This window comes from Oncorhynchus nerka, linkage group LG12 (assembly GCF_034236695.1).
Source record: "Oncorhynchus nerka isolate Pitt River linkage group LG12, Oner_Uvic_2.0, whole genome shotgun sequence".
NCBI classification, from domain to species: Eukaryota; Metazoa; Chordata; class Actinopteri; order Salmoniformes; family Salmonidae; genus Oncorhynchus; species Oncorhynchus nerka.
The window spans coordinates 41,347,691-41,404,697 of record NC_088407.1 but is presented as its reverse complement, the minus strand read 5'-3'; the positions used below and the strand labels follow the sequence as shown (position 1 = coordinate 41,404,697).

At 41.7% G+C, this 57,007-nt stretch overlaps 3 protein-coding genes and 2 pseudogenes across 4 annotated transcripts; 2 read left to right on the top strand and 3 right to left on the bottom strand.

Moving 5' to 3' along the window:
• Positions 1–14,750: 14,750 nt before the first annotated feature.
• Positions 14,751–19,552, bottom strand: ccdc32 (coiled-coil domain containing 32). The gene is made up of 4 exons (XM_029674906.2): positions 19,446–19,552; positions 18,821–19,098; positions 18,084–18,237; positions 14,751–15,525 (listed from the first exon to the last, which is right to left on the bottom strand). Exons 2-4 carry the CDS (start codon positions 19,074–19,076, stop codon positions 15,342–15,344), a joined length of 594 nt encoding a protein of 197 aa, XP_029530766.1. The 5' UTR covers positions 19,077–19,098; positions 19,446–19,552; the 3' UTR covers positions 14,751–15,341.
• Positions 19,553–19,644: 92 nt separating this feature from the next.
• On the top strand, positions 19,645–29,195 carry pcmtl (l-isoaspartyl protein carboxyl methyltransferase, like). 2 transcript variants are annotated; one of them, XM_029674905.2, is made up of 9 exons: positions 19,645–19,748; positions 19,987–20,125; positions 20,328–20,432; positions 22,430–22,461; positions 22,539–22,643; positions 22,735–22,855; positions 25,370–25,455; positions 28,070–28,239; positions 28,606–29,195. In XM_029674905.2, the coding sequence occupies exons 2-9, from the start codon at positions 20,008–20,010 to the stop codon at positions 28,616–28,618; spliced, it is 750 nt and encodes a 249-aa protein (XP_029530765.1). In that variant the 5' UTR covers positions 19,645–19,748; positions 19,987–20,007; the 3' UTR covers positions 28,619–29,195. The 2 variants fall into 2 exon arrangements, with proteins under 2 accessions (XP_029530765.1, XP_029530764.1); XM_029674904.2 differs by having other exon boundaries at positions 19,671–19,767.
• Positions 29,196–34,177: 4,982 nt separating this feature from the next.
• LOC115139090 (protein dispatched homolog 2-like) lies at positions 34,178–36,741 on the bottom strand (annotated as a pseudogene).
• Positions 36,742–38,501: 1,760 nt separating this feature from the next.
• On the bottom strand, positions 38,502–40,088 carry LOC135559598 (protein dispatched homolog 2-like; annotated as a pseudogene).
• An 8,953-nt stretch (positions 40,089–49,041) lies between these two features.
• Positions 49,042–55,452, top strand: LOC115138918 (extracellular tyrosine-protein kinase PKDCC-like). Its single transcript, XM_029676100.2, has 7 exons — positions 49,042–49,682; positions 50,385–50,501; positions 51,832–52,103; positions 52,859–52,938; positions 53,285–53,392; positions 54,219–54,395; positions 54,691–55,452. The coding sequence occupies exons 1-7, from the start codon at positions 49,086–49,088 to the stop codon at positions 54,795–54,797; spliced, it is 1,458 nt and encodes a 485-aa protein (XP_029531960.1). The 5' UTR covers positions 49,042–49,085; the 3' UTR covers positions 54,798–55,452.
• The last annotated feature ends 1,555 nt before the right edge of the window (positions 55,453–57,007 follow it).

Here is a 57,007-nt window from a genome sequence, read left to right as displayed (position 1 = left end):
CTCATCTTCAAAGAGCAGGGGAATACAGGGCAAGATGCCAAAGAGAGTGACAGAGAGAGCTGAGAGAGAGAAAATTAGGGGGTTTGAAGAGAGAGACTAGACAGCGAGAGAGAGAGAGAGAGACGGGGAGTCTTCCTGCGGTGAGCACTTTAGATCTCATCCAGTTGCACAGTAAATCATAAACTCATATGGCAATTTCTTACTCGCAACCAGGCCCTTCGTTGACAGCTTTCATACGCTAGTAAAAAGGTTGACATGCCTCTCAAAAAACATCAGGAGCAATGGCTCTAGTAGGGCCTAGTAGGGCTTTACTTTCCAGAAGCAGGGAGGTGCCCAATTTCAGTGATACTTTTTAAGCATCTGTCACTTTAAGGACACTTTATGCAATGTGCTCGGTGCTTTTCAGTGGATGTTAAAGGGTAATTCTGCCAGTTTTCAACATCATATTCATTATCCCCAGTACCACAGCAGTGCATGTGCCATGACCAGAGTAGGCACATTTGCTATTTAATGCAACCATTTTTTGTGACAAAACTATAGGTCGAGTTGAGAATGTGATGGAAACACATTGAACTTTAGGTTTTTATTCGGTATAGTACATGAAAACAAGCAACACTATTTGGCCATCAATGTATACAACTTTGATGCCCTTTCTGAGTTTTTTTGTGAGTAGGGAACATAAAAAATGTTTAAACTTTCTGGCATCACAGCAATATAACTTCAGCTACATTGAAGTTACTCCCATGCTGTAGTTCTTGACTCAAGGTGGTTTTCTCATCTTTAGAGAGCAGTTTATTACAACGATTACGTCCTGGCTGTTCAGCCCACGATTTTCATCTCCCCAAGATGTCAAAATGAGTGTAGGAACTGTGCCTACCTTATTTGTTGTGCCGGCTCCTGTTCCACTGATCTGGACTCTTTGGTTGGTTTAAGCATTCATAGTGTCCGTCGAGTTCTTACTCTGATAATTAGAACCTAACAGTTGGCATTGTCAGCAGGATTCACCACGGTTTTTAATCAACGTTTATTCTTCCCAAAGAATCGAACGGCAAGAAACATTCACACAAAAGACATTCACACAAGCACTGATTTTTAATCATTTCTCCTATGCTGAGTCTACTCCTACACATCTGAAAAGCCAATGCATCTCTGTTGCTACACAGAACCTTAGTGATACCTGTTCTTCCTCACTTCATCTGACCTGACCTCTGCCCCAAAGTGCACACCCCTCCCCAACTCATGGCTGTCATGTTGACTTGTACCAGACAGTGTATTTTCTCTTCCCATAGGATCCCTGATGGCTAACAATAACATATCTTGACATAATAGTAATTTTTATAAATGACCCTCTCTCCCTCAGTTGAAAGGAATAAGTATATTTCATGATTTCATAAGTCAAGAAATCAGAACCAAACATAGTATTCAATGTAATTTCTCTAAAACAGGCTACAGGCCACATGTGCACCACCAAGTCAGAACAGTAGGCTAAGTTGTGAGGGGGAAAGGGACCAAATTATTAGGGTGAGGCACATGGGCTACTAAGAGCTTACTACACAACATACACTTAGTATTACTTTCTTAGCTACAGTATACATACAGTGGGGAGAACAAGTATTTGATACACTGCCGATTTTGCAGGTTTTCCTACTTACAAAGCATGTAGAGGTCTGTAATTTTTATCATAGGTACACTTCAACTGTGAGAGACGGAATCTAAAACAAAAATCCAGAAAATCACATTGTATGATTTTTAAGTAATTAATTTGCATTTTGTTGCATGACATATGTATTTGATCACCTACCAACCACTTGTCTAATCTGATGGGTCATGTGAAATAAAGATTTACAACTCTGACTCCCTGTAGCAAAACTCAAATGTATTTCTTGTTTAGGAAGAAACAAGCCTGAAACCTTGAACAAAGGACTGTTGACATCTAGTGGAAGCCATATGAATTGCAATCTGGGAGCTGGAATTGAATAGGACCCATAACTTTCCATTGTAAGAGCATGGGGTCTCAAAAAACAACTTCCGGGTGGTTTTCCTTTGGATTTTCTCCTGCCATATCAATTGTGTTATAGTCTCATACATTATTTTAACATTTCTATGTTAACAAATGTCGAAGTGTTTTCTATCCAATGGTACCAATTACATGCATATCCTGGCTTCTGGCCCTGAGTAACAGGCAGTTTACTTTGGGCACGGCAGTCAGATGGAAAATCTGAAAAAAGGATCCTAGCCCTAACAAGATTTAACACCCAGCAACATATTGCCAAGAGGATGGGTCGCTACAGAAGATGTAAACGGTACAGCCAAATGGTTACTTGCATAATAGCAATATCAGAAATAGATAGTGTCAATATAAATAATATACAGTATGTAGAAGAACAATATCAATGATAGATGATGAAGTTATATGCATACAATCAGGGGTAAAGTGGCTGGGCAGCAGGATAAAAAAATAATAGTGGCAACAACGTATGGCATGTGCTAGGAGAGAGTCATTTGAATAGAGGCACTGCAGATAGTGATGATGACTGGTCCGTCTGAACCACGCATGAACAAGGGAATCTATATTCGGAGAGTTTCTGTCCTGCCCTTGACTGCAGGACATATGTGATGTCCCATAGCCTCTTCGTCACAACACTCTCTGATCTTCTCAAAAACATAATGTTGTCTATCTGTGTCCAGTCCAGGTGGTGCTTGTACAGGCAGACCATCTATTTGAGGAAGGATGTCAGCGTTGCGCAGCAGCTGAAACCTGGTCCAGACTGAGTCTGATCGCTTCTTGGCAACAACAACAAAGCTGTAAAACAGGAAATAACAAACAAATTACATTACAACCTTACAACCTTGCACAACATCAATTCACCTCCCAGGTTTAGATAAGAAGAAGAATCTCATACAATGCAATGAAAATGATAATCACCTGAAGTGCTGGTACTGCTTGAACTGTGGCTGTGGCCTGAAGTACAGAGTCAGGTGTTGTTGCCAGCCATAGGTTTCCACCAGCACCGTACCATCCTCCAGTCCAACCAGCTGTGGGATGTTGACCCCTGTCACAGTGATGTCCTTCACAACACCAGCAATCTCAGACAGTGTTCAATCTGGTCTTTCTGAAGCGCTGCTTGATGAGGCCCGAAACACCAGTCGGGGGCAAACTTGGTGTGGCCAGTGAAGGTCCAGACTGATGGAGCTTGTGCATGGTTCGCCAGGCACAATACCAGAGCAGAAACATGTTCTTGTTTTGGCCACTTCAGGTCCACACGTGTTTCCCCAACTCCTGTAGTTGGTGAAGAAATGGTGCATGTAGTTGATGACTGCGCTGCTGCCTTTGCTGGATGACGTAGCAGACGTGAGTAAGACATTTAAACGTGTCAACCCTCGCAAGGCTGCCGACCCAGACGGCATCCCTAGCAGTGTCCTCAGAGCATGCGCAGACCAGCTGGCTGGTGTGTTTACATACATTTTAATTTGCTACCTATCCCAGTCTGCTGTCCCCACTTGCTTCAAGATGGCCACCATTGTTCCTGTACCCAATAAGTCAAGGATAACTGAATTACATGACTACCGCCCTTTGCACTCACTCCTGTCATCACGAAGTGCTTTGAGAAACAAGTCAAGGATCATATCACCTTTACCTTACCTGCCACCCTAGACCCACTTCAGTTTGCATACTGCCCCAACAGGTCCACAGACAATGCAATCGCCATCACACTGCACAGTGCCCTATCCCATCTGGACAAGAGGACTACCTACTGTATGTTAGAATGCTGTTCATTTACTACAGCTCAGCATTCAACACCATAGTACCCTCCAAGCTCATCATTAAGCTGGAGGCCCTGGTCTCAACCCCACCCTGTGCAATTGGGTCCTGGACTTTCTGACATTCCTCGCCCAGGTGGTGAATGTAGGAAACAACATCTCCACTTTGCTGACCCACAAGGATGTGTGCTCAACCCCCTCCTGTACTCCCTGTTCACCCATGACTGTGTGGCCATGCACACCTCCAACACAATCATCAACTTTGCAGACAACACAACAGTAGTGGGCTTGATTACCAACAACGACGAGACAGCCTACAGGGAGGAGGTGAGGGCATTCAGAGTGTGGTGTCAGGAAAACAACCTCTCCCTCAACGTCAACAAAGGATATGATTGTGTACTTCAGGAAACAGCATAGGGAGAACCCCCTATCCACATTGACAGTATTGGAGAAGGTGGAAAGTTAAGTTCCACGGCATACACGTCACAGAAACTGAAATTGTCCACCCACACAGACAGTGTTTTGAAGAAGGCGCAACAGCGCCTCTTTGACCTCAGGAGGCTGAAGAAATTGGGCTTGTCACCTAAAAGCTTGACAAACTTTTACAGATGCACAATCGAGAGCATCCTGTCGGGCTGTATCACCGCCTGGTATGGCAACTGCACCGCCCTCAACCGCAAAGCTCTCCAGAGGGTAGTGCGTGGTCTGCACAACTCATCACCGGGGGCAAACTACCTGCCCTCCAAGACACCTACAGCACCCGATGTCACAGGAAGGCGAAAAATATCATCAATGTCAACAACCACCCGAAGCACTGCCTGTTCACCCCACTACCATCCAGAAGGCGAGGTCAGTACAGGTGCATCAAAGCTGGGACTGAAAAACAGCTTCTATCTCAAGGACATCAGACTGCTAAACAGCAATCACTAACTCAGACAGGCTTCTTTCTACATAGATACTCAAATCACTGGCCACTTTAATAAATGGATCCCTAGTCACTTTAAACAATGCCACTTTAATAATGTTAACATATCTTACATTACTCATCTCATATGTATATACTTTACCTTATACCAACTATTGCACCTTGCCTATGCCGCTCGGCCATCGCTCATCCATATATTTATATGCACATATTCTTATTCCAACCCTTTAGATTTGTGTGTATTAGGTAGTTGTTGGGGAATTGTTAGATATTACTGCACTGTCGGAAATAGAAGCACAAGCATTTCGCTACACTCGCATTAACATATTTTAACCATGGGTATGTGACCAATAACATTTCATTTGAGTATTTAACTTGTTGTGGTATTCCTTCACAGCAGACACCAAACAAGCCACACTTGCATGGAGTTAAAAGTAGATGGGACCTGGCTGAATAGGGTAAGGAAGATAGTGCACCTGCAAACAACAAAAGAACATTTAGATAAGTTAATGAAAATAAAATGTAACATAAAACGTAATATAATTTTTGAATGCATTATTATCAGGTAAGTTTCACTTACCTACAAATGTGCAGAGCAGCAGCACTGCATACAGAAACAACATCTTGGAAACTGGAAGTTAAAATGATAACACACCTAAATACAGAAATAATGTGAGATCAATAAAAGTAGTGCCAATCATGTTGGAGGTCAATTAAATAATCAAAACATGTTGTTTTATTCTATACATACCAAGTGTTGTCATCGATTCCTTGTAGATGTGACGTGGTGAGGGTGGACCCAGGTGCAGAGAAGAGACCAGGCGAGGAATCAGTGGTTAAGGATTAACATAACTACTGATAAACAGTAGCCGCAGGATCAAATCCACTCCAAAAGTCGAACGAGCAGTAGATGGCGGGCGCGAGCAAGATGAAACATCATTGCGCTTGCAAATACTGAGTCGAGAGAGAAGAAAATGGTCGAGCTAGCAGGGGACTGGTCCCCCGAGTGCACAGTTCAGTCAAGAGCGCCAATTAAACTTTAGAGCGTGCAATTCTGACTTTGAGCGAGCAGAAGAACATCGTCACATTACACCCCCCCCCCCCCTACCCCCACCCCCACCCAAAAATGAAAGAGTACATATAGAACTATAAGCAAAGAAACGTGATTCAAATGTGTAAAAATGCATTCAATTGTCTCTCAATTTCTCAAATTGCTCTCTTTCAAGTCTTGGCACCTTTGGGTTTGGATTTCAGGCTGATTAGTGGGTGGGTTTACAGGCGGGTGCGTGTCTAGAAACCTTAGATTGGTCACTTTCACTGGAGTGATTATGACCCCATCCTCAGTAGCCTATTCCAGCAAGCTATTGGAAAACGCAAGCACTTATTATTGTGAAATCGCCTCGCTATTCAATCATAAATTAGTCTGTTAATTTGAACTAAGCAAGCTGCTAAATCGTTCAGTTTATATCTTGTAGAGTAGACTATCTCAAATGAGATGCAGGCCTACCAGGGGTGATAGGCTACCTGCCCAACGGCTGTATCCAGGCACTCCGCTTTGCGTTGTTCATAAGAACAGCCCTTAGCCGTAGTATATTGGACATATGACATACCCCTTGTGCCTTATAACCTAATAAAAGAATTTGAATATTTGGCAAGAGAAAAGATAATTCGCCCCTTCTAAACTCGCCAGATCATTTTACATCAATGGATGTCGATTTAACTTGTTTGATTGCTATGATTAAGCATTGTCATAGCTTGCAATAATTATTATTTTGAGGAAACCCGAATTTAGCTTCTAACGTCATTACAAGTTACTAAGATATTCCTTCTTAATTGGCTCGGTAACGTTTTGGAAAAAGGTGTCACATTCTGACCATAGTTCCTTTATTTTATTCTTTGTTTTAGTATGGTCAGGGCGTGAGTTGGGGTGGGCAGTCTATGTTTGTTTGGTTTTTGTGTTCGGCCTAGTATGGTTCTCAATCAGAGGCAGGTGTCGTTAGTTGTCTCTGATTGAGAATCATACTTAGGTAGCCTGGGTTTCACTTTTGGTTTGTGGGTGTTTGTTTCCGTGTCAGTGTTTGTCGCCACACGGGACTGTTTCGTTGATTCACGTTTATTATATTGGTCCAGTGTCCAGTTGTGTTTTTTTTTAAATAAATAAATATGGACACTTACCACGCTGCGTTTTGGTCCGATCCTTAGGAGGAAATCCATTACAAAAGGGTTGATAGAAAGGGCAACACCTCTCTTGATGTGAAAAAAAAATTGAGGTTGGTTTTCAGGCCTTTTGGGTCTGGTTTTGAGTGGTCATTGGGCTAGAAATGTTAGCTTCACCTGGCAACTCTGGCTAGCCGGGTTGAGCAGTAAGCGCCGAACAACTTGGGAAACCCATTAGATGTATTGGGAAATACATTCTAATAGGTATACTATACCTTGAGTGAAATCTACTTGCTAAACTTAGCTAGCTTATTACTTGTTCGACCAGCAAAACGAAAAGCAGACAGCTCAAAAAAAGCAGTCAGCTCAAGCAAACACCATTAATCTTGAGTCCACTAATTGCAGGCAGGAGCCAGTATTTAGGGGATTAAGCCCAGGGAAGGACACACACACAGCATGGTACCTGGTACCATTCATCCAGTACATAACCAGTCCCAAATAATAAAATATAAACTGACAAAACAGCTAAAATCAGGATAACATGTCAGAATCTGTTTTATTCGCCAAATACATTTGCATGTACAGGAATTTGAATGTGAAATGGTGCTGCCACAATAGACAGAATATGAGGACGATAAACAGAATATTTAGACAAAAAATATATAGTTACAGAATTTCCACAGATCTACACTATGAAGACTAAGTGGCAGGCAGCCTAGTGGTTAAGAGCGTTGGGCCAGTAACTGAAAGGTAGCTGGATTGAATCCCGAGCCAACTATGTCAAAAAATATTTCGATGTGCCCTTGAGTGAGGCACTTTTCTCTAGTTGTTCTGGATAAGAGAGTGTGCTAATTGAGTAAAATGTAAACAATTAAGTGAAATTGTGTATCACAGCAGCATGCCACCCTGCATCCCACTGCTGGCTTGCTTCTGAAGCTCAGCAGGGTTGGTCCTGGTCAGTCCCTGGCTGGAAGACCAGATGCTGCTTGAAGTGGTGTTGGAGGACCAGTAGGAGCCACTCTTTCCTCTGGTCTAAAAATGATCCCAATGCCCCAGGGTATTGCCCTGTGTAGGGTGCTGTCTTTTGGATGGGATGTTAAATGGGTGTCCTGACACTCTGAGGTCATTAAAGATCCCATGGCACTTATTGTAAGAGTAGGGGTGTTAATCCTGGTGTCCTGGCTAAATTCCCAAGCAGTCCCTCATATCATCACGGTCACCTAATTATCCCCAGCTTACAATTGGCCGATTCATCCCCCTCCTCTCCCCTGTAACTATTCCCCAGGTCGTTGCTGTAAATTAGTATGTGTTCTCAGTCAATTTACCTCGTAAAATAACGGTAACACGAGGAGCAGTGTGTAGTTTAGGGATGAATGTGCAAAGTTCAGGTGGCAGGAGGTTTTGGTCGCGAGAACTAGATTGAGAGAGAGAGGAAAATAAGATGTCAGGAAATGTCTCAGACAGAGTTCAATTGGAGTTTAAATGTTTTAACATCTCAATGTTGCATTCAAGGTAGCAGTCCATTTTAAGATTGCTGTATCAAAACTGTGGTTAATAATTTAGCCAAATAAGAGATAACAAAATGTGGTACTGAGCTGCAGGGAAATTTCACGTGAACAGAGTGATGCTGACACAGATTTTTCACTTTAAAATGTATGTCAAACAAAAAACAATGATTTCAAATGGAAACAAACCATACAACTCTATGCACAAGGACTATTTTTAACAATTTGCAATCATTGGTTTCTTTGAGATACATTTTAAAGGGGAAAATCTGTGTCAGCATCACTTCTACACCATTTGTCAGTCAGCATGGCTCAGTACTGAACAACATGCCGTCAGTTCATGCCCAACCCACCTCGTGGAGAACTCTCCTCCTATAGGTGCATTCCTTACATACACTACTCATATTGTTTAGCAATGACTATCACATGCATTCAGTATAGAACCATCATTCTAACCAATAATATGATTGGTGAAAGGGGGATACCTAGTCAGTTGTACAGTTGAACACATTCAACTGATATGTGTCTTCTGCATGTAACCCAACTCCTCTGAATCGGAGAGGTGCAGGGGGCTGCCATGATCAACATCCACAGAACCTGAGGAACAGTGGGTTAACTGCCTTGCTTGGGAACAGAACAACATATTTTTACCTTGTCAGCGCTGGATTCGATCCAGCAACCTTTCAGTTACTGGCTCAACGCTCTAACCTGCCGCCCTACTAGTAGTGGTTTCTTTGCAGCAAAAAAAGAAAGGTCCATTTTTCAGGACCCTATCTTTCAAAGATAATTAGTAAAAATCCAAATAACTTTTCTCATGCTAGTTCAATGAACCATAAACGATTAATGAACATGCACCTGTGGAACGGTCATTAAGACACTAACAGCTTACAGACGATAGGCAATTAAGGTCACAGTTATGAAAACTTAGGACACTAAAGAGGCCTTTCAACTGACTCTGAAAAACACCAAAAGAAAGATGCCCAGGGTCCCTGCTCATCTGCGTGAACGTGCCTTAGGCATGCAACAAAGGGGCATGAGGATTGCAGATGTGGCCAGGGCAAAAAATCACAATGTCCGTACTGTGAGATGCCTAAGACAGCGCTACAGGGAGACAGGATGGACAGTTGATCGTCCTCGCAGTGGCAGACCACGTGTAACAACACCTGCACATGATCGGTACATCCGAACATCACACCTGCAGGACAGGTACAGGATGGCAACAACATCTGCCCGAGTTACACCAGGAACGCACAATCCCTCCATCAGTACTCAGACTGTCCGCAATAGGCTGAGAGAGGCTGGACTGAGGGCTTGTAGGTCTGTTGTAAGGCAGGTCCTCACCAGACATCACCGGCAACGACGTCGCCTATGGGCACAAACCCACCGTCGCTGGACCAAACAGGACTGGCAAAAAGTGCTCTTCACTGACGAGTCGCGATTTTGTCTCACCAGGGGTGATGGTCGGACTCGTGTTTATCGTCAAAGGAATGAGCGTTACACAGAGGCCTGTACTCTGGAGTGGGATCGATTTGGAGGTGGAGGGTCTGTCATGGTCTGGGGCGGTGTGTCACAGCATCCTCGGACTGAGCTTGTTGTGATTGCAGGCAATCTCAATGCTGTGCGTTACAGGGAAGATATCCTACTTCCTCATGTGGTACCCTTCCTGCAGGTTCATCCTGACATGACCCTCCAGCATGACAATGCCACCAGCCATACTGCTCGCTCTGTGTGTGATTTCCTGCAAGACAGGAATGTCAGTGTTCTGCCATGACCAGCGAATAGCCCGGATCTCAATCCCATTGAGCACGTCTGGGACCTGTTGGATCAGAGGGTGAGGGCTAGGGCAAATCCCCCAGAAATGTCCGGGAACTTGCAGGTGCCTTGGTGGAAGAGTGGGGTAACATCTCACAGAAAGAACTAGTAAACCTGGTGCAGTCCATGAGGAGGAGATGCACTGCAGTACGTAATGCAGCTGGTGGCCACACCAGATACTGACTGTTACTTTTGGTTTTGACCCCCCCCCCCTTTGTTCAGGGACACATTATTCAATTTCTGTTAGTCACATGTCTGTGGAACCTGTTCAGTTTATGTCTCAGTTGTTGAATTTTGTTATGTTCATACAAATATTTAAACAAAATAAATGCAGTTGACAGTGAGGATGTTTCTTTTTCAGTTTTGTTGATGCTGAGAACAGAATGCATTTGTTTTTAAACAAAAAATGTAGAACATTCTCTAAACATAACTAAAGTTTTCTTGTGGTTTTTATGGAATTTCTTGTGGTTTTTACATTCCCAGAATATTGCAAAGAAATCACATGAGAACCATACATTCTCGGAATGTTCTGAAAACAAAGTCGCACCACTTTTGAAAATGTTCCCAGAATGTAGTAAAAATAGGACATTAAATAGAACCACATGAGAACTTGTGTGGAATGTTCTGTGGAAGTACTGAAATGCCTACAGAAAAACGTTTCTTAACCTTGGAACAATTTGGGAACACGACATCAAATAGAACCACGAGGAAACCTGCACTAAACGCTATGCTGAAATAATGAAATTCCCACAGAATAATTTGTTTTCCTAACATTTTCTGAACCTTTTGAGGACATTCCCAATATCAAACCCTTTGGAGAACGTTCCTAACACATTAACAACATTGTAATTAACTTCTTAACTTGGCCAAAAACCAGGGAAAATGCAGTGCGGTAAACTCAAATAAAATGATGTAAAAATCTAACTTTCATTAAATCACACATACTAAATTAAAGCTACACTCGTTGTGAATCCAGCCAACATGTCAGATTTAAAAAAAGGCTTTTGCACGAAAGCATAAGAAGCTATTATCTGATGATAGCACAACAGCCTGCAGGCGCTACACAAAACACAGAAATAAAATATGCCTTACCTTTGACGATCTTCTTTTGTTGGCACTCCAATATGTCCCATAAACATCACAATTGGTATTTTTGTTCGATTAATTCCATCCATATATATCCTAAATGTATTTGGCACGTTTGATCCCGAAAAAAACTGCTTCCAAAATGCGCACCGTCACTACAAAATATCTCAAAAGTTGTCTGTAAACTTTGCCAAAACATTTCAAACTACTTTTGTAATACAACTTTAGGTATTTTTAAACGTTAATATTCGATCAAATTGAAGACGGGTCTATCTGTGTTCAATACAGGAAGACATCAAACCAATGCTACTTTTCAAGTCTTGCGCAACTCTCAACAGTGTTACCCGGTTCCTACAGTGCCTTGCGAAAGTATTCGGCCCCCTTGAACTTTGCGACCTTTTGCCACATTTCAGGCTTCAAACATAAAGATATAAAACTGTATTTTTTTGTGAAGAATCAACAACAAGTGTGACACAATCATGAAGTGGAACGACATTTATTGGATATTTCAAACTTTTTTAACAAAAATTGGGCGTGCAAAATTATTCAGCCCCTTTACTTTCAGTGCAGAAAACTCTCTCCGGAAGTTCAGTGAGGATCTCTGAATGATCCAATGTTGACCTAAATGACTAATGATGATAAATACAATCCACCTGTGTGTAATCAAGTCTCCGTATAAATGCACCTGCACTGTGATAGTCTCAGAGGTCCGTTAAAAGCGCAGAGAGCATCATGAAGAACAAGGAACACACCAGGCAGGTCCGAGATACTGTTGTGAAGAAGTTTAAAGCCGGATTTGGATACAAAAAGATTTCCCAAGCTTTAAACATCCCAAGAAGCACTGTGCAAGCGATAAAATTGAAATGGAAGGAGTATCAGACCACTGCAAATCTACCAAGACCTGGCCGTCCCTCTAAACTTTCAGCTCATACAAGGAGAAGACTGATCAGAGATGCAGCCAAGAGGCCCATGATCACTCTGGATGAACTGCAGAGATCTACAGCTGAGGTGGGAGACTCTGTCCATAGGACAACAATCAGTCGTATATTGCACAAATCTGGCCTTTATGGAAGTGTGGCAATAAGAAAGCCATTTCTTAAAGATATCCATAAAAAGTGTTGTTTAAAGTTTGCCACAAGCCACCTGGGAGACACACCAAACATGTGGAAGAAGGTGCTCTGGTCAGATGAAACCAAAATTGAACTTTTTGGCAACAATGCAAAATGTTATGTTTGGCGTAAAAGCAACACTGCTCATCACCCTGAACACACCATCCCCACTGTCAAACATGGTGGTGGGAGCATCATGGTTTGGGCCTGCTTTTCTTCAGCAGGGACAGGGAAGATGGTTAAAATTGATGGGAAGATGGATGGAGCCAAATACAGGACCATTCTGGAAGAAACCCTGATGGAGTCTGCAAAAGACCTGAGACTGGGATGGAGATTTGTCTTCCAACAAGACAATGATCCAAAACATAAAGCAAAATCTACAATGGAATGGTTCAAAAATAAACATATCCAGGTGTTAGAATGGCCAAGTCAAAGTCCAGACCTGAATCCAATCGAGAATCTGTGGAAAGAACTGAAAACTGCTGTTCACAAATGCTCTCCATCCAACCTCACTGAGCTCGAGCTGTTTTGCAAGGAGGAATTGGAAAAAAGGTGCAAAACTGATAGAGACATACCCCAAGCAACTTACAGCTGTAATCACAGCAAAAGGTGGCGCTACAAAGTATTAACTTTAAGGGGGCTGAATAATTTTGCACGCCCAATTGTTCAGTTTTTGATTTGTTAAAAAAGTTTGAAATATCCAATAAATGTTGTTCCACTTCATGATTGTGTCCCACTTGTTGTTGATTCTTCACAAAAAAATACAGTTTTATATCTTTATGTTTGAAGCCTGAAATGTGGCAAAAGGTCGCAAAGTTCAAGGGGGCCGAATACTTTCGCAAGGCACTGTAGATGGCCATACTTCTTCATTGCACAAAGGCATAACCTCAACCAAATTCCAAAGACTGGTGACATCCAGTGGAAGCGGTAGGAACTGAAAACAAGTGCCGAAAAAATATTGTTTCCCAATGAGAACTAACTGAACAGACAGAGACCTAAAAAAATATATATATCTGAATGGTTAGTCCTCAGGGTTTTGCCTGCTACATAAGTTCTGTTATACTCACAGACATGATTCAAACAGTTTTGGAAACTTCAGAGTGTTTTCCATCCAAATATACTAATAATATGCATATCTTATATTCTTGGCTTGAGTAGCAGGAAGTTGAAATTGGGCACGCTATTTATCCAGAAGTGAAAATGCTGCCCCCTATACCTTAAGAAGTTAAATGTCACACATTTGAATCAGATTAAATACAAATAAGATGTTTTCAGTATCATACTGTATCCATACTGTAATACAAGTGATCTTGTATTAAATCAAATACACAGTCTGTACTTTTAGCTTGAAATAACTGTATTCCAGCATGTTGACCATCTAGTATAAAATGTCATGCACACTTAACACCAAAGACAAATAATAATTTAATTTATTTTAATTTTATAATCCACATGTTTTAGACAGCCTATGTTCTCTAATTTCTCTTTGGAAATACACAAGAATCATTTATATACATTTGTTACAAAAATACATTGAACATGTACCTTTTATTGTATTTGAACAACTTTTTTAATGTTTATTTATATATATATATTTTTTAACCTGTTCTCTCACCAATTTCATGGTATCCAATAGTCTTGTCTGCAACTCCCAGACAGACTCAGGACAGGCGAAGGTTGAGAGCCGTGCATCCGCCGAAACACAACCCAACCAAGTCGCACTGCTTCTTGACACAATGCCCCCTTAACCCAGAGGCTAGCCACACCAATGTGTCAGAGGAAACACTGTGCACCTGGCGACTGTGTCAGCATGCACTGCGCCCGGCCCGCCACAGGAGTCACTTGTGCGCGATGGGACAAGGACATCCCTGCCGACCAAACCCTCCCCTAACGACACTGGGCCAATTGTGCAACAGCCCCATGGGTCTCCTGGTCGCGGCCGGCTGCAACAGAGCCTGGACTTTTGAACAACTTTAACAGCGATCCAAAATAGACTCTTCAAAGCAAGTCTGGTGAGAAGGGTATCTGCCCAGTGTTGTCATCAGTCAACCTATCTCCTTTCAAGTAGTCCACATTTTCACTGCTGTATTCAAATCAGGAGCAATCTGGCTGGTGGGGGGGGGACCTCTACCACTGAGGTCCAGTTCCATGGCATAGACAGTTCCACTGCTGAATATTAACTGAAGTACACAGTAGGAAATTGATTGAATGTTGAATGTCACTCACGTGAGGAGTCCTCAGTCACCATATTTGGCCATGCTGATTTATTTACGTCTAAATTATTTTGTTGATTACAATGCTGCCATCTAGGGGTAGCTATACAGTACAACGTATACATGTCCAATTATTTGTGATACTTTCTGAACGTGAAAGACTAAGACACGGGTAGAGAAATACTTTTTTTTTTCAAGTTTATTAACTTTGTTTCAAAAGATTCCTTCATACAAATTAATCTCTCATCTTACTTACAGAATCTTAAATATGTGGTACAGTATATCATACACATGGTAATGAACCTAGTACATTTATCATACATATGGAAATTGACATATAGTAGCTACATTTATAATGATTCCATCTTAACTATTAATACTCTGGATAGGACTCGTATCATAAAAGCAGTGCCGAAGCTCATTACAACATTAGAGACCATCTCTGGTGCTACATAGTGTAGTAGCCTAACAAAATGCAACTAGTGTGGTTTCCGGATATTCCCTAACAATGAACTGCAGTTTTTTATTGAACCATATCATAAAATCAACATGACAATATTTTATAAAAGTAACATAACCAACAATGGACCGCTGCAGTTTTTGCAATGATATGTCATTGAATTCTTTCCCGTTTTGACAAGACATTTATAAACAAGCCAAACACATATGACCTAATAACAACAGTATAAGAAATCACATCATGTTCCTGTCCAGTAATAACACATGATAACATATAAGGGTCGTTGGTAAAATGTCTGAAGTGAACAGGTAGTTATTTCTCCGGTGTGTGACTCTCATCCTCTTCAGGGTTCTGAGTGGCTGCCTCTGGTCCACTCTGTGATTGGTCCGTGGAGATATGCTCTCGGCTCAGTGACGGCAGGAGGAGATATTCCAGCTCCTCAGCACTGACGGCCACTTTCTCAGGTACCAGCCAACGCTTTAGATGCTCCAGGGCACTGTGAAGAACAGATAGAAGTTATGACACATCCTTTCATTACAAAAAGAGGCAAAGTACTGGGTGACTTCAACCTCCCAATGCCTGACTTTGACTAATTTCTTTCCACCTCTTCTTTCCCCTCCTTGCCTCTTGACCTCACCCAGTCACAAGTCAGGTAATAGGCTTGAACTCTACTTTACTAGAGGCTGTTCGCCTACCAATCTCACTGCAACCCCCCTGCAGGTCTCAGATAAAAATAAACAAAGTAGTTCTCACTCTCTCCTGCAATCCTACCCACTCAACCTATACCCAGATGATCATGGACTTTCGCAATCTTCACTCTCTTCTATCATCTCTCCCTTCTGCTAAATCCTTCTCCTGCCCGTCTCCTGACTCTGCCGCTTCGAACCTGCTCTCCTCCCTTACCGCCTCATTTGACTCAAACTGTCGCCTCCCCTCCTGCTCTGTGTCTGAGTGACTGCGCGCTCACAGAACAGGGCTGCGGGCAGCTGAGCGGCAATGGAGGAAAAATTAACTTCTGGAGACCTATCATCCTTCCACTCCCTCCGCCTTACCAACTCTTCGGTATCCTCTGCTAAAGCCACTTTCTATCATTATATTCCAAGCCTCTTACCTCCAACCCCGGGAAACAATTTTACCACCTCTTAATCCTACACTTACTCCCCCTCCCTGCAGACGAGATTGTCAACCACCTTGAAAAAAAGTTTGACGACATCCGCTCCTCATACACTCAGCCTACTGAGTCTCCTGGTCTCACTCACACATAACTACTCTACGCCTTGACCTCTTTCTCCCCTCTCTCTATAGATGAAATCCTGCGAGTAGTGATGTCCAGTCGCCAGACAACCTACCCACTCCATCCCCTCTTCCCTTCTCCTATTCCCTCATCATCTCATACCTGACCACTGGCTGTGTCCCCTCTGACTTGAAGATGGCCATAGTTGCTCCCCTCTTCAAGAAACCAACACTCAACCCCTCTGATGTCACTGCTCTCTGTGTCATGGAGGCTCTCCGCTCTGCCAAAGCTGACTCTCTCTCCTCTGTCGTTATCCTCCTAGATCTATCCGCTGCCTTAGACACTGAACCATCAGATCCTCCTCTCAGGCTCTGCAACTCCTGGATTGCATCCTACCTGGCACGTCGCTCCTACCAAGTGGTGTGGAGAGGATCTGTGTCTGCACCATGTGTTCTCACTGCTAGTGTTCCCCTAGGGCTCGGTTCTAGGCCCTCTCCTCTTTTCTCTATACACTCAGCTTCGTCATATCCTTTCATGGTCTCTACTATCACTGCTATGTGGATGACACACTAGCCACATCAATAATGAAAAATGTATGTAATAAATTTATCACTAGCTACTTTAAACAATGCCACTTTATATAATGTTTACATACCCTACATTACTCATCTCATATGTATATACTGTACACTATACCATCTACTGCATCTTGCCTATGCCGTTCGGCCATCGCTCATTCATATATTTTTATGTACATATTCTTATTCATTCCTTTACACTTGTGTGTATAAGGTAGTTGTGAAATTGTTAGGTTAGATTACTTGTTAGATATTACTGCATGGTCGGAACTAGAAGCACAAGCATTTCGCTACACTCGCATTACATCTGCTAACCATGTGTATGTGACAACAAAATTTGACTATTTTTCTCATTCCCCCCTCTGATTCCCATGTAGCAACACACATCTCTGCATGCCCTGCAGATATCTCAGCTTGGATGTCAGCCCACCACCTCAAGCTCAACCTCGACAAGGAGCTGCTCTTCTTCCTGGGAAAGGCCTGCCAGCTCCAAGACCTCACCATCATGGTCGACAACTCCACGGTGTCCCCATCCCAGAGAGCAAATAACCTTGGCGTGACCCTGGACAACATCCTGTCGTTCTCTGCAAACATCAAAGCAGTGACTCGCTCCTGCAGGTTCATGGTCTACAACATCCGTAAAGTACAACCTTTCCTCACACAGGAAGCGGTGCTGGGCCTCCCCGCTTGTGCCATCAAACACCTGCAACTTATCCAGAATGTTGCAGCCCGTCTGGTGTTCAACCTTTGCAAGTTCTCCCATGTCACCTTCCTCCTTTATACACTCCACCGGCTCCCAGTCAAAGCTTGGATCCACTACAAGACCATGGTGCTTGCCCAAGGAGCAGCAAAGAGAACTGCACCTCCCTACCTTCAGGCTATGCTCAAACCCTACATCCCAATCCGAGCACTCCGTTCTGACACCTCTCGTCTCAGTCTTACTATCCCCCTCAGTCCTACTAGCAGTGACTTTGCTGATAACATCTTTGAGGATAAATATACTTACTATGACTGTGAAATGTGGTTGTCTCACCTAGCTCTCTTAAGATGAATGCACTAGGACAAGAGCGTCTGCTAAATTACTTAAATGTAAAACAAATGTTAAATGTTTATAACAGAACAATCCATGGACCTGTAAGACTCTTTACAAGCTCAGCCTCCAAAGCTGTCCAGAACTAGTGGAGAAGGTTAATAGGCCTACTTCAAACAGAACAACAAAACAAATGATGCTCTTCAGCTCACCTCTGATCTAGTTCACCCTCCTGAAAGAGTTCTGAGCTCTGAGCGTCATGCAAGAATCTATCCCAGCATTCTTTTTTGGCCTGAGATAGGGAGCGCAGCATCTCCCTGGAAGTCACCTCAGTGCACTGGCCCTTTATTCTCTTCAGACGGTTCTCTGAAAGACAGGATTCATAATGAACTTTAATATTAAATGTTAAGAACTATGAGATTAGGATTAATAGAACCTTGATTTCCGACCTTGATTCACGGCTTTCTCACAATCATCCCAAATAGCTGTGTGAAAATAAGACTTAGAAGTGTGTTGCAAGGAGAGAATGGAATCAATAGTAAAATCCCACTGGGCACAGATGTCAATTCAATGTCTATTCCACGTTGGTTCAACGTAATTTCATTGAAATTACATGAAAACAGTTTTGATTCAACCAGTGTATGCCCAGTGGGATATGCATTTGGATACTTTCAAATTAATTATTCCTCTATTTCTGGACATAACATTGATGCATGAGAAGTTTTACACTACTGTTTACATGAACCCAACATAGAAACTGGAAAGAAGGCAAAGCCTCTAAAACTACAGTAAAGCAGACAGCTGTTGGGTGTGCAGGCTTTTGTTCCAGCCTAGCACTCACACAGGCGTTGGAGTTAAAGTCAAGGACCAGGGTTGATGCCATCAAAAGGGCCATAGATAAGGGTGGAGGGCCACACATGACAGAAGTTTGATATTAGATTGACTTTACCTAAACTAGCAATGTAGACATCTGAGTCTTCCATAGGTTCCCAGACGCTGTGAGAGGAGGAACTCGTAGACATGCCATTAGATTGCAGGCCATTGCCAACATGTGAGGGTTGGAATGAATCTGTGAACAGTGTGGCATCATCCCCCTCTTGGCCTTGAGCTTCCTCCTGTACGTCAGGCAGGCTCGAGCAGATTTCTGACCACAGCTCTCCGCTGGACCGAGTCTCGTGACTCTCGAAATCCTCAATCATCTTCATGCAGATGCAGTCTGTCTGTGGTCTGTTGAGAAAAGCATGTCAACAACTCTATGAACGGATAGCTAGCTCAAAAATCAATTCAGTGATAGCTAGCTTAAAAATCAATTCAGTGATAGATAGCTTGAGCAATGCAATTAAGTTAAACTGTATACCAACTGCAAGGTCTTGGTAAACTTTTCACCAAGTTAGAAATGAGCTGCTGTTTACAGCATTGAATGAGTTTCTACGTTATTTGTTAGCTTGCTAACCGTAGCTACCAAGTTGGCGCGTTTAGCTTTAAATTAATCACATTGTCATTGGAATTTCAAAAGTATAGCTAAATGGAAGCTAAACGTTCACTCTGCTAAACATGTTATCTTGGTGTCTTACCTGCGAATAAAACGTAAAGCAACTAAACCGTATTTTCCAGGCAGTAGGACATAAACGTGCTAACGTTAGCTAGCTAGCCTACTAGTCTAGCAGGAATCCTAAACACAATCCAAATACTCCTCCTTTGGCGTGTTTTGAGTGATTTGATTAGATGAGGTCACTGCCTGTCAAGTCATTCTGAGGTTCTATTGGTGCTCATTGGCTTTCAGTTATGTAAACCCAAAGTTATTGGCCAGCTATGGTAGTCCTTTGTGGGGACCAGGAAGTGTCCTGCAACAGTCCAAATGTTGAAGATCGATGGTGGTAAGTAGCTACTATCAAGGTACGTTTTCATCATTTGGAAAATCTTTGCTACTCACGTTAGTGTTACATGTAGTATATTCTGAGGTATGCAAGCATTAAACCAACCGTTTTTGTTCGATGGCAAGCTAACAAACTAGATATTTTCGATTGTTTTTATAAACGTATGTGTGTGTCGGTCTGAGCATACCTTGCAATGGGGTCTTTGTGTGACATTGTGTGGTTTTATTTTCATTGTCAGGGAGCTCCACCAGTGTAGGAGATGCAAGCAGTGTTCAGACTGGTTGTAGTGGCAGTCCCTATGGGTGTGCTGCTTTCAAGAACCATGGCATGGATGTCCACTGGAAAGACACACCCAGAACTTATCGACCGCCTGAGAGGTATGAGAGACTGATGTCAGTCCTGGGCTGTGTTCAGTAGGACACGACATTGTGGAATGTTCAGATGGAAACATGTTATGTTGACCTGTGGTTCTCAACCATTTTTGGTTACTGTATGTATATTTTCTGGTTACTGCATATCCTTCTAAAAAGCCACTGTGTTCAATAATTGTCTTTGAAAATGACCTCCTTTACTCCAAAGAACATGGGGTTATCCGCAGTGATCGGGTGTTTGACGCCATGCTTGCCACCGACCGAGGGATCTACTCCAGAGACTACCCCTATGCTGACTCCCCTCAGTCCATAGGTACAGTGCCTAATGAAATTCTACACATCTAATATGTTTACCAAATTAATTTTAAAAAATGGTGTCTTGATTGCGTTTGTCTTCACACCCAAGAGTTAATACAGTACTTACAGCTGTGAATCATTTTGAATAAGATTCTACCATCTGAGGGCAAGATACTCTATATCCATTGTTTTTGTAAAAATTGCTCAAGCTCAGTAAATTTGGATGAATCTAATCTGATTTTCAAGCAGATTTAAATCAGGACTGAGACTGGACTATTCAGGAACACAAAATTCAAATGCTATTCAAGGGTTAGGTATTAAAAGGACTGAGGCGTGGTTTCCTCTAACTTTAAAAATAATCTGGGCTTTGATCCATTCATATTTCAATCCTACCAATAACATGCTGCCACCACAATACTTCAAAATACAGAGGATCAACAACATTGTGTTCACTCCATATTACTGGCCTGTATGACAAAGTAAAAAGAAAGAAGCCTTTGTTAATAAAACAAAAAAAATACACAACACTGCAATTTATTATTATTATGTTTTGCCAAATTTTAAGTATTGTGGCATTAGCATCATGTTATGGGTATGCTGGAAGGTTTGTCATGTTCAAAATAAATAGGAAAGGAGCAAATCTCAAGTAAAAAAAGTACAAGGAAAACCCGCCTCAGTCTTCTGAAATCCTAACCCTGGGATAGTTTTATTTTTTAGCAGGACAAATACAAAATATGTAATGCCAAAGACACACCAGAATGGCTTTCCAAGAGGTGTTGAGTGTTCCTGAGTGGTCCAGTCTCAGTCTTGACTTAATTTAGCTTGAAAATCAGAGACAAGGTTTATCATATTGCTGCCGATCAATGATTCCTAACCAAATTTACTGAGCTTGAACAATTTTGACAAAAACAATGGATATACACTGTGTACAAAACATTAACAAACACCTTCCTTATACTGAGTTGCTTCAACATTAGAAATTACTTCAGTGTAATTTACATACACCTATACTTTAGGTTATAGAACTTCAGAAATATTTTTGTTGTTCTGCTCATTGATCTGCATTATATACACTGAGTACACCAAACCTTAGGAACACTTTCCTAATATTGAGTTGCACCACCCCTTGCTCATTTTAGTTGTCCCCCCTTTTTTTCTCTCAGAACAGCATCAATTTGTTGAGTTATGAACTCTACAAGGTGTCGAAAGTATTCTACAGGGATGCTGGCCCATGTTGCTTCCTACAGTTGTGTCAAGTTGGCTGGATATGCTTTGGGTGGCGGACCATTCTTGATACACATGGGAAACAGTTGAGCGTGAAAAATACAGCAGCATTGCAGTTCTTGACACAAACCAGTGCGCCAAGCACCTACTATCATACCCTGTTCAAAGGCACTTAAATATTTTGTCTTGCCCATTCACCTTCTGAATGGCACACATGCAAAATAATTGTCTCAAGGCTTAAAAATCCTTTAACCTGTCAACTCCCTTTCATCTACACTGATTGAAGTGGATTTAACAAGTGACATCAATACGGGATCATAGCTTTCACCTGGTCAGTCTGTCATGTACAGAGCAGGTGTTCTTAATGTTTTGTACACTCAGTTTATGTTACCCTAAGTGTTCTGCAAAGTTGGTGGAATCTTATTCAAAATGATTTACAGCTGTAATGGATGCTAAAGGGGCTTCCACCAAGTATTAACTCTGGGGTGTGAAGACATACACAATCAAGACATCTTCGTATAATTATATTTTTCATAATTTCTCTTTCACTTTGAAAATGTGAAGTAGGTTATGTAGATCTATCGGGAAAAAAATGTCATGTATTCCCTTTTTAGAGTTAATTTTAAGGCAGCAAAATGTGAAGACTGTGCAAGGGGTGTGTAGACTTACTTCAGTGTAGACTTACTTCAGTTATGATTAGCATACAAACTTGTACAAAGTAGCATAATTGACAGTTGAATAGATGTTATCACTACATACAGTACATAATGAGCTCCTTTGTTTTCATAGGATTCAAGGCAACAATCAGTGCTCCACACATGGTAAGTTTCTCAGTATAGAACTTGTAGTTTTCTAAGTAGGAAAGATAATGACACGATGCTGTCCGGTGTTTATTCAGCATGCACATGCCCTGGAGATACTAAGTGACAAGCTAATGGACGGTGCATCTGCATTGGATGTGGGATCAGGCAGTGGCTATCTCACAGCGTGCTTTGCAAGGATGGTAAGTTCCAGAATCGATCAGTATGAGTACTTCACAATAATCATATTTGTGATATTTCCTTATAGTCATTTGCGTCTCCTTCCCTCTGTAGGTAGGGCCCTCAGGGAAAGTAGTAGGGATTGAACACATAGATGAGCTGGTCCAAACCTCTGTGAGGAACGTCCAGGCTGACGAACCCGAGCTGCTCTCTTCAGGGCGTATCAGACTTGTCGGTAAGTCCGGTGAATGAAAGGCTATGTATCCAGCTGTAGGTTCAGACAACATACAAACAAATAATGATAGATGGAAATGTTGAGTTGGCAAACTGTATCTAGTCATGATACACTATATGTTTGTTTTGGTGTCTGATAAATCTAAGATTTCTTAAAGTGGTGTCATTCCCGATTGGATTAGTGACCTTTCAATGATTTATTGCACAAAAAAGGCTCAGAAACTGTCACAACACAATAACTTTTAGGTGTCTGAAACATTATAGCAAAGATGCATTTATTGATCACTTGAATAAAGTTAATTGGGACCCGGTACTTAAATGTATAGATATGGATAAAGTATGGGAGTGTTTATAGTGGCTCCATGGAAAGCCATAAGAATTAAACAAAGAACTGAAACTTGGATGAATCAGGAAATCCTTGAGGCCATTAAATCAAGGAATACTGCATTTCTAGAATATAACAGAACCAAAGAGGAAGATGCTTTCACCAGACACAGTACCCTAAGGAACAAAGCTAGTCAGATGATTGAAGATGCCAAAAAAGCATATTTTACAACAGAATTTGTGAGAATAGGCATAATCCTAAATTGTGGCAGTCCTTAAAACATTTGGTATATAGATAACAGAAAACAAATTGCAAAAGCTTGAGTATTGAGGCCAATGGAGAAGTGGCAGCTGACAATCTCAATACCTTTTTCACAACAGTTTCCTCAAATTTGGTTGAGAAGCTACCTGGTAGTACTGGAGTGTATGCTAGGATCAGGTCCTAGGCTATTACTTCATGATGCATGTACAAGCTGATGCCTTTTCCTTTATAGCAGTGTCTCAGGCTGAAGTTGTTAAGAGACGGTCTGAATTAAACTGCTCTAAAGCTACAGGCCTCAACAATATCCCTACCAGGTTTTTAAGAGATGGTGCTGAACTTATTGCCCCCTGTGTCACCCAACATTAAATGGGTGATTCAGAGTTCCCACGAATACGACACTTGCTAGAGGGATCCCTATCCACAAAAAGGACAGCAAAACAGACAAGGGCAACCTGTATCTATTTTGAGTGTGATGTCTAAAGATAGAGGGAAATACTAGTAAGAATAATATTTAATACGAACTACAGTCTGGTTTTAAAAAGTCCCTCTCTGCTGACACACCTATTGTTTTTAACTGACTTTATCAGGAAAGAATTTTACCAGGGAAATTTCTGTGGAATGGTAATGCTGGATCTGCAGAAGGCGTTTAACATGTTTGATCATAGTATCATGCTCTATAAGTTAAAAGCCCTTGGATTTAAGAGAATGGTCATTGACTGGGTTGAATCCTATTTAACGGGTAAAGACCAAGTGATGGATGTCAATGGAAAACATTTTATTGCAAAGGGGATTAGCTGTGGGGTGCCACAGGGGAGGACCTTGGCACACTTCTCTTCCTACTGTACATTAACGATATGAAATCAGCCTGCTCTTGTAACTAGTTGTATGCGGATGACTCTGCTCTACTGGTGTCCCATAAGGACAAAGCCTCAGTAGAAGAGAACCTTAGTGCAGAGTTATCCAATATCACTAAATGGCTATCAGATAACAACCCTTCTCTGCATCTTGGAAAAACATTTTGGTTCCAGAGTAAAGCTTGCAAGGCCCCCTATTTTTAGTGTCAAAGTGGGCAACTCAGGGGTTACACCAAAAACCTCAGTCAGCTACTTTGGGTGTGAATTGGATAGATAAGATACCTGGTGAGACTATGTCCCTGAAGGTTTTAACAAAGATAAACCAAAAAATACAATTCCTAGGTCAGACCTCAAAATATCTTGATAGTGACACCCTAAAGACTGGCAGGTGCACAAGTTCAGTGTCACTTTGATTATGCATGGACATCATGGTTCCACAGCATCCCTAAACATCTAATGATCATCTAAGCGACAGACCAGCCAAAACAAGCTGGTGAGAGTTGTACTTAAACTCCCCCCTCGTACTCATCTGGTGGTTGAGCATTTTAATCAGCTAGGCTGGCTATCTGTAGAGAAAAGGGTCAAATTAAATCAACTTTGTCTGATCCATAGAATTATTACTTACTCAGCCCCTATGTACCTATCAAAATAATTGTACTTATTATTAGAGATGTCCACTAATACAACACCAGAGCCAGAGACTGTTTTTATATACCGGGACTGTTGAGTGGAACAACCTACCACAGCAACTCAAAGCCAAACCAACCATAACTTCATTTAAAAAGAATGTCAAAAGCTGACTCATGATCGAGCAATTAAAAATAAACGTCTGTATGTAATGCCCCAGGCTATGACAATGTCGTCCTGTCTTTTTGTTTTGTTATGAGTTATATGTCTAACCAATGTATGCATAGTAAGAGGACCACAATGAAAATACGTTTTCAAATGTTCTTGTGTTATCCTTGATGATTGTAAATGCATTATCCACGTGTGATTGTATTGTTTTAAATGGTCAAATAAATTCTCTCTCTCCAGACGCCATAACAATGTTTCATAATATTTATGTTTTTCTCAGTCGGAGATGGACGGTTAGGCTACCCTGATGGAGCCCCATATGATGCCATTCATGTAGGGGCAGCCGCGCCTACGCTCCCTAAAGCTGTAAGGACTTGGCCGATCAATAACTTTCAAGCCATTGTTTTTATTTTACTGACGACTTGAATTTATCATCAGTAATAGATGCGGTAAAGAGGTGAATTGAATATGAGCGAAACAATGGAATTGCCATGGAAACGTGTGGGGTCTCTTCATTGCCCCTGGGTATAATTAGCTTACATTTAGGCTATTGTTTATGTGTATTTCACACTATGTTGAGGTAAAAATCTCAGTATGTAGGACCTCCCGAGTGGCGCTGCGGTCTAAGGCACTACATCGCAGTGTTCAATCCCAGGCGGTGTCATTACCTGCCATGACTGGAATTCCTATAAGGCGGCACACATTTGGCCCAGTGTTGTCCGGGTTAGGGGAGGGTTTACTTGGCTCATCGCGTTCTTGTGGCGGGCAGGGCGCCTGAAGGCTGACTCGGTCGTCAGTTGAACAGTGTTTCCTCTGACACATTAGTGCAGCTGTCTTCCGGGTTAAGTGGGCGGGTGTTAAAGAAGCGCGGTTTGGCAGGTCATGTTTCGGAGAGCACATGACTCGATCTTCGCCTCTCCCGAGCCCGTTGGGTAGTTGCAGAGATTAGACAAGATCGACTTTGTCTACTACCACCGATTTCTGTATGCTAGCTATACTAACCAGCTTATACAAACAGGAGTTAGCATTTAGCCATTGTATGCAGAGAAAACAGCCAAATATATCCAAATCGGACATTGCCTTCAGAAAGTATTCACACACCTTGAATTTTTCCACATTTTGTTGTGTTACAAAGTGGGATCAAAATGGATTTAATGGTCATTTTTTGTCACCCATCTACACACAATAATGATGAAGTGAAAATTTGTTTTTAGATATTTTTGCAGATTTATTGAAAATTAAATACAGAAATATCTCATTTACATTATTTTCAAAATTCTTCAAGCTCTGTCAAATTGGTTGTTGATCATTGCTAAACCAACCATTTTCAGGTCTTGTCATAGATTTTAAAGCTGATTTAAGTCAAAACTCAGGAACATTCACTGTCTTCTTGTTAAGCAAATATAGATTTGGCCTTGTGTTTTAGGTTATTATCCTGCTGAAAGGTGAATTAATCTCCCAGTGTCTGGTCAAAAGCAGACAGAACCATGTTTTCCTCTAGGATTTTGCCTGTGCTTAGCTCCATTCCGTTTCTTTTTATCCTGAAAAACTCCCCAGTCCTTAATGATTACAAGCATACCCATAACATGATGCAGCCACCACTATGCTTGAAATTATGAGAGAGGTACTCAGTAATGTTATGGATTGGATTTGCCTCAAACAACACTTTGTATTCAGAACAAAAAGTGAATTGCTTTGCAGTATTATTTTAGTGCCTTGTTGCAAACAGGATGCATGTTTTGGAATATGTTTTATTCTGTACAGGCTTCCTTCTTTTCACTCTGTCAATTTGGTTAGTATTGTGGAGTAACTACAATGTTGTTAATCCAACCTCAGTTTTCTCCTATCACAGCCATTAAACTCTGTAACTGTTTTAAAGTCACCATTGGCATCATGGTGAAATTCCAGAGCGGTTTCCTTCCTCTCCGACAACTTTGGAGTTTGGAAGGACGCCTGTATCTTTTTAGGGGCTGGGTGTATTGATACACCATCCAAAGCCTAATTTATCATTTCACCATGCTCAAAGGTATATTCAGTGTCTTCTTTAAAATAAAAATGTATCTAGAAGGTACCCTTCTTTTCGAGACATTGGAAAACATCCCTGGTCTTTGTCGTTGAATCTGTGTTTTGAAATTCATTGCTCATGTTAAACACTATTATTGCACGCAGAGTAAGCCCATGGAGTTATGTAGGCTTGCCATAACAGAGGTTGAATACTTATTGACTCAAGACAATTAATTCGTGAAAAATGTAACAACAAAAACATTCCACTTTGACATTATGGGTTATTGTGTGTAAGCCAAAGATGAAAAGATCCAAATGTAATACATTTTAAATGCCAGCTGTAACACAACAAAATGTGGAAAAAGTCAAGGGTTGTGAATACTTTACAATACATATATCATGACAGATTTGACGAATATCCACTTTGTAGGTCAGATTTGTTGAATATGCGCCAATCTGGTCAATGGAACGTCTGTGTTCCATTGACTCCTTTACCGCATCTACAGTACCAGTCAAAGTTTGGCATTCTCAAGAGTGTGCAAAGCTGTCATCAAGGCAAAGGGTGGCTACTTTGAAGAATCTCAAAGTATAAAATATGTTTTGATTTGTTTAATAGTTTTTTGGTTACTACACGATTCCATATGTCATTTTATAGTTTTGATGCCTTCACTATTATTCTACAATGTAGACAATGGTAAAAATAAAGAAAAACCCTGTAATGAGTAGGTGTGTCCAAACTTTTGACTGGTACTGTATATCGGAGCATCATTACATCATGAAGGCCATTATGTCAGAGCATTATTACACCGTTAAGGGCATTAGGATGTCAAAGCATTACTATATAAATGGTATTAGTATTTGGGAATTATATCAGCGCATTATAATGTCATTAACACAAATTTTACAACATTGTCTTTTCACAAGGGAGGGAAAGTAAATGTGCATTTTTCTCATCATTTATGCCTTCATTACACAGCTATTGGATCAGTTGAAGCCTGGTGGAAGGCTGGTTTTGCCTGTTGGTCCTGATGGGGGAAGCCAGGTCCTAGAACAGTACGATCGCCAGAGTGACGGCACCTTCATCAGGAAAGCCCTTATGGGGGTGATCTATGTTCCTTTGACTGACAAGCGACGCCAATGGCCTGGGTACGTATACAGACAGACCAGGTGAAAGCTATAATCAGCAACGGTGCTGGTTTTTTCACGCTGGCTACTTTGATGCTACTATTGATGTCACTTGTTGGGCAAGACAACATATTTAAGTGCCTGTGAACTGGTATGGTAGTAGGTGCCAGACATACCGGTTTGAGTCAAGAACAGCAACGGTGCTGGGTTTTTCACGCTCATCAGTTTCCCATGTTTATAAAGAATGGTCCACCACCCAAAGGACGTCCAGCCAACTTGACACAAGTTGAAGTTTGTCACCATCACCTGCCGTCAGGAGGTTAGTTCATCATCTCACATCTAGAATTATTTCTCCTGAGAGATGTTGTTCTGTGTTTCTCTTTCCAGAGGTGAGCTCTGACTGCTGTGTCGTGTGGCTGCCCCTGCAGGAGGTGGCGCTGGTGCTGCAGCTCTTGTGTTCCCTAGATCGCCATCTGTCTGCAGCCTAGCAACACGTCCTATGTGCTTATTGACTAAAACTGGGTTGCAGATGACAGTTGTCCCAGAGGGTTGCCAAGGGCTGTTGGATTAATGGTTGCAATTGGAGTTGCATTCAGAACATCAAATCACAATGTTTATGTTCCTCACAGATGTCTGGCTGAAAGGTTGGCTTATTTATTATAAGGTTTCATAAAATAAACGTATGATGTAATTTTACAAAGATGCAACACTCATACAAATTCAGTGATTGGGCTTCACCAACCAACATGAAGGTTACATGTCTTGATAAAGGGAAGAAATTCATTAAAAATGTTTCTAATGTCTGACGTGAATCCAAGTAAACATAGTGACCTAAATGACCACAATTACTGTCTTAGTAACAGAAAAACAACCCTTTTTACATAGCGATGGGAATACATCCACTTTATTTAGAAAAAATAATTGAAATGATTATGCGCAAATGCCATAACCTCTTAATAAAAACATTGTAATGAAAATGCTTGCTTGTTTGTAAATGTATGAGAAATAATGTTGCTTTTTTTGAGACATTGTGGATTATCCATCTACAGTATTCACACCCCTTGACTTTTTCCACATTTTGTTGTGTTTCAGACAGAATTTAAAGTGGATAATTTTTTATATAGTATATATTTATTTATTTTAACCTTTATTTAGTCAGTTAAGAACAAATTCTTATTTACAATGATAGCCTACCGGGGAACAGTGGGTTTAACTGCCTTGTTCGGGCGCAGAACGACTGATTTTTACCTTGTCAACTTGGGGATTCGATCCTTGTTTTTGAAAGAATAGCAAAAAAAAATGTCCATTTAAAATAATATCAAATTGATCAGAAATACAGTGTAGACATTGTTAATGTTGTAAATGACTATTGTAGCTGGAAACGACAGATTTAAAAAAAAAAAAAAAAAAAAAAAAAAAAAATGGAAAATCTACATAGGAGTACAGAGGCCTATTATCAGGAACCATCACTCATCTGTGTTTCAATGGCACATTGTGTTAGCTAATCCAAGTTGATAATTTGAAAAGGGTAATGTATCATTAGAAAACCCTTTTGCAAATATGTTAGCACAGCTGATAACTTGTGGTAATTAAAGAAGCAATAAAACTGGCCTTCTTTAGACTAGTTGAGTGTCTGGAGCATCAGCATTTGTGGGTTTGATTACAGGTTCAAAATGGCCAGAAGCAAAGACCTTTCATCTGAAACTCGTCAGTCTATTCTTGTTCTGAGAAAGGAAGGTTATTCCATGCGAGAAATTACCAAAAAACTGAAGATCTTGTACAACGCTGTTACTACTCCCTTCACAGAACAGTGCAAACTGGCTCTGCCCAGAATAGAAAGAGGAGTGGAGGCCCCGGTGCACAACTGAGCAAAACAGACGCCTCACAGGTCCTCAACTGGCTGCTTCATTAATTAGTACCTGCAAAACACCAGTCTCAACGTCAACAGTTGAAGAGGCGACTTCGGGATGCTGACCTTCTAGGCAGAGTTGCTTTTTTGAGCTGTTCTTGCCATAATATGTACTTCGTCTTTTAGCAAATAGTCCTATCTACTGTATACCTTGTCACCCCTACCTTGTTACAACACAACTGATTGGCTCAAACGCATTAAGGAGGACTGAAATTCCCAAAATGTACTTTTAACAAGGCCCACCTGTTAATTTAAATGCATTCCAGGTGACTACCTCATGAAGCTGGTTGAGGGAATACCAAGAGTGTGAAAAGCTGTCATCAAGGCAAAGGGTGGCTACTTTGAAGAATTTGAAATCTAAAATTATATTTTGATTTGTCTAACACTTTTTTGGTTATGCGTGATTTCATAGTTTTGATGTCTTCACTATTATTCTACAATGTAGAAAATATAAAAAATAAAGAAAAGCCCTTGAATGAGTAGGTGTGTCCAAACTTTTGACTGGTACTGTATATTTCAACTGATGTTCCAGCTGGTGGTGCAATGTTGTAAACGCAGTCTGCACTACTGTTGTGATTTACATTTTTGAATACCTTGTCAAGTGTAAATAGAGATTGAATTACTCTACGCTGAATCTTAATTTCTTTGCACAGTGATGTGAATTATCTGAAGGAGCCACATGATGGATGGAGCCACAGGCCAGTAAAATCCCCCTTTGTCAAATTCAGGCCTGCCAATAAATGTGCAAGACATTCCTTTTTCATTATCGAAACTGGGATATGCTTTAACACCCCAGCCGTCCTACAATCTAAACTAGAGGCCCTCAATCTCACCCAAATTATCATGGAACCTACCAGGTACAACCGCAAATCCGTAAACACGGGCACCCTCATAGATATCATCCTGACCAACCTGCCCTCTAAATACACATCTGCTGTCTTCAACCAGGATCTCAGCGATCACTGCCTCATTGCCTGTGTCCGTAATGGGTCCGCGGTCAAACGACCACCCCTCATCACTGTCAAACGCTCCCTAAAACACTTCAGCGAGCAGGCCTTTCTAATCGACCTGGCCCGGGTATCCTGGAAGGATATTGACCTCAGTCCATCAGTAGAGAATGCCTGGTTATTCTTTGAAAGTGCTTTCCTCACCATCTTAGATAAGCATGCCCATTCAAAAAATGTTCAACTGGGAATGGATATAGCCCTTGGTTCACTCCAGACCTGACTGCCTTTGACCAGCACAAAAACATCCTGTGGCGTACTGCATTAGCATCGAATAGCCCCCGCGATATGCAACTTTTCAGGGAAGTTAGGAACCAATATACACACAGGCAGTTAGGAAAGCAAAGACTAGCTTTTTCAAACAGAAATTTGCATCCTGTAACACAAACTCAAAAAAGGTAAGGGACACTAAAGTCCATGGAGAATAAGAGCACCTCCTCCCAGCTGCCCACTGCACTGAGGCTAGGAAAAACTCACCACCGATAAATCTACAATAATCGAGAATTTCAAGAAGCATTTGTCAACGGCTGGCCATGCTTTCCACCTGGCTATCCCTACCCCGGTCAACAGCTCAGCACCCCCCATAGCAACTTGCCCAAGCCTCCCCCATTTCACCTTCACCCAAATCCACATAGCTGATGTTCTGAAAGAGCTGCAAAATCTGGACCCCTACAAATCAGATGGGCTAGACGATCTGGACCCTCTCTTTCTAAAATTATCCACCGCAATTGTTGCAACCCCTATTACTAGCCTGTTCAACCTCTCTTTCGTGTCGTCTGAGATCTCCAAAGATTGGAACGCTGCCGCGGTCATCCCCCTCTTCAAACTGTTACAAACCTATATCTATCCTACCCTGCCTTTCTAAGGTATTCGAAAGCCAAGTTAACAAACAGATTACTGACTATTTCGAATACCACCATACGTTCTCCGCTATGGTTTTAGAGCTGGTCATGGGTGCACCTCAGCCACACTCAAGGTCCTAAACGATATCATAACCACCATCGATAAAAGACAATACCGTGCAGCCGTACTAATCGACCTGGCCAAGGCTTTCAATCTGTCAATCACCGCCTTCTTATCAGCAGACTCAACAGCCTTGGATTCTCAAATGACTGCTTTGCCTGGTTCACCAACTACTTCTTAGACAGAGTTCAGTGTGTCAAATCGGAGGGCCTGTTGTCTGGACCTCTGGCAGTCTCTATGGGGTTGCCACAGGGTTCAATTCTCGGGCCGACTCTTTTCTCTGTATACATCAATGATGTCGCTCTTGCTGCTGGTGATTCTCTGATCCATCTCTACGCAGACGACACCATTTTGTATGCTTCTGGCCCTTCTTTGGACACTGTGTTAACTAACCTCCAGACGAGCTTCAATGCCATACAACTCTCCTTCCGTGGTCTCCAACTGCTCTTAAACGCAAGTAAAACTAACTGCATGCTCAGTCTGGTTAGACTGTAAACTCTCCTTCCAGACTCACATTAAGCATCTCCAATCTAAAATTAAATCTAGAATCAGCTTCCTATTTTGCAACAAAGCATCCTTCACTCATGCTGCCAAACATACCCTCGTAAAACTGACTATCCTACCGATCCTTGACTTTGGTGATGTCATTTACAAAATAGCCTCCAACGCTCTACTCAGCAAATTGGATGCAATCTTATCACAGTGCCGTCCATTTCTTCACCAAAGCCCCATATACTACCCACCACTGCGACCTGTATGCTCTCGTTGGCTGGCCCTCGCTTCATATTCGTCGCCAAACCCACTGGCTCCAGGTCATCAATACGTTTTTGCTAGGTAAAGCCCTGCCTTATCTCAGCTCACTGGTCACCATAGCAGCACCCACCCGTAGCACGCGCTCCAGCAGGTATATTTCACTGGTCACCCCCAAAGCCAATTCCTCCTTTGGCCGCCTCTCCTTCAGTTCTCTGCTGCCAATGACTGGAACGAACTGCAAAAATCACTGAAGCTGGAGACTCATATCTCCCTCACTAATTTTAAGCATCAGTTGTCAGAGCAGCTTACAGATCATTGCCCATCTGTAAATAACCCACCCAACTACCTTGTCCCCATATTGTTTTTTTGTTTGTTGCTCCTTTGCACCCCAGTATCTCTACTTGCACATTCATTTTCTGCACATCTATTACTCCAGTGTTTAATTGCTAAATTGTAATTATTTCGCCAGTATGGCCTATTTATTGCCTTTACCTCCCTAATCTTACTTCATTTGCACACACTGTATATAGATTTTATATTGTGTTATTGATTGTACCGTTATTGACTGTAATTCCATGTGTAACTCTGGTGCTGTTTGTGTCGCACTGCTTTGCTTTATCTTAGCCAGATCGCATTTGTAAATGAGAACTTGTTCTCAACTGGCCTACCTGGTTAATTAAAGGTGAAATAAAAAATATATTTTAAAAAAGAAGGCTCAAATATAGCTCTGTACCTGCAGGTCTGCAACAGTGCTGTTCAGTTCCCCTAAATAATTAATACACACAAAATTGTCTTCACAGTTACCAAATTAATGTTACATTTCTTGGCATTGACTTTGAGCAACAGCAATGGGTGGTACGTTCTGACATTAAAATGGTTTTAGTGATTATAGTGATCACTATTTTTAGTGATTTGATGTGAATTACATCACTTTTCCATGTTAAGATAAAGTGAGGTGTGCCTCCTGTTTTAGTGGTCTTTGCCTCTAATCGCATGGCACAAGTTAATAGCATAGGCACAAGCATTGCAAAAGAGCACCTTCTCTCACATCTAAAATGTATTGGGAAATTATTCAATTTGTGGTTCAGTCCAAGACAAAAAGGCCAGTGACTATCCAAGTTCCAGTGTCTGTCTAGCTGTGAATTTTCAACATTTCTAAATCCATTATGAAGAATCTTTGTCACATAACATTCCACATGAAGCAGTATCTGCATTAACTAGACCTGTTTATGATAATACTTTATCAAAGGATAGTTTCTGATTGAGCGAATGAAGCTGACAGACGATGAACTGAACACATTTGCATGCTTAGATTATTTTGAAATCGCATTCAGTTTGTATCTTCCCTTGGCCCAACTCGTTTGATCCATACATCAGGCAAATCTGGTTTACTGTTTGGCAACATGACTGGTCCTTCACTCTGGCTTGTATGACCCCTCCCACATCCGGGAGAGGCTGTCTCATAGGTGGTCTCTCTCAGGGAGAGACATAGGGTGTCTCTCTGTCCATTAATAAGGTGCCCTGGTTGTGATTCAAGTTCTCCCTCTGCTTTAATAGATATCTGTTGGTTTGAGGGCCCTGGTTCAGTATCACTCAGCCAAGTCTCATTGGAATCTTCTAGCGCGTCAGATGAACTCTGAGTTGACTGTCTTTGGCGCTGTTGGTTTGGGTAAAGGTAATTAACCTGGTCTTTATTGAAATTCCTTTGAACTCCCAAAAGCCCCTCTGACTGCAGAGGTCGAGGACCTAGGTTCTGATGCTGAGCAGGATGGCAGACCTTCAGTTCCCTGTTTAGATGAACATGGCAACATTATTTTACCACAGTTTTTTTAGGACTAAAAAAGCAACATAGTGATTGGAAAAAGGTGCCAAATCCACATGCTACACATTTCACCAGAAGTAGGATTATCCCCAGCTTTCTGAACAACGAGGCAGTAGTAGGGAGCATAATGATGCCCGCACAGCAAAAGGCCATGGATCCAACTCTTCCAGCTCTATCAGCGTATGGAGCTGAATTATATGATATGCAGTAGTTGGCTAAAAAGTCAAGACAGCAGCTGATATGCAGAGTGCCTCCACACCACTAAGCTGCCATTCTAGAAGGACAAGGAGACCGATGGTGACAAAAAACACTTTCTCCAACAGCAGCAGTGCCATAAATACTCAGTGGAATATTCCATGTGGTCAGAAGAAGCAAGGCAAACGTTAGGGCTATGGAGAACCCAGTAACCACAAGGGTCTCTGAGTTTAGACATTGTTGCAAGTCTGTGTCAACTGGCTCCCAGTGGAGCCCTAGAAATTTCTCGATTAAACCATGACACAATATCATTATAGATAAGGGTGGTGTTACTAAAGTTGTAACTATAGCGGTGCATAGTTCTAAATACCATTACCAGGGCTTCTATTTGCCCATATGCCCCAAAATGTAGGCCTCCAACCTTGGACACATAACCCTCTGCACGCCGCTCGGCCACCATCATGCTCAGGCTTTGTTCAAAAACACCCGGTAGGTAAGGAAAAGGAATAGCGTTGCAGCAACAAAAAAAAGCATCCTCATTCTCGGAGCAACGTCGAATAGACACCCAGTCTATGAGTTGCTTGACAATACAGACATTGTCTGTTGAGCCTTTGTTTTCTGACGATGAGGTTAAATAAAAGCCTTGGTTTTGAACTCTTCCACACAATTCCACACGGTTTACTCATGTTAAACTCTGGATCCATAACTCTGGATCAAAGGGAGTGCCATTATCGGTTGGGGTGACACCCCAAACAAGAGTTAATGTAAAAAACTGGTCCTCCCCATTCACCAGTCATTCAAACATGAATTGGTGGCAATATTCAGCATCATATCTTTCAAAGGGATGGCTGGAGTGGAATAACTGAGTTGCCCTGTTTTCTAAAGTGGGTAGTCTCATACCAGGGTCTACAGCTGAGATACATGTTCCACCTGCTGCCAACACTGCGAACCAGCAGACCCAAATGTAGCTGAACTTGACCACTCCACAAGGGAGGATTTTTCAGGGAAAGTACATTGGAGGTGTCGGACAGTCCCAGCTTCAACCCTCGTAGCTTCTGACCAAAGGTGAAGATGCATTGCCTTAGTGAACTTGTGTCCCAGAACCCGCCTGGGCTTTCCGTTCCGTAAGGCTTCCAGGTCTGAACAGTAACTGAGGCTGAGGCAGCCGCAGTGTAGCGCTCACACAAAGTGAGAGAGCTGGGCAACCACGCAAGGGCGGAGAGAGTACAGATTAAGTACACAGTTCCCAGGTACACCGCAAAGCATCGCACTACTGTGATGAGAAAAACATGGCACTAGAAGTCAGTCCTGATGCAAGTATCAAATATCCATCCTCTTGGAGAACTTGATTGACTTTCTTCTCTAGAGAAGCAGGTGGATTCTGGGATAGTTGTTGGTTCCAGAAATCAATGAAAGTAAAAGTCTGGTTAGAGCAACTGCCGAACAGGACGAGAGCTGAAGCTAAGTTGAAGAATGTCAGCTGGAAAACCACTTTGTAGAAGAAATAGGAAGTCAAGAGCAAACTCACAATTGCGAGTAAAGACAGTGCTGATAGGAAAAGTGACCGCAAATAAAGGGCCATGGTGAGGAACAGCGAAACTACAGCCAGAACAGGGTAGATGGCATCCCTAGCCAAATAATACTTGAATAGCTTTTGCTTTCCATAACTTTATTTTCTTTCAAATTAAGAATATCACACCATTTTGTTTATTATATCAGTGTCTGCCAAGTTCTGCATCCCAGAATGGTCTTTAATTTGTTTGTTGGCTCCCTGATTTCATGGTCTGGTTCGTAATGGTGGAAAATGGCAAATGGTCTGCTGATTTAAGATGAGTAAAGACCTGGTCACCTACCCTGGCCTGCTCAATCTCACACATGGAGTAGATCGCCTTCAGGCTCTGAAGACTGGCATAGTTTCCCGAGCAGAAGACCAGTGACCTGTGATACCACAGATGGCAGCAAGAACATGCCACCCCTCATCATCATCTGTGCTCAGTCTTCACTTACACAAATGGAGCTAGAGTGACTGCTTATATTCTTACATAACTGAAAGTGAACATTTGAATGATGAATTAGTGGGTCAATACCTACAGTTGAAGTCGGAAGTTTACATACACCTTAGCCAAATACATTTAAACTCAGTTTTTCACAATTCCTGACATTTAATCATAGTAAAAAATTCCCTGTTTTAGGTCAGTTAGGATCATCACTTTATTTTAAGAATTTGAAATGTCATAATAATAGTAGAGAGAATTATTTATTTCAGATTTTATTTTTTTAATCACATTCCCAGTGGGTCAGAAGTTTACATACACTCAATTAGTATTTGGTAGTATTGCCTTTAAATTGTTTAACTTGGGTCAGAAATTTCAGCTGGCCTTCCACAAGCTTCCCACAATAAGTAGGGTGAATTTTGGCCCATTCCTTCTGACAGAGCTAGTGTAACTGAGTCAGGTTTGTAAGGCCTCCTTGCTTGCACACACTTTTTCAGTTCTGCCCACAAATTTTCTATAGGATTTAGGTCAGGGCTTTGTGATGGCCCCTCCAATACCTTGACTTTGTTGTCCTTAAGCCATTTTGCCACAACTTTGGAAGTATGCTTGGGGTCATTGTCCATTTGGAAGACCCATTTGCGACCAAGCTTTAACTTCTTGACTGATGTCCTGAGATGTTGCTTCAATATATCCACATCATTTTCCGTCTTCATAATGCCATCTATTTTGTGAAGTGCACCAGTTCCTGCTGCAGCAAAGCACCCCCACAACATGATGCTGCTACCCCCGTTCTTCACGGTTGGGAGGGTGTTCTTCGGCTTGCAAGCCTCCCCCTTTTTCTTCCAAACATTACGATGGTCATTATGGCCAAACAGTTCTATTTTTGTTTCATTTTTGTCCCAATGTGCAGTTGCAAACCATAGTCTGGCTTTTTTATGGTGGTTTTTGAGCAGTGGCTTCTTCCTTACTGAGCGGCCTTTCAGGTTATGTCGATATAGGACACGTTTTACTGTGGGTATAGATTATTTTGGACCTGTTTCCTCGTACATCTGTTGTTCTGGGACTGATTTGCACTTTCGCACCAAAGTACGTTCATCTCTAGTACACAGAACACATCTCCTTCCTGAGTGGTATGATGGCTGCGTGGTCCCATGGTGTTTATACTTGCGTACTATTGTTTGTACAGATGAACGTGGTACCTTCAGGCGTTTGGAAATTGCTCCCAAGGATGAACCAGACTTGTGGAGGTCTACAATTTTTTTTATTGAGGTCTTGGATGATTTCTTTTGATTTTCCCATGATTTCAAGCAAAGAGGCATTGAGTTTGAAGGTAGGCCTTGAAGTACATCCACAGGTCCACTTCCAATTGACTCAAATTATGTCAATTAGCCTATCAGAAGCTTCTAAAGCCATGAAATAATTTTATGGAATTTTCCAAGCTGTTTAAAGACACAGTCAACTTAGTGTATGTAACTTCTGATCCACTGGAATTGTGATACAGCGAAATAATTGTTGGAAAGATTACTTGTGTCATGAACCAAGTAGATGTCCTAACCGACTTGCCAGAACTTGTGGAGTGGTTGAAAAACTAGTTTTAATGACTCCAACCTATGTGTTTGTAAACTTTCAACTGTGACTGTTCATTAGACCTGCAATTGCACTGATATGCTTTCACTTGTAGCCACAGTGCTGCCGAAGGAGACATTCACCATCAGCGGGTCAGAGAAGTCTGGTAGGGGACCAATTAACAGGCCGGCCATCTTAGGAGGACCACTGCACACCCGACGAGCACCGCCAGAGGATACTCCACTACCACCTGGGAGTAACTGTCAAGGAAATGCCACAGGAAAAGAGGCTCTCTTTGCATAATTAAAGTACTATATATCTCTAGGAAAATCTAAGTAAAACATTGAACATTAAATCTTGAGACATTGGTCACCAGTACTCATATTTTGAGTCACACAATACTATCTCGAGCTTATGACCGTGTTGTATAGCTAAAATAAGAGCTAAAGATTGTTGTCCTAATTACTACCATGCACTGAGTACAATTGGACGCAAGGTAAATTGTTGGTCATTTTTATTCACACAGTGATCTTATTGTCGTGGAAACTGACTTTCTAGGGATCCAGTAGAGTCTGTCACCCCTAAAATAGAAACATAATTCTGTGTCATTGACCTTGTTTTGAGATTATATTTTTCCATGATAATATGCTAATGTATGTACAGTATATATAGACTACAGAGTTGACTGTGACCACTTGATGCTGTTTGGACTTGTGGGGGCCACCGCCGTCATTGGGATGAGCTGCAGGTGCAACTGGTCTTGAAAGTGCCCATCGAGCAGTCGGCGTGAGGAGGACACACAGTAATTGGGTGTGACTCCAGACACGCATTGCCTTTACAGTGACATCGTCGGGTCTGTGGCGAATCGTTGGCATCGCCCTGTAAGACTTGGTGGTAGAGCTGGGAGGAGGAGGGCCTGGAAAGGCTGCAGCTGTCAGACTGGTCCCCTTTGGTTTGGATCAGAGTCGCCCGGGCCTCCAAGAACACAGTGTTGGGAGGACACAGTGACATCACCGGTATCTCACTGTCAGAAGTCAGACCAAGGGATAAGTGATTTCTGTTTAACCCCTACAGTAGCAGTGCTTGCCATTTGTCAAATGTACACTGGAATTTTCAGTAATCAATGTTTGCCTTGAGTAGGCAAACCAAATTAGTTGGGTAAGGAATGACATTTCTAAAGTATTGTTGCGTTGCTTGAAGGCCCAATTAGGCAGAGATGCTCCGCCTGTCCACATTCATAAGAGAGTCCCGTGGATAGGGACTGCAGTAGATGAAATGAACAATAACTGATGTTTATGGAAGAAGTGGGTAAAGATATAATTGTTTTTCTTCCTCGTGTTGTCTTTAGGCCTAACGCAATTACTAATGGTGCATGACGTTGTCATCTCTGGTGGTCAGCAGAGTTTCATCATGTACAATGTTGATGTCCAATTCCTAAATCAATCACTATTTACTGAACTACATTTACATTTTAGCCATTTAGCAGACGCTCCTATCCAGAGCGACTTTCAGGAGCAATTGGGATTAAGTGCCTTGCTCAAGGGCACATCAACATATTTTTCATCTAGTTGACTGAGGAATTTGAACCAGCATCCTTTTGGTTACTGGCCCAATGCTCTGAACTGCTCGGCTACCTGCAGCTCTGTAGACGTCAGGGCATTCATACTTCTTGCCCTTCGCAGAACAGTGCAGAGCTGTTGTGAAGGAAATTGTCAAGAAAGTGAGTTTGTGTCTATACAGGAATGCAAATTAATTACTTAAAAATCATAATGTGATTTTCTGGATTTTTGTTTTAGATTCCGTCTCACAGTTGAAGTGTACCTATGATAAAAATTACAGACCTCTACATGCTTTGTAAGTAGGAAAACCTGCAAAATCGGCAGTGTGTCAAATACTTGTTCTCCCCACTGTAATTGACATGGGAGACGTTCTATCAAAGGTTGATATAACAATGTATTTTGGTCTAAAGTATCATATGCTGATACACTCAGTTTGGCAGTGCTGGGCTATTTGCTAATGTTGATATTACATCATATTTGGGTCTAAAGAGGATGTTGATTTGCTGACACTGCTGCTTTCATGTTTGCCCAATACTGCTACTGTGGCCTGCATAGCTGTGGGAAGTAGGGGTTCTGGAGGTGCTGTAGCATCCCCTGATAAATGTAAATCATCTTGCCATAATTAGGCTATATAAATAATACTTTTTCATACAATTATATTACTCTTGTCTATTTTGAAAATCATTCAAAATATTACACCAGAGAGCATAATTTAGCCACAGAGGATAAATAGCTTCAAAAAATAGAAGTTGATTAAGTTTTATCATAAACCCTTAGTCGGGAAGGCTGCAATTTGGGCAGCACACGTGCCAAATATAGAACAACTTGTTGTATTGTGGCCATAGACATGTAATCCACAGAAGGGTTTTGGAACCTCTAACCCTGGCAATTTGACCATTAAACACATGGGTACACTAGCAATGGCTGCCAGTCCTGATTTGAATTGGAACCGCCATCTATGGATTACATTTCTATGGCAGTCAGTTTGCCTTTCGCATGTACAGTTTGGAAGCAAATGCCTACTGCTGAAAAGAGAAGACAAATCTGTCTGTAGAAGCTAATAATGATGCTTAGCATTTTTAACACTACAGTTGACCAAAAAAGTCCTGCAGGCTCTAGTTTTATCTAATGTTTAGAAAGCTGACATAAAGCCATAAACCTGTAGCCTATGTCTGAATAATTTATTGTGAATAATAAAGTATTGTCACATATCTAGCCTATATAATAGGCAATACTATCCCTTTAGGTCAGATTTGCAGAAGCAATTGTGAAATTACACCTTGTTGGTGTAAATACAATACAGAAGACATAAACTACGCCTAATATTTTTGAATTGTGGTCCCAAATGTTTAGATTTGGGAAATAATCTTAGTTTTGCTTCCAAATGGAATTGCAGTACTCCATTAATTCAAGTATATCTCCAGCTCATATTCCTAGGGGGTAACCTGTAGTTCTACCACCACCGTAGCCATCAGGTGATGACGCTTTTCTGCTGATACACACTCTGCTGTCCTTTGGTGACCTGTAGTCAGAAAAGGCACCTGGGACCAGAGAGGGAGAGCAAGTGTGTTCTTCCTTGGGTTACTCTATCTTCATAAAGACATAATGCAGGCTGCTCTGGTGAATGATCATTGGCATGCCAGCTGGTCTGTGTCTACAGATTAATCATAATGCAGACACCTCATCACTGAACCCATTAGAGTAGGCTGGAGGAAAGATCAATGGTCTTTTTGACACTGAGGCACCCAGTGAGCAAAATTGGTTAAAAATCAATTTTTTGAACATCTTTCACACTGTCTTCCATAGAACCAGTCTGGAAATCAAACTTTATCAACGACTTGTCAAGTGTCCAAAAAGTGTGATTTCAATGGTCCAAGCAAAGCAGTCAGTTTCCTAGAGAAACCATTACTTTTTGATGTATGCCTTAGTGCTGAGATTATTAGATTACTGACTATAACATTTGAAATATGCCTATAGACTAGCGTATTATGTGAAGAACTTGTTGATGTATTTCAAATTTAGATATACATGTTCCAAGCAGCCCCTTTTTTGGGAGAAAACATAGATTTCATATTAGTTCCCCAAAAACTTCAAAGGCTTAACTTTTAATAACATTTTAAATATGGCTTTTAGTTCTTAAGATACATCTATATATGTTTAAGCGGGACACCTGCCGACAACATCCGGTGAAATTGGAGGGTGACCAATTCAAATAAATAATCGTAATATTAAACATTTATGAACATATAAGTATCGTATATCGTTTAATAAAAGCTTAAATTCTTGTTAATCTAATTGCATTGTCGATTTACAATAGGCTTTACAGCGAAAGCATACCATGCAATTTTTTGAGGACGGCACCCCACATTGACATATTTTTCAACCAGCACAGGCTTCATAAAATCACAAATAGCGCCTTAATAACTCACTTACTTTTGAAAATCTTCCTCTGTTTGCAATCGCAAGGGTCCCAGCTACAACATGAATGGTCATTTTGCTAGATAAAATCCTTCTTTATATCCCAAAAAGTCAGTTTAGTTGGCGCCATCAATTTCAGTATTCCACTCGTTCAACATGCAGACAAAGGAGTCCAAAAAGCTACTGCTAAACTTTGTTCAAACAAGTCAAACTAGACTCAAATGTAAATAAACTATAATATTTAATACGGAAAGAAGTATGCTCAATAGAAAAGTAAAATTAGTAAGCGCGCGTCCTCTTCGTCGCGCTCCAACAGACTGACATTGTACCGCGACTCTTTGTATAAAAACTCTAAATTCTTGCTCGTTTTTGAAGGAACAAGCCTGAAACAATGAACAAAGACTGTTGACATCGAGTGAAAGCCATAGGAATTGGGAGCTGGAACCCATAGCTTTTCCATTATAAGAGCCTGGGAGCTAAAAAAAAAAAAATCAGGTTGATTGTCCTATGGATTTTTGCCTGCCATATCAATTGTGTGATAGTCTCAGACATTTACATTTACATTTACATTTACATTTAAGTCATTTAGCAGACGCTCTTATCCAGAGCGACTTACAAATTGGTGCGTTCACCTTAAGACATCCAGTGGAACAGCCACTTTACAATAGTGCATCTAAATCTTTTAAGGGGGGGTGAGAAGGATTACTTTATCCTATCCTAGGTATTCCTGAAAGAGGTGGGGTTTCAGGTGTCTCTGGAAGGTGGTGATTGACTCCGCTGTCCTGGCGTCGTGAGGGAGTTTGTTCCACCATTGGGGGGCCAGAGCAGCGAACAGTTTTGACTGGGCTGCGCAGGAACTGTACTTCCTCAGTGGTAGGGAGGCGAGCAGGCCAGAGGTGGATGAACGCAGTGCCCTTGTTTGGGTGTAGGGCCTGATCAGAGCCTGGAGGTACTGAGGTGCCGTTCCCCTCACAGCTCCGTAGGCAAGCACCATGGTCTTGTAGCGGATGCGAGCTTCAACTGGAAGCCAGTGGAGAGAGCGGAGGAGCGGGGTGACGTGAGAGAACTTGGGAAGGTTGAACACCAGACGGGCTGCGGCGTTCTGGATGAGTTGTAGGGGTTTAATGGCACAGGCAGGGAGCCCAGCCAACAGCGAGTTGCAGTAATCCAGACGGGAGATGACAAGTGCCTGGATTAGGACCTGCGCTGCTTCCTGTGTGAGGCAGGGTCGTACTCTGCGGATGTTGTAGAGCATGAACCTACAAGAACGGGCCACCGCCTTGATGTTAGTTGAGAACGACAGGGTGTTGTCCAGGATCACGCCAAGGTTCTTAGCGCTCTGGGAGGAGGACACAATGGAGTTGTCAACCGTGATGGCGAGATCATGGAATGGGCAGTCCTTCCCCGGGAGGAAGAGCAGCTCCGTCTTGCCGAGGTTCAGCTTGAGGTGGTGATCCGTCATCCACACTGATATGTCTGCCAGACATGCAGAGATGCGATTCGCCACCTGGTCATCAGAAGGGGGAAAGGAGAAGATTAATTGTGTGTCGTCTGCATAGCAATGATAGGAGAGACCATGTGAGGTTATGACAGAGCCAAGTGACTTGGTGTATAGCGAGAATAGGAGAGGGCCTAGACATGATTTTAACATCTCTACAAACGTCAAAGTGTTTTCTATCCAATGCTACCAATTATATGTATATTCTGGCTTCTGGGCCTGAGTAACAGGCAGTGTACTTTGGGCACGTCAGTCAGGAGGAAATGGCGAAAAATAGACCCTATCCTTAAGTAGGCCTAGAGATGTAAAGTACTCAGATTGAGCTTCAATCTTCCCATTGCCATTGGAATCTCATATGACAGATACAAAACTGGGTTTATCATCTACATTGCAAGCCAGTGTTGTAGCTACATCCAGTCTGTAAATAAGCTGTGAGGTTTGATCACGTCTTGAGGCTAATGCCCCCAGCTCGCTAAAGTTGCTATATCCCCAGCCCACCTATAGCTTTGTCTGCTCCAGATAAGGGGTGGATCTGAACTGACACCCATGGTAATTTCCCGTGGCAGATCTCTTCCCAGTGATTTGTGATATGAGCAATTTTTAAAAATGATTTTACAGCTCAAGACTGAGTGGAAAGATTTCCATAATTGGGAACATTTGTATCGTTCTCCCCTAAGGCAAGATGTTGCTTATGACAAGAGATAGGAAGATAAATGGGCAAGGAATACAAAAAGGCATGCTCTCAGAATTATTGTTCCCAAATGACCAACCATATTATATATTTCAGTAAGGAAAGTGTGAACTGTGAACATTTCACAATGAATCATCTAATCTGAACTTCGGTCTAGGATCGAGAGTAATGGTTAATAATCAGCTATGTTACATGTTTAATGCCATTAAACCTATGGTTAGTGCTTCCTAACAGAACTGCTGGGCTTTCATTTAAGTAGAGATCCAGTTCATTTCTCCAGCACTGGCAATTGGCTAGCTGTTTTTTCTCTGCCACTGTACCCATCAGAAGATTAGGCCATTTTGCTGAGGAATACTGTACGGTGCCAGTCTGATGCCCATGAAAAATGCCATCTAAAACAGACAACATTTGAAAAGTGTGCCACTATGGTTATTTCATCCATCTGCATGAAGATGTTTACATTCATTATCTCTCAATTAATTATTAATTATATTTATTTTATATGAATTAAGAAATCAAATGTTACTGTTAGTTTAGATTTGATCATTTTCAAATGTTCAATGTAATGTCTGTGACACTGGTGTGTGCAAAGGTGTCCTCAGACTAAAGTCTCTCCTTATCTATTTTCAACATTAATTTATTTAATAACATGCTAAATTAATCCCCTCTGAAAAAGGTATAGGAAACTGCCAAAATAAAGAAAACAGCAACATAAATTGTCTTGACGTTGTGCCACCACAAGCCGCCAGAACAGCTTTAATGCACCTTGGCATAGTGTCTGGAACACTATTGGAGGGATGCAACACCATTCTTTAAAAACTTCTTATGGTATAGGGGACGGTTGCGTCCCACGGGCAAAAAACAGGGGTAATGCAGCGCAGCAAATAAAAAAAAATTATATAAAAATCTAACTTTCATTAAATCACACATGTAAGATACTCAATTAAAGCTACACTCGTTGTGAATCCAGCCAACATGTCAGATTTTAAAAAGGCTTTTCGGCGGAAGCATAAGAAGCTATTATCTGATGATAGCCCAATAGTAAACAAAGAGGGTAGCATATTTCAACCCTACAGGCGCTACACAAAACTCAGAAATAAAAATACAAAACATGCATTACCTTTGACGAGCTTCTTTTGTTGGCACTCCAATATGTCCCATAAACATCACAATTGGTCCTTTTGTTCGATTAATTCTGTCCATATATATCCAAATGTCCATTTATTTGACGCGTTTGATCCAGAAAAAAACAGCTTCCAAAAAACGCAACGTCGCTACATAATATTTCAAAAGTTGCCTATAAACTTTGCCAAAATATTTCAAACTACTTTTCTAATACAACTTTAGGTATTTTTAAACATTAATAATCGATCAAATTGTAGACGGGTCTATCTGTGTTCAATACAGGAAGACAACAAACCAACGCTACTTTTCACATCTTGCGCACTCTCAACAGTGTTACCAAGTTCCTAGATGGCCTACTTCTTCATTGCACAAATGAATAACCTCAACCAAATTCCAAAGACTGGTGACATCCAGTGGAAGCGGTAGGAACTGAAAACAGGTTCCTAAGAAATATAATTTGCCAATGAGAACACAGTGACCAGACAGAGACCAAAAAAGAAAGATTCTGAACGGTTAGTCCTCTGGGTTTTGCCTGCTACATAAGTTATGTTATACTCACAGACATGATTCAAACAGTTTTAGAAACTTCAGAGTGTTTTCTATCCAAATCTAATAATAATATGCATATCTTATATGCCTGGCATGAGTAGCAGGAAGTTGAAATTTGGCACGCTATTTATCCAAAAGTGAAATTGCTGCCCCCTATACCTTAAGAAGTTTTAACAAGAAATTCCATAATTTGGTATTTTGTGGGTGGTGATGGAAACGCGGTCTCAGGCGCCACTCCAAAATCTCCCAAAAGTGTTCTGGGTTGAGATCTGGTGACTGAGAGACACACGCACACCCTTTAAACCCCCTGCACTCCTTTTGAGACCCCTCTTTCAATGTCACTGAGATCTCTTCTTCTAGTCATGGTAGCCAAAATAATGGACAACTGTGCATTTTTATACATGACCCTAAGCATTAGGCTATGGAATGTTAATTGTTTAATTAACTCAGGAACCACACCTGTGGAGGCACTTGCTTTGAATATACTTTGTATCCCTAATTTACTCAAGTGTTTCCTTTGTTTTGGCAGTTACCTGTATATTACTGTTAGACTACTAATCACCATATTTTGTGTACTGTTCGACACACCAGCTTTTGGTGCTTTACTGCCACCTGTTGAACAATACTTGCATGTGTCTGTATTTATTCAGTTGTGTGTGCGCACGTCAGTCGGTCTGAGCATACATTGCAATGGGGTCTTTGTGTGACAGTATGTGTTTTTATTGACATTGTCAGGGAGCTCCACCAGTGTAGGAGATGCAAGCAGTGTTTATACTGGCTGTAGTGGCAGTCCCTATGGGTGTGCTGCTGTCAAGAACCATGGCATGGATGTCTACTGGAAAGACACACTCAGAACTTATCGACCGCCTGAGAGGTATGAGAGACTGATGTCAGTCCTTGGCTCCGTTCAGCAGGACACAACTTTGTTGAATGTTCAGATGGAAACATGTTACCTGTGGTTCTCAACCTTTTTTGGTTACTGTACCACCAAGTACCCCCTCATCCATTTTACCAGTAAGCCTATGGTCTCAAGAGTCTTCTCAATTAGCCCCTGGGGATAAGCCAAGTACCCACAGGGGTACTACCCCTGGTTGAGAACCACTGATGTAGACCAAACATGCCTCTCTGGCATGTAGAGTAGGAAACATACTATTGCAAGAAGCAAACAGTTTTTTTTATTTTTTTACTGTTGAATATTGATGCCCATATCCTGCTAAAAAGCCACTGTGTTCAATGTGTGTGTGCATGCGAGCATGGTCGCACTCTTCTTTTTTTGCCTAGGCACTGGTGTACCACACACACCCGCAGCCCCCGCAAGGTTAAGGGGACCACAGGAAATTAGCTGTAGAACCGCAAAATGTTCTGTCAGCTTCATGGCAAAATGTGTAGAAAAGCAGGAAATTAGCTTTAAAGATGTATAATTCTCTCATCCTCATAGCAAAATGTGCAGAAAAGACATGACATGGTCTCAGAGATCTACGGACAATTCCTTTGGTTTTTGCTCTGTCATGCACTGTTAAGTATGGGACCTTATATAGACAGGTGTGTGCCTTTCCAAATCATGTCCTACTACTCTGCGTCTGACAGACACGGCGGTTGGAACCAAAAATCTCTAATTTGGTCTAATTTTATCTGACCAAAGGACAGATTTCCATTGCACATGTTTCTTGGTCCAAGCAAGTCTCTTCTTATTATTAGTGGGCTTTAGCTGTGGATTCTTTGCAGCAATTCTACCACGGAGGCCTGATTCTCCTCTGAACAGTTGATGTTGAGATGTATTACTTGAACTCTGTAAAGCATTTATTTGGGCTGTAATTTCTGAGGCTGGTAACTCTAATGAACTTATCCTCTGCAGCAGAGGTAACTCTGGGTCTTCCTTTCCTGTGGCGGTCCTCATGAGAGCCAGTTTCATCATAGTGCTTGATGGTTTTTGCGACTGCACTTGAAGAAATGTTCAAAGTACTTGAAATTTTCCGAATTGTCTGACCTTCATGTCTTAAAGTAATGATGGACTGTCATGTCTCTTTGCTTATTTGAGCTGTTCTTGGCCATAATATGGACTTGGTTTTTTACCAAATAGGGCTATCTTCTGAATACCACCCCTACCTTCAAATTTTAGAAGGAAAGAAATTACACAAATTAACTTTTAACAAGGCACACCTGTTCATTGAAATACATTCCAGGTGATTACCTCATGAAGCTGGTTGAGAGAATGCCAAGAGTGGGCTACTTTGAACAGTCTATATACATGATTCCATACGTGTTATTTCATAGTTTTAATGTCTTCACTATTATTCACAATGTAGAAAATAGTCAAATAAATAAAAACCCTTAAATGAGTAGGTGTGTCCAAACTTTTGACTGGTACTGTATAAGCTATTCTGTTTTTTATTTGTAATAAATTTACAAACATTTCTAAAAACGTTTTTTTGCTTTGTCATCATGGAGTATTGTGTGTAGATAGATAGATGAGTGAAAAAAATCCTTTAATCCATTTTTAGAATAAGGCTGTAATGTAACAAAACGTGGAGAAAGTGAACGGGTCTGAATACTTTCAGAAAGCACTGTATACCTAAAGGGTCCAAAAATCTAAGTCAAGTAGCTAAATGATCCAAGGTATCTTAAAATAGTTCCATATGTTCCAAATTACCCTGCACTAGCTAAATCAGGGGCAGGATTGTACTTTTAAGGGAAGACACGCCTCTGGGGCGTGCCACAAGAGGTGAAAACTACGAGCGCAACCTTTCTCTCTTGTCATGACTACAGAAGAGGTCTTCCTCCGATTGAAGTTCAGTGCGTTTTCCTTCGACCCGCGCACGAAATGTCAACGATGGGCAGCTCTCTGTGCGCCGCGGCACTTTTAGCTTTTCTGGTCTTTTCTTTAAGTATTTTTGTGAACAGTTGGCACTTCAGAGTTCATAAAGGAATTTTTACCAATGGAACTATTGAGGATGGTTTTGTTATGGAGCGTAAAGGATTAGTTCGAGAACTCAACGAAAGACGCAAGGAAATTCTTCCTTTCCTCATTTCTTCTGGGGTAAAGAGTTTATTGGATGAATCGGGACACTTTGGGCAGCACAAATCATTTGAAAGTAAACATTTGGATGTTAGTTTGGAGAATGAGAGTGACGTTTCCAGTGGATCTATTAGAATGAATAAGGATCATATTGGCTGTGATCAGCTTGTTGATATGAAAGCTGTGGATATCCTTGGCTCGGGCTATACCAAAATAGTACTTAAAGTTATGTTATCAGAGGGACAGTATGTGGCATTGAAAACTGTGTACGATCAAGGAACTGACATGGGGAGATGTCTCGAGGATTTTAAAGACCCCTTGGGCTGTCACGAGCTTGTGTCTTTTAAACTGAAAAAAGAAATAGTTTTATTGCAGAGACTGCAACATCCAAACATCATAAAGGTACGTGAATAAAGTATTATTCATTAAATAAATAATTAGCCTAAGGTAAACAGTAGAATATAACTTTATTGATCTCCAGGGTGTATAGACTAATCAAGGTGTCAGAAGCTTACATACATCACAAACACACAACATAAACGTTACAGACAACATGGCCTACAGTGCTAGAAACCATTGATGTGACTTTGCTGTCTATTTAAGGAGGTAACTGCTTCCCTGTGCCTATATGCTCTGCTGCATGTGGAATATTGATGAAAAGCCTCACTGCATCTGTAGGACCTTCCCATGTAATTCAATTACACCTCTTGAATCTCCCCTGATCTTGAGTCACAGTTCTGCACCAGCAGCTGGAGGAGATACAATGCCCCTTTCTATCTGTTAACCTAGAATAGGTGTAAAAATCCCCAAAGTCTATTTAATCAATCCATTACGGGCAAATGTGCAACTTGAATGTAAACAATCCTAACCTGTTTACAGGCTACCGTGTAACACAGTTTAATGAATACCTTTATGAACGCACCTATTCACTGTAATAGGCCAGAGTAGAACACCACATTGTACTGGTTTGTCCTGAGAACATGTGTTTTGATATTATTATGCTGCGCTCACATAATTTTATCCCTATGCTTTACTAGTTTACATTCCCGGTGTCAGGTTTACTGTGACACTAATAATGCAGTATAACACATTTCCTTTCTGCAGCTCCGAGGCCACTGCGAGGACAGTGTGGGGGCAGGAGGCATCACAGCCATCCTGGAGCAGGGCTTCCCACTGCAGATGATCCAGCTCCTACAGAGCCCCTGGGAGGAACGATTTCGGGTAAGAAGACCACTAGGCCCTCTGTCTCTCTCTGATCTCTCATCACACACACACACACACACACACACACACACACACACACACACACACACACACACACACACACACACACACACACACACACACTTAATCTCCCTCTCTCTACCATGCCCCTCCTCCTCCACATCCCTGGAGAGAGTGTTAATCAGGAGTGGCCCACCCCCTGGCTCCCTCTGGGGCATACCTGGGGTGGGGATGGGAGGGATGGGGGTGGAGAAGGAGCTGCTGTTGGAGGATGACATTCTTTGCCTGGAGTGGATTAACCCAGGCCCCATCTCCATTCCAACTGAGCCTGATCAAATACTCTGAAGGACAGATGTCTGCGTTTAGGCGGATCTCGAATGTCGGTCCCCTCTTCTCATGCCTTAAGCCCTCTACTATATTCTAGTGTGCGTAGTACGTACTGTGTGTGTGACACTGATAGTGTGTGTGTGAGGGAGCATGCATATGAGTGTGCATGGGTATATGTCCAGAAGTACATAAGTGTTCCTGTTTCCTTCAGACCAAGTAATTTCAAGCATCCACGAAAGTGAGAAATGAGTAACAGTGAGCAACAGTTAGGGGTGAGGTGTTAAAGGAACACTTATTTCAACGTGCCTGGTCTCTCGGAGCAAAACGATTCACCGCTGTAGTCATTCAAAAAGGTGTTTGGTTTCATCCACCTCTGTTTTTTATAGCGCTGCGGCTGCACTGAGAGACGTTCAACAGACTCGGCGGGTTACCTAATGTCCCAACTATGTTTGCAGCGTGACAAAATCATTTTCTGCCGCGTCAACGCATGGCAAATGCTACCCGTTTCATTTCTTTGTGGGCTGTGCCAACACGATGCTTGTTCCACCGCTTTGTTTCATCTTGACAATTCTTCTATGGCTCATGTTGTACAGGGATGCAGTAACAAGCATAGATGTGATGTGACGCAGCAACTGCACAAATGTTCTGAAAAAGCAGTGTGATACAAGAAGAGTCTTTGTGCAATATAATTCGTTTTCTTCTTCTTTCCTTTTTTAGAGTGGGTAACACGTTACAAGATGTTGCCCATAAACCTGTGTAGTAACCCTTTAATTACACTTGTAACAACAATTTATTACAATGTATTTTCTTGCACATATTTTTTACATACCACAGGACATAGGCGAAAGAGCAGACAGTCACAATAATACTATCACATACGATGACATCATCCCCATATCACCAAGTACATATGACATATACTGTACATGTCAATGGACAACAGAGTAGACAATGGCAACCATAATGTCAACAACATCCAACCTGTACATTTTTCCCTCAGGTTTGTTTGGGCCTGGTGAGGCTTCTCCACTACCTCTCCCACTCCCCTCTGGGCTCAGTGGCTCTATTGGACTTCCAGCCCCGTCAGTTTGTCATGGTGTCTGGGGAGCTGAAGCTCACAGACCTGGATGATGCTAGCGTGACGGAGCCTGCCTGTCAGATGGACCAGGACTGCATCTTACAGTTCCCCCTTCGCAACTTCAGCCTGCCCTGCTCGGCCCAGGGAGTGTGTGAGGGCCTCAACGAGATGAGGAATCTCTACAACGCCTACAGGTAATATAGCTGCACTCCCATTGCTAGGCTAAATCTGGGTAAAAAAACAGAGCCATTTTCAAGTGTTTTGCCAGGTTGGTGAGATGTCATTGCTGCACTCCTAGGGATAGTTTCCCAGATCCAGATGAAGCCTAAGTTTCTGCTAGACTAAAAAACATGCTTAACGGAGTCTCTCCAATAACCAGGTTTCCATCCAACCATTTCATGCCGGGACAATTTTATAAATGCCGACAGACAATTTGTTCGTTCGACATGGTTGGATATTTTTCCGTCTGTAAAATTAATTATGCGAGAAATGGCAGTGCAAATATTGATACAATAACCATCATATCAAAGTAAACTTGGAGTCACGCGATGGAAATCATGCAGTTCATGAGGCTATAGATCAAATAAGGGTGGTGAAATTGCAATTGATTAGCTTGATGGAATTTAACCGCAAAAGTTATTTTTATGTGCCCTATGTCATCATGCACATACTTTTATCCATAATAAGTCAGTTTGATAGAAACACATCTCTAGCTGTGGAAAGTAACATTTGTCCTACATTTTTTTTTTAAGCATTGGAAAGGTGGGTGAGATGTGTTATAGCTCGCTTTGTTCTGTGACACTGCCATTTTGTAGGCTACATATATTCCCTCGTGATTCTGCCAGGTTTACTGCACGCTTGGTTTAATAGTGTGATGAAGAGTCAACATTTCATGAAATATGTGACGGGACTTGTCTAAATGAGAAGTGTTTCTTTTACCCTGCCTCAGGTATTTTTTCACCTATCTGCTGCCTCACCAAGCCCCGCCTGCTCTGAGACATCTGGTGGATCACATCATGAACTCAACGGGTGAGGACTGGAGTAGACTGAACATGACCCGCCATTACTATTAATAATTTGGAAAGACCAAATATGGCCCTTTCATATGTCATGTTAAAACCTTGAGTTTTTCCCTAACCATGTGCGCCTGACTAGGAAAAACTTTAGGCCCAAGTTGGAGTTGGTCATACTCTTCTATGTGAACAATACCATTTCCCCCACATATGAACATAACTAGAGTCAGGTGTTATGACCGACCACATTAGCCTGACCAGGAAAAACAAATTGTTTACCTATGACCAAGCGTGTGACCAATTCCAGGGGTGTTTCCACTCATACCTTTTCTGTGCTGACCAGTTCCGCTGTGTTTCTCCAGGAGAGCTGAAAGGGGATGTGAATGACACGCTGGAAGCTTTTGAAGACATGTTCCATCTGTACAAATCCGGCCTGCACCTGGACAACATGCCTTCGTCAATAATCAGAGGTATGAAGTGAACCCCTTCTTACCACAGTCTCCTGTTTTCTTTGATTCTTTGGTCTAAATGGCTTTTACAGTGCTCCAGACTGGCCCAGATCCTGCAGCTGTTTTTTCAAGCTGCTCAATGGTTTATACGGCTACATTATGAGTAGTAATCATAGTAAGCTCGGGAAGTGGATTGATTGGACTGAGTCTGGAAATATGAAGGAATGCTTTAGACCAACAGTGTTGTGATATATTAACACTGTAAGCTGCTAGGTCACGGCAAAGCAGTTCACAGTTCCTTTTTAGAACTCTAGTTCTCAAGTACGTGTCTTCAGTTACAGGCAAAATTGATTCCTGGGCCTATAGATCTCATGAATGGTATGTTGACTTAGAATTTTTTGAGTATCTGGAACTACATAGACAGAGGATATACATGGGAGACTCACATACATCCAAGACTTAAAATAAAACAGATAAACCCAATGTCTTCCCTTTTTCCAGATGATTTTCTTCTACTGAGTGTTTACATTTACATTTAAGTGTTCTTATAAAGAGCCTTCTGTTTGCCGCACTAATGCCCCAACTGGAGCGGTTGTTCCCCTATTAATATGCCCCTTCCAACATTTTTAACCCCGGCCTTGTAGGTTTAGGTGAAGGAGTACCAATGGAGTAACATGACACCCCTGCCATCTTCCCCTCACTGTGAATGAGTTGACTTCTATTCTGATGTTGGGTCGGAGGGGGTCAGGCGCTCCTAATTTGCAGCCCATGAAAATGTTTAGCAGATGAGTTTGGCTCAGGCCCCACAACGTCTCTGAAAGACTGGTGTTTCTTCTCCCCCCATTAGATTATGAAGTCATGAAAGGCATGAGCACCTCTGGAAATATGGAATACAGATGCTGGCCCTCGTACAACCACCAAGGCTGCATGCTGTCGGTGCACAGCGACAAGGAGGCGGCCTTTATCTGTAACTCCCTTCCTCAGTGCACTAGCTTCAGCCTGAGCGACCAGAGGACTTGGACAGGTTAGTGTCACTGACTGTCAGCCTTGAGGCATTGACCGAATTGTGGTTGTCATCTCGAGTGGAATTGGAAAATGATTTATCTTTGGGAACTCCTAGTTGTCATTAATAAGCATGCCTAAAGCATTCACATTTAAACCCCTTAATACTTAAGTAAACTTTTATGGGTGCTCTCTTTATTGAACATTTGACCTTTAAACATGATATCAAGCTCCAGTTGACATGTACTGTAATTCTGAGTCACTGAAGAACTTTACTTTGGCATTTTTGCTATTTCTTTGCCTTTGCTTGTCTGCAGGACGGCTCCTCGCCTCGTTCCAAAGTGGTTTCAGCCATTTGGTTACAGATGGGAACTCGGAGGTGTATTTGAAAAAGACAAAAGCATCACCAGGAACTACGGTGTAAGGAGTGGGACAACGGGAGTTGGGGAATGCAGGGAGGGTGTTTTTGAAGCGAATGAATGAATGTGATATATTTATAGGGCTTTTGCTCAGTGGCTTGCTTGATCTGGCTGCCAATCCTGCATGCTGCCAATAATTATTTAAAGGGATTCCCCATCAGATATAATTATGAAAAAATAGTGCCCTCACTGTTCAGTCTCCCCTCTCTCTTTATTTGCATTGTGTGTTGTGTTTGCGAGGCTACATTGGTCCAGTGGTAGGACTCGAAACCCCACTCTGACTGTTTGATGCCTGGATGAGAAAAAAAACAACTACACTTTGATGTTAATGCGCCATGAAACTTTGTGGCTTGGCGTAGGGATACGGGTTTGTGCATTGAGGGCTGCACATGGTAACAAGCATATAAGTGCTTACATCACAGCAGTTGGCCTAGATGATTACAACCATTCCAGTCCCCAATAGTTGTCTTTGATTTTAATGCCAAATTAAGTTAATGCCATATGTGATGTTAAAATATAATTATCATTACATTGTTTGTGTATAATATGTACACCTTGTGGGTGTGAACCTGTTTAACTTTTTCAATGAAAGGGATTCTGTTCAATGACAATTCATTCTGTACTTGACATTCTGTACTTTGTTATTATGGTTGTTTTATATTATAAATACTTTAATATATTTTGTTGTTTCGGAGTCTGTCTTTGTGAAACAGTATGCAATTCAAATGCTAGGATTAATTTGAACTAATAGCATATTCTATTCTTGTTAGTGACAATATAGGAATTGATCTGCTCTATACCCTACTCCAACCAACCAATCACACAATGTGTGGGCATGTGTATGCACTCCTTTCAGCCCTCTCTTCCCACAATCTGTTACCCATTTCAAAGGGGGGAGATCCCAAGCCATACTGTGCTCTGCAAAGTTTACAAAAGCCCAGGGAATGCATGCCAATAATCACTTGCCGGGTCATTATGGGGCTTAATTAATAAATGTAAATGTTCCTTGTTTTCAAGCTCTTTCTCATGGAACAGGCCCATAATACAAAGGAGCACTAAGAACAATTCAAAGTAAATCTCCTTTTAGCACACGAATGGGACCAACCATCTGCCCTGTTTTGGGGAGTTCCATTGAGGTGTGTGGGTATTGATGATATGCAGAGCCAGAGATAAGCTAAAATAGCTACAGCCTGGGGTTGGCCTGGTAGGTCAGGTTCTGGAGGGCTAAGGTGGGGGACGGGAGTGTCTCATTGTACCCAACCCTGGACCCCTACAGTCTACGTCAGAGGTGGTTGAATTGATAAGGCCTTGGGGAGATAAGCCTACTTGAATGACTGACTGGGCCACTGCTATCTGGACTGAACTGAATGTAAAGTAGTACTGAATATACTGTAGTACTTGGCTGCGTTCAGCAGGGCACAACATTGTTGAAGTGAGGTCTCAAACTCCCGGAGGAGATGGCTGCCATTTTACAGTGCCCTTAACCAATTAAAATGTTATTGGTCACATACACATGGTTAGCAGATGTTAATGCGAGTGTAGCGAAATGCTTGTGTTTCTAGTTCCGACAACAAAGCAGTAATATCTAACAAGTAATCTAACAAAAATCACAACTACCTTATACACACAAATGTAAAGGGATGAATAAGAATATGTACATATAAATATATGGATGAGTGATGGCTGTGCGTCATAGGCAAGATGCAGTAGATGGTATGGTATACACATATGAGATTAGTAATGTAGCATATGTAGACATTATTAAAGTAACTATTAAATCCATTTATTAAATGTATTAAAGTGGCCAGAGATTTGAGTCTATGTTGGCAGTAGCCAATCTATGTTAGTGATGGCTGTTTAACAGTCTGAAGGCCTTAAGAGAGAAGCTGTTTTTCAGCCTCTCGGTCCCAGCTTTGATGTACCTGTACTGACCTCACCTTCTGGCTGATAGCAGTGGCTCGGGTGGTTGTTGTCCCTGATGACATTTTTGGCCTTCCTGTGACATTGTGTGCTGTAGGTGCCCTGGAGGGCAGGTAGTTTTCCCCCGGTGATATGTTGGGCAGACAGCACTACCCTCTGAAGAGCCTTGTGGTTGTGGGTGGAGCAGTTGCCGTACCAGACGGTGATACAGCCCGACAGGATGCTCTCGATTGTGCATCTGTAAAAAAATGAGTGTTTAAGGTACCAATCCAAAATTCTTCAGCCTCCTGAGGTT

Bases quoted from the DNA above. Each gene is read 5' to 3' on its own strand.
- ccdc32 (XM_029674906.2), bottom strand. From the start codon at position 19,076: ATGAAGATGATTGAGGATTTCGAGAGTCACGAGACTCGGTCCAGCGGA. The intron at 18,238-18,820 runs GTAAAGTCAATC...CCTGTCTTTCAG, and splicing joins TGTCTACATTGCTAGTTTAG to AGAACCGTCTGAAGAGAATA. The intron at 15,526-18,083 runs GTGAGCTGAAGA...TGTTCTTCACAG, and splicing joins GAGGGTGAACTAGATCAGAG to TGCCCTGGAGCATCTAAAGC.
- pcmtl (XM_029674905.2), top strand. From the start codon at position 20,008: ATGCAAGCAGTGTTCAGACTGGTTGTAGTGGCAGTCCCTATGGGTGTG. The intron at 20,126-20,327 runs GTATGAGAGACT...TTTACTCCAAAG, and splicing joins ACTTATCGACCGCCTGAGAG to AACATGGGGTTATCCGCAGT. The intron at 22,644-22,734 runs GTAAGTTCCAGA...TTCCCTCTGTAG, and splicing joins CAGCGTGCTTTGCAAGGATG to GTAGGGCCCTCAGGGAAAGT.
- LOC115138918 (XM_029676100.2), top strand. From the start codon at position 49,086: ATGTCAACGATGGGCAGCTCTCTGTGCGCCGCGGCACTTTTAGCTTTT. The intron at 52,104-52,858 runs GTAATATAGCTG...ACCCTGCCTCAG, and splicing joins AATCTCTACAACGCCTACAG to GTATTTTTTCACCTATCTGC. The intron at 53,393-54,218 runs GTATGAAGTGAA...TCCCCCCATTAG, and splicing joins GCCTTCGTCAATAATCAGAG to ATTATGAAGTCATGAAAGGC.